Source organism: Sminthopsis crassicaudata, chromosome 2 (genome assembly GCF_048593235.1).
Source record: "Sminthopsis crassicaudata isolate SCR6 chromosome 2, ASM4859323v1, whole genome shotgun sequence".
NCBI classification, from domain to species: Eukaryota; Metazoa; Chordata; class Mammalia; order Dasyuromorphia; family Dasyuridae; genus Sminthopsis; species Sminthopsis crassicaudata.
In genome coordinates this window covers 20,328,650-20,390,460 of record NC_133618.1, presented here as the reverse complement: position 1 = coordinate 20,390,460, position 61,811 = coordinate 20,328,650, and the positions used below count along the sequence as shown (strand labels likewise).

Here is a 61,811-nt window from a genome sequence, read left to right as displayed (position 1 = left end):
GGACAGGCAATAGTAAAGAGGAGAAAGAGAGACAAACTACAAAAGAAAGGGGGAGCCACAGATAACCCTAGAGAACTTTTAAATTTAGCTGTATACATGATTAATTTTTTATTTATTTTTTTGTTTGTTTATTTATTTATTTATTTGTTTGTTTGTTTGTTTATTTATTTATTTTTGTTAGATATGCAGTCTCTAGCAGACAGGTCATATAACCCACAGAATGGGTAGTGTCCAGTGGGAGCAGCTCAACAATCTTTAGATAATTGGCAGGTGAACTGGAGAGATACATAAAGTGGTGAATAGAAGGGGCCAAATAGGTCAACTTCTTGGAGGAAAGGGTTTGCTTGTATCTGTACAGATGGAGAAGGAATCAGATGCGTGCCACTGAGCCTATTCAACTTGAGAGACAGAAGACCCTTGAAACAAAGGAAAAGACCCAAGAAACAACAGTTGGGTTCCATCACTAACAACATGTGCCTCAGGAAAAAAAAAAAAAAAAAAGCCAGAATTGACCCAAATGTGCTGATGGCAGAGGGCAGCATGGTACGATAGTTTTGTTTTGTTTTGTTTCTTTTTTTTTTTTCAGATTCCAAGTTTGCACCTAGTAATTATTTCTTATAAGACTTTCCTCACTCCAGGAAATTACTTTTTTTTTTTTTTTTTTTTTTTTTTTTTTAAGAAAAGACACAGCTAAGGAAACAAATAAGTTTGTAAAATAGAAAATAAATACTTATTAAAAGGAAAAAAAAAACATTACAATCAATACCAGAGAAAAGTGAGATGATAAAAACAAACAACATGAAGGGAATAAAAAGTACTAAGGAAAGGAATATTGGAAACTTTTTCTGGAAAAGGAGAGAATCATCAAAAAATTTGACACATGTGATTCTTTCAAGTAAGAAGGAAAGCAATTTGAGCTTCAGTAAAATCAGATTGTGTGGAGGACAATGTTCCTACTTTCCTCCTCCAATTCTGGTAACACTTCATGAGTCTTGGTTTTCACATCTTCTGTGTATACACTGACAGTATACACTGTCAGTGTATACACTGACAGGCTCCTACAATGGCTTTTAACTCTTTGTCCTGAATGTTCACATAAATCCCATGGAATGGCTGGTTTCTGGCTGGTATCCTGGTTTCTTGAGTAGACCTAGACTTTTTTCAAATCTGAAGAAAAAAGCGAGTTTGGGCATCAGTAAAAACAGAGTGTATGGAGCCAAGTCCTATCACTTGTGTCCTCTAATTTCAGTAACAGTTCATCTATCTCAGTTTCCAAGTCTTCCATCTGCTGTATACACTGATAGAGCTCACAGATGAGAAAGGCTCCTAGACTGGCTTCTTCATTGTCCTTAATTTCCACATTAATGACATGCACTGGCCTCAGACTCTCTTGATCTCTGGAAAATAAATGTTCTAGTACCTTGTCATAGACTCTCTCTTCACAGGTAAAGATGACATCAAACTCATCCCTGCAGTTTTGGAAGCTCTCTGGCCGGCGTTTGTTTTTCTTCTTTCTTTTCAACATGTTCAAAGCCCCATTCTTGGTATAGAGCTCTTGGTCCTTCTTAAAAAGATCATTGTACATCTGATGATAGGTCATTTTGTAATCATAAACAATAGGCTGGTGTGCTGTGGGTCCAGGTAGACTTACAGAATTTCCTTCTTCAATAGATCTGACTTGGAATCCTCTTTGTTTGAGGATATGGTGAGCCTCCATGCTCCGGTTCTGGTTACTAGAGCACACCACAGCCACTTTCAGGGGAGAAGAGGGCATGATAGTGATGAGAGCACCTGGATCTAGAAGGTTGGGGAAAGCAGCAGGGAAAAAGGAGGCGGTGGTAACCAGTGGACAGCTAAAGCTACAACCTCAGCTGGGCAAGCAGAATGGAGTTGCACCTGCAGCCAAGAAAAATAAATATGTACCTTTTGTTGAGACCTTCCTGACTGGAGGGACAAGGCTGGGGAAAGCAGCAGCTTGAAGAGACTAGCTTGAGACTTTCCTGACTGGAGGGACAAGGCTGGGGAAACCAACAGCTTGAGGAGCCTAGGCGATCCTTTGGAGACCTAAAGCCACAGCTTTGGCTGTAAGCAGAATGAAGCTGCACTTGCAGCCAGGCTATATATATAGTGCTTTGAGTTGACACCTTCCTGATCTCATTCTGAAAGACTGAAAATCTTAGGCCCCACCCAAGTGAAGAGTTGCTGAGGTGTCAAGCTGAGGTGTGAACTCAGGCTTCTTGAGTCAGTTGTGTTTATTATGATGTTATCACTTGCTGAGTCAAAGGATAGATTGTTCCTTGAAGGTTAACACTTTGCAACTTAGGTCCTTGTAACCTGGAGGCCAACAGACTCTGGCACTGAAAGACTTCTAAAAGATGAATTTTGATGAATCAGTTTGGGGTAGAAAACTAGAGAATGCATGATTAAACTTGAAATGCTTCAAGATGGGCATGATGTACTTCTTAGATCAGGTATTTTTAACAGAGCCCAGAGGAATTAGAATGTAAAAATTATTATGTTTCAATTTAATTTCTTTTTTTTTTATAATTTTATTGATTTAGATAATTGCTCTGAGATGATTTCCATAGACTTTAACAGACTGAAAAATGTGTCACAGAAAACCAAAAGGTTAAAAATTCTTGATTTAGATCTTTTGTGTACCCTAAATGATTTCCTTTCTATCAACAGATTTTCTAACAAGATTTCAACATCAAGTAGATGAGAGAAACAAGAGAAATTGCATTGACAGAACAATGTGCTCACATCAATAGGGATAAATGTTGTTGTTTGTATTTGGTTTTGGTTGTTTGTCCTTCATAATCAATGAATATCCTGGAAGTCATACAAGTGAGCTGCATTTAAGTGAGTTTTGAGGAGTGTCCAATCTCACTTTCTCTTCTAGAGCTGCATCTACCCAGTGGTATAGTATAGATCCATACAAAAGCAGATAACCCTGGAGGCTTGAAGTTATGTTGAGGTAATGACTTTGGCATCCAAGAAGTTTTCCAAGTCCAGCTCCCAAGGAAATTCAAGAAATGATGGTCTGGTATTTGTTTATTTATTTATTTATTTATTTTTTTTTTTTCAGAAATAAGTTGAATAAGATGAAATCGGTAATCTTTCAATGAGAATTCTTTCAATGACTATTTTACCTTCTAATTCTATTATCTCTAGGCAATTCTCTTTTATGATTTCCTGTAAAATAGTATCTAGGATCTTTTTTTATATATAATTTTCAGGAAGTCCAATAATGCTCAGATTATCTATCCTAGAACTATTTTGCAGGTCTGTTGTTTTTCCAAGTAGATATTTCCCATTTTTGCTATTTTTTTCCTTCTTTTAGGTTTTGTTTGACTGATTCTTGATGTCTCAATGAATCATTCATTTCTAGTTGTTCAGTTGATTTTTAATGAGTTATTTTCTTCATTTAGTTTTTTTTTAACTTCTTTTTGTATATGTCCAATTGAGTTTTTAAATGAGTTGCTTTGCTCTATGGGACTTCTTTTTTTTTTCCATTTCACTATTTTGTTTTGGTTTGGTTTTACAGAGTTATTTGGTACAGCCCTCCCTGCAAATTTTCCACCCTTGGAGACCACCCACTCCCTGTTCTGCTCAGTGTGCTAGCATATGGTTCTGCCTCTCTGCCTACTTTGGCCTGCTCCCACTGATCAGGACAAACTTTTTCTGGTAATCTTCTATTTCTGAGGCTGAATTTGGTAATTAGTAGTGAGGGTAGTAGGGAAGCTTAGAATGACATGTGTGCCTTCTCAAACGGGGAAAAATTTTTACATTTATGAGTTCTAATTAAGGCCTCATTTGAGAAACCCAGAGAAAATTGACTCAAATTTCAAGCCATTCTACAATTAACAAATGTTTAAAGATATGAACATACAATTTTCAGAAGAAGAAATTAAAAACATTTCTAACAATATGAAGATGTGCACTAAATCATTTTTGATCAAAGAAATCCTAATTAAGACAAGTCAGTTGTACCACTATATACCTATCAAACTAAAATGGCAGGAAAGATGATGATGAATGTGGCAGGGAAAGTGGGAAAACAGGGACAGTAATATATTCTGATGGATTTGTGAACTCTAGCCATTCTGGAGAACAATCCAAAACTATGCCCCAGGACTATCAAACTGTATATATTCTACATAGCTTTTAATTCAGGGTCTACTGGATCTCTTGGATCCTACTGGGACTGTATGCCAAAGTGAGCATAAAGTAGGGAAAAGACACACATATGTAAAAATATTTGTAGCAGTACTTTTTATGGTGGCAAGAAATTGGAAACTGAGTACATGCTCCAGTATCTTAGGATGGCTTAATAAATTATGGTATATAAATGTTAGGGAGTATTATTATTCAATAAGAAACCATCAGCAGCATGATTTCAGAGGCATGAAGAGATTTACATGAACTTATACTAAGTGAAGTAAGCAGAACCATTTCACACAGCAACAACAAGATTATCTGATGATTGATTCTGATGGACAATTCAACAGGAAGGTGATTCAGACCAGTTCAAATAGTCTGGTGAGAGCCATTAGCAACTAAAGAGAGTATTATGTGGCCATAGTGTAGATAACAGCATTGTATTTTCATGTGGTGGGGTGCTTGCTTACATTTTATTTTCTTTCTCAATATTCTTCCATTGTTAATCTGATTTGTCTTTTGCAGCATGATAATTGTGGACATATGTAGAGAAGAATTGCACATGTTTAACATAGATTCCATTGTATGTCATAGAGAGAGGGATTTGAGAGGTAGAAGGGGGGAAAAATTGGAACACAGTATTTTACACGTTTGAATGCTGAAAAGTATATATGAATGCATTTTGAAAATAAAAATCTTTAAAAATGAAATTAATTTAAAAAAAGAAATTGGTCTAATCAGTAATCATTATCAGAAAGGCAAAAAAAACCAATCAATAAGTGAAATATCCTTGTTGTTCATACTGTGGCTTTTAATTCAATTGCTACCTTACAAATTACAAAGGAATAAAATAATTAAATCTTTGTGTATGTGTGTATATATATGTAAGTATGTAAGAGGAGCAAAAACATTGGTATGGAAATAATTCAGTCAAGAAACATTTACATTTAAATGTTAATAATATATATTTAGATCTTTTTTTTTTTTTCCCTGAATATATCCCTTCTGTCTCATCTACCTCCAAATTCATCCCTGCTTACAAAGGATCCAGCTTCAGACAAAAGTACTATTTGACCCAAATATTGGTATGGCAGAGGGCAGCCTGGGGAGATTTTTTTTTTTTCTTTTTTTTCAGATTCCAAGTTTGCACAGAGTAATTATTTCATATAAGTCTTTCTATACTCCAGGAAATTACTTTTTTTTTTAAGAAAAGACACAGCTAAGGAAAGGAATAAGTTTATAAAATAGAAAATAAATATTTATTAAAAGAAAAAAAAAACATTACAATCAATAGCAGAGAAAAGTAAGATGATAAAAACAGGCAACATGAAGGGAATAAAAATTATTAAGGAAAGGAATATTGGAAATTGTTTTTCTGGAAGAGGAGAGAATCATCAAAAAATTTGACACAGGTGATAATTTCAAGCAAGAAGCAAAGCAATTTGAGCTTCAGTAAAATCAGATTGTGTGGAGAACAATCTTCCTACTTTCCTCCTCCAATTCTGGTAAGGTTTCATGAGTCTTGGTTTTCACATCTTCTGACTAGTGTATACACTGACAGGCTCCTCCAGTGGCTTTGAACTCTTTGTCCTGATTGTCCACATAAATCCCATGGATTGGCTGCAAAGTATCCTGGTTTCTAGAATAGACCTAGACTTCTTTCAACTTTGAAGAAAAAGCCAGTTTGGGCCTCAGTAAAAACAGAGTGTATGGAGCAAAGTCCTATCACTTGTGTCCTCTAATTTCAGTAACAGTTTATCTATCTCAGTTTCCAAGTCTTCCATCTGCTGTATATACTGACAGAGCTTACAGATGAGAAAAGCTCCTAGAGTGGCTTCTTCTTCATTGTCCTCAATGTCTACATTAATGATATGAACTGGCCTCAGACTCTTCTGATCTCTGAAAGTTAAATGTTCTAGTACCTTGTCATAGATTCTCTCTTCACAGGTAAAGATGAGATCAAACTCATCCCTGCAATTCTGGAACCTCTCTGGCCGGGGTTTGATTCTCTTATTTCTGCTCAACATGTTCAAAATCCCATTCTTTGTATAGAGCTCTTGGTCCTTCTTAACAAGATCATTGTACATCTGATGATAGGTCATTTTGTAATCATAGACATTAGGCTGGTCTGCTGTGGGTCCTGGAAGTTTTATATAATTTCCAGCTCCAAAAGATCTGACTCGGAATCCTCTTTTTTTGAGGATATGGTGAGCCTCCATGCTCCTGTTCTGGTTACTAGAGCACACCACAGCCACTTTCAGGGGAGAAGAGGGCATGATAGTAGTGAGAGCACCTGGAATGCCAAGCTTGGGGAAAGCAGCAGGAAAAAAGGAGGCTGTGGTAACCAGTGGGCACCTAAAGCTACAGCCTCAGCTGGGCGAGCAGAATGGAGCTGCCCCTGTAACCAGGCTGAATAAATAGGTACCTTTTGTTGAGACCTTCTTGACTGGAGGGACAAGGTTGGGAAAAGCAGCAGCTAAAAGGAGACTCAGGGAAGTAGTGGAGAGCTAAAGCCACAGCTTCAGCTGTAAGCAGAATGAAGCTGCACTTGCAGAGAGGCTGTATAAATAGTGCTTTGAGTTGACACCTTCCTTTTCTCATTCTGCAAGACTACAAAAGCTTAGGCCTCAAACAAATGAAGAGATGTTGAGGTGTGAAGTGTGAAGTGTGAACTCAGGCTGCTTGAGTCAATTGTGTTTGTTATGATGTTATCACTTGCTGACTCAAAGGATAGATTATTTCTTGAAAGTTAACACTTTGCAACTTTTGTCCTTGTAACCTGGAGGCCATCAGATTCTGGCACTGAAAGGCTTAGATCAGGTATTTTTAACAGTGCCCAGAGGAATTAGAATGTAAACCTTATGTTTCAATTTAATTTCTTTTTTTCTGTTTTTCTTTTCCTTTTTTTTTTTTTTTTTTTTTTTTAATTTTATAGATTTAGATAATTGCTCAGAGAAGATTTCCATAGACTTTAACAGACTGAAAAATGTGTCACAGAAAACCAAAAGGTTAAAAATTCTTGATTTAGATCTTCCATGTACCCTAAATGATTTCCTTTTTATCAACAGATTTTCTAACAAGATTTCAACACCAAGTAGATGAGAGAAACAAGAGAAATTGCATTGACAGAACAATGTGCTCACATCAATAGGGATAAATGTTGTTGTTTGTATTTGGTTTTGGTTGTTTGTCCTTCATAATCAATGAATATCCTGGAAGTCATACAAGTGAGCTGCATTTAAGTGAGTTTTGAGGAGTGTCCAATCTCACTTTCTCTTCTAGAACTACATCTACCCAGTGCTATAGTACAGATCCATACAAAAGCAGATAACCCTGGAGGTCTGAAGTTATGGTGAGGGAATGACTTTGGCATCTAAGAAGTTTTCCAAGTCTAGCTCCCAAGGAAATTCTAGAAATGATGGTCTGGTAGTTGTTTATTTGTTTTTGTTTTCAGAAATAAGTTGGATGAGATGACATGTGAGATCTTTCTCCTCCAGGAAAACAACTTGAAAGCTACTTCAGAAGAGGGACATCATTTTCCTTTGGTATAGGAACAGGAGTTAATGCATGGTCCTTAAATGAATCAATGATCATATGAAATATGGCTTCAATGGTTAGTGGTGGATGAGATAGAAGAGAACACTTAAGCCAGAAAAGTTTGCTTCTTTGCCTATGGCAAAATACAGGGAATCTCTTTGAATTCTCATGTCTTCAAAATCTTGGCTTTTCTTATTGAAGAAGCAATTGTGGACTCCTCAACTTCCATTTAATGAAGATCAGCTGGACACACTCACTCCCTTCCCATATGTCCTCCATTCCTACCAAACTGCCTCCAATTTGGCTTTCTTTGGTTTCTTTTGTTGCATTAATTTTGGATTTCTTCCACAATGAATAATTTATCATCACGCCCCTTACATGGTGCCTTCCCCCTTGCACCTTTTCTTTTGTTCTCCCATCTAGCCTGAAATTCCTATATTTTTGGTTTGCATTCTAGCCCTAGTATTTATCCACTGGTGTATAGTAGGTTATTAATAAATATTTATTTTCTCCTGAGATTCAATGTTATTTTTTCATGAACTCCATCATAGGAAACACACTATTATATTTCATTCCCAGACTTGTTTCTTGCTAACTGGAGGATCATAGATACTTTACTTAATCTTACTAGTTCTGTCTCTTTCTCTACAAATTTTATGTATTGTAAAAATTATTACATTCTGTTAGGTATAATAGTTTATGCTTTTGTAATTATTTTAAGAAGAATTTGCTGCATTAAAAATATATGTACATGTGATTCTATAATGTATGCAATTCATGTATATATCAAGAATTATCCAAAAAATCAGAAAATATCTCAATATTTATATCAATAAACTGAATCTTTAATCTGTGTATTTTTTATCCATCAGTTTGTTCCAATACTATTACTAAAACAATCATGTTCAGCTTTATTTATTTTTATATGTGCATGTGTGTTTATGCATGTGTGTACACAAAGTAATTTAATTCATAGATTGCATGAATTTGAGCAAATCATACCTGGTTTACAATGAAACCTCTAATTCTTACTAGCTGTATTCATATGGAAAACTTTGCGAAACTTTGAGCTTTCAAGTATAAAAATAAAATTTTTAGAACCAGCTAACCACTGTAATTCCCTATTGTTTCCATGTTTTTAACATTTCATTGAAATCATTTTATAAAATGATAAATGCCTACATATATATACATATACTCATGCTCTAGTGTAAAATGATCATAAGAATGATTCTCAACTATGCTAAATGTATTTGCATGTAAATTTGTCAAGGAAATGAAAATTTTTATACTTGGAATCTTCTCATTTGGGATCAAGAAGAGCTAGATTCATATTCTGCCAGCAATACTAGCATCTTATCACAGATAAAGCACCTCAAACCCTTTTAGCTTTCAGAATCATTTTATTCAGATGTTTATTAAAGTTTGTTTGTTTATTTTCTCTCCCCCCAGGCCAGGGCTATCATCACAGAACCTGTCCACATTTACATTTCTATATTGACACATTAAGTTGAAGATAAAATTCTGACAATAGGATCAATCAAATGTTGTTAGCACCAATTATTCCCAAATTATTATTATTTCTCCTTCTCCTTTTTCTCCTCTCCTTCACCTCTTCCCTTCCATCTCTCCTTCCTCACCCTCCTCCTGCTAGTTCTCCCCCTTCCCTTTCATTCCCCTTATGCTTTTCTTCCTCCTGCCCCTTATGCTTTTCTTCCTCCTGCCCCTCCCTCTCTTTGTGTTCTTTCTTTCTTCCCTTTTTCTATACTCCCCCAAACCTTTCCTGTTGTTTCTACTTACTCTTCCCTTCTTAGTCCTCCCCTTCTCTCCTTCTCCCCCTTCTTATCTTTGTCCCTATTTTCCCCAATCTCCTCAATTTCTTTTCTCCTCTCTTCTCCCCTGTTTCTTCTCTCTTTGCTTTCTTCTCTTCTTGTTCTCTTCTTTCCCTTCCTTCCTTTTCTTTTCCTTATCTTCCCCTCTACCTCTCCTTGTTGCTATCCTCCCTCTCTTTCTTCTTCCTCCCCTTCAACCATTTCCTTTTCTCTCTCTTCTCCTCTCTTTTGGATCTTCCCCCTAGCTTATATTTCTCTTACCCTTCCATTTCCTGTTTTTCATCTGCTCCTCCTTCTCTTCCATGTCCTGTCCTCCATTTCCTTTTTCTTCTCCTTCTCTTTTTTTCTCTTTTTACCTTCTCCTCCTACTCTTCTTCCTCCTCCTTTTTTTTTTTTTTTTTTTTTTTTAATATGGAAAGGAATATAAGCCTTACCAAAATGTCCTGTATTTAAATTTCCTTTATTTTTGTTGTTGTTGTTCTTTTTTTGCCATAAATTATTTAGCAAATGCAGCCCAGAGGTTGCACTAGGCCTTAAATCAGAAAGACCTAACATAAAATCTTAATATATGTGTAACTATGGGTAAGTCACTTAATAACTTTTTAAAAATTCTTATCTGCATCATGAAGATAGGAAAAATACACACTTTCCACTGTTATGGAATTATCAAATAAGATAATAATTAAAAAGTGCCTAGCACAGTAAATGTGTGATATAAATGTTAATAACATTAATATTATTTTTAATCTTAGAGAATGTCTTTTTAAAGTATTTGAACATATGTGTTAAAATTTTGCAAACTTGAATTAAAAGATTGTTGTGCCTCTAAAATTGAAAATATCAAAAAGAGGAGACAATAAATGGATCATTTTGTTTCTCTCTTCATCCATGGTTTCATGAATTTTATTTTTATAAAGAATTTACATATGACAACTATGACTGGCCTAGCAGTACCAGACTAAAAACTATATTATAAAACAGTCGTCATAAAAACTATTTGTAACTGTTTAAGAAATACAGTAGTGGATCAAAACAATAGGTTAGGTTGACAGGAGAAAATATTCAATATCCATAGCAATTTAGTGTTTGACAAAACCAAAGATCCCAGATTTGGTGATAATTCTTTGTGATAACAACCCTCCCCCCTCAATTTTACCATTTTGGGTGGAGAGATGGGGGGGAAGGGCAGTGACACCATAAGCACCACCCAAGAAGCTTTGTCCACACCCTATGACACAATTACAAAAGACAGTAATTAAAGCTAAAATTATGGGAAAACTGGAATTAGTTGTAGAAGGTTGGAACTCTGGAAAAGTATATTTGAAACAAGGTGTTAACTCAGTGGAATTAATGGCTTTCTAATTCACATATATCTAGTACGATATAATGATATAATCACTTTAGTTTGATAAAATGACATAATCACTCTACATTGGCTAATATTTGGTATTCTGTAATGATGTAATTGTAATAGGGTACTTCAACTAGGGACAAAGTCAGCCTCAGATAGAGGCTAGTTGAAACTGATGAGAGAAAGGAAAGGGGGAACCCTGTTGATCGATGCAAATATAGTAAAATACTCCCAAGTGGCACAAAATTAATTTACAGGCCCCAAAACCTAGATTGATAAATACAAGGTTTATTGTAGGAATTTGGAAGTAAAGTTCAGTTAGAAAAATGCCAGGGCCAGAGGTGGCCACTGGGAGGGCAGGATCCCTTATATGGCCAAAAGGATACCATGTGTTGGGAGAAAGGGCTCCTGCAAAGAGAGAGCTCCAACTTGGCTTCTTTATGCCTAAAAGGAGATTGTGGATGGTACCCCAAGTTTTTCGAGGGCTTGTCAGATAAGAAACTTTTTGTGGAGGCTGAGAAAACACAAGCCAGCTCAGATGGGGTGGGGGCTGGGCACAGATATTCAGCCATGGGGCTTGGGAAAACAGAAATGAATCTTAAAGGGACCTCAATCCTTATCAAAACTGACAATTTGTCAAACTACTGAGGAGACTGAGTCAGTCTAAGACTGGGTCAGACTATGACAGAAAGCTAGCCTAAACATTACATTTTCATGATCAAACATGGGGTTCTAGATGAAGTCCTAAAGAAATAAGCTCCATTTTAATCAGAAATGCAGGGCCTTAGAAAGCAGGCCACATACTAATGGGCTTATATTACAAAGAAATACAAAAGAGGGGAAAGGGACCTGTATGTGCCAAAATGTTTGTGGCAGCCCTTTTTGTAGTGGCTAGGAACTGGAAAATGAATGGATGTCCATCAATTGGAGAATGGTTGGGTAAATTATGGTATACAAATGTTATGGAATATTATTGCTCTATAAGAAATGACTAGCAGGATGAATACAGAGAGGTTTGGAGAGACTTACATGAAGTAATGCTGAGTGAAATGAGCAGAACCAGAAGATCACTATACACTTCAACAACAATACTGTATGAAGATATATTCTCATGGAAGTGGATATCTTCAACAGAAAGAAGATCCAACTCACTTCCAGCTGATCAGTGATAGACAGAAATAACTACACCCAGAGAAGGAATACTGGGGATTGAATGTAAACTGTTAGCACTACTGTCTTTCTACCCAGGTTACTTATACCTTCAGAATCCAATTCTCAAAGTGCAATAAGAAAATTGGATTTACACACATATAGTGTATTTAGGTTATACTGTAACACATTTAATATGTATGGGATTGCCTGTCATCTAGGGGAGGGAGTGGAGTAAGAAAGGGGAAAATTTGGAAAAATGAATACATGGGATAATGTTAAAAGAAAAAACTTAGTCATGCATATGTACTGTCAAAAATGTTTTTTATAATTATAAAATTAATTTAAAAAAGAAAGAAAGAAAGAAAGCAGGCCACAAATCAGCTTGACTGATTGTAATGCCCAAGAAACTAAGGAAGATAGAGATTTAGAGAGTATTCAATTCAGAATTTATCAAATGGAGAGATTTACTGGGACCAAGGATCTATGGCTGTTCCCAGGGCTGAATGAGACTATCATCTCAAAGAATCCAGCACAGATATCAGATACACAAGATTCTTTATAGGGTAATAAGAACAATTTCATAATGAGGGAGGTACCTGGATGGGGCTGAAGTAATGGGGGGAGGCACCTAGAATGACATAATGGGAAGTACTGGAGAGGCTCCTGATATTCTAATGATATCTAATGGATAAAGACCTTTATCCCAACAAACTTGAAGAGGGAATAAGGATAGCCTAAGGTCTAAGATATAAGACCTTTATCCTAACCTTAAAAGGGAATGGTTATAACCTAAGGCAAAGTAACTGAATAGGACAATTAGGGAAACTGGGTCAGGACATTAAAAGAGAACTTTGGCACAACATTCCATACTTTCTCTCTTCTAACTATTCAAATCTTTGAATTACCTTCCTCTAGAAGGTCTTAATTTTGACCAATCCTATGTGAAGTAAACCAAACAAAAACCAAAATAAAGCTAGAACAATGCAAGGACTTATGGCAAGGGTAAGTCTTTCCCTGTTAACCCCAGAGTTAATTAGCAATACACAAAGCTCCTTATTACAATCATGTCAGGTCCTCTGCAGTTGGGAAGCATATGGACAGTTCACTGTGAGTTAGGTCTGTGGTCATTTGTGCATTTGACTCAGCCTCTGCTTACAGAGCTATCATAGTGCCCATTCAGAGGAGCAAACCTCTCCAGGGGAGAAGGGTAAAGTTTGGAGTAACTCTACCTGTTCCTGCCAAGAGGAAGAGACAGGGCTGCAGAAAGGATCAGAATTCTGAGCAGATTATGATTTAAAGAGAACAGCCAGACATGGAAGTGTGAGGAGAAAGAAGAAGTGGGGATGGTCCTGATAAATCCTAGGATTAGACAATGGTGCTCCTTTAGATGAGATCAAAAGTCTGTGTGGCACAGTACACACAAATACCTTTTATACATGGGCTATGATGCACAATTCTCCAGAGAGACTTGTCAATGCTTTCCATGTGGTAAAATAGTGCATCTGAAAGCTCAATGTTGGCAGAGAAGACAGAGTGGGAGAACAAGACCCAAAACCCTATGTCCAAAATGCAACAGAGCCTTCTATTTGGCATCAGAATGTAGACTGATTCAGGGAAACAGTATGAGGGGCCCAGCCCCAGGCCCCAAGGCAAAAAAACAAACAAACAAACAAAAAAAAAAAACACTTGGAGCATTGATGGCAGCTAATGTTATACCCAGAGAGTCTTTATAGCAATAGCTGTCTTCCAGAAGCCAGGAGTCTCTTTTGCCTCAGGCCATAAAGTCTATTCCTGCCTTTTGAAGTGAAGTGAACAAGGTAGGTGTTTGGAATTGATTAATGGGCAGAGTTGATGATATCATTGCCTCTCCTACTCCTGCTCCTCTTCCCCCCAAGCCCACAAAGATGGAGTTGAGGGAGAAGGGTAAGGAATTGGAAAATTCCCCAAATAAGAATGATCCACATTAGGCCAAATTAAAGTCCAAATCAAGTTTTGCACATGAAAAGAACTAACCCTCTTCTCAAAGGCCTCATACTCAATAGATGCCCTAAGGCATTAATTCACAAGATAAACCAGCAGAAAGCTAAGGAGAATTTCTCCAGCTGATCTCCACAAGACTTCATCAGCTTTTTTCTTGTTAATTTTTTTTTCCCTTCTCAGTTTCAGCCATTGGGCTGAACTTGTTCTGTTCTAGCTGTTATCACCTAGCTTTCTCTGGTTTCTCTATCTTACCCTGTAAGTCAACTTATAATTCTATTAACTATTTTTAAATGGTTTGTTATGCGATTTTTCATTCTACCTCTAACTCAACTTTTAACTGTTGTATATTATACTTTATATTCTCAATCATCTCTCTTACCTCTAGATTATTCCTTGCTGACCTATATACTTAATGGTCAGGGGGGGTAGCCATCTCAGAGCTTGGTTATGAGCTTCCTGCTGTTCTTCAGAGGTTGTAATGAGAGAAAGGAAAGGGGGAACCCTGTTTGTCTGTGCATAGATAGTAAGAAACCCCGTTTCTCGGCGCAAAAATCCCATGAGGCACAGTGTCCCTTGTAAATGAATTTACAGGCCCGAAAACCTAGATTGATTAAAAAAAAAAAAAAAAAAAAAGGTTTATTGTAGAAATTTGGAAGTAAAGCTCAGTTAGAAAGAAAACAGAGCCAGAGGTGGACGCTGGGCAGCAGGAACCCCTACATGGCTAGAAGGATACCATGTGTTGGTGGGAAGGCTCCGGCAAAGAGTGCTACAGCTTGGAACCTATTATATCCATAAAATTGTGGGTGGTGCCAAGATCTTGGTGGGCTTTTCAGTTAGCTCAGATCAGGTGAGGGCTGGGGGAAGCTGAGCAGATAATGGGGCTCGGCCTGGATATTCAAAAGGGTGCCTTTGACCAGGATTTGTGAATCAAGGTCAGCCACGGGTTGGGCAATTAGAAAGGAATCTTAAAGGGACCTCAACCCCCATCAGTTGCATCAGGTTCACAGTAGAAAATAGTCAATAGCCATAACAGTTTAATATGTGACAACCCAAAGACCCTAGATTTTGTGATAAGAACTCATTGTTGCCAAAAACTGCTGGGGGAAAAAAAAAAAAAAAAAAAAAAACTACTTGTAGAAGGCTGCAACTTTGGAGAAGTATACTTGAAACAAGGTGTTAACTCAGTGGAATTAGAGAATTTGACTATTGAAGTTTTAAGTCCTAATGAATGGAAATCTTTAGCAAGGACATGTTTAGAATATGGACAAAACTTGTCCACTTTCTTTCACTGGGTGTAGCTGGTTCTATTCATTATTGAACAAATGGAACTGATATGATTCATCTCATTGTTGAAGAGAGCCACATCCATCAGAATTGATCATCATATGGTATTGTTTTTGAAGTATATATTGATCTGGTCTTGCTCTTCTCACTCAGAGTCAGTTCATATAAGTCTTTACATACATTTCTGAAATCATCCTGTTAGCCATGTCTTACATAACAATAATATTCCATAACATTCATATACCACAATTTATTCAGCCATTCTCCAATTGCTAGTCAAGCAGCACTCAGTTTCCAGTTTCTAGCCACTGCAAAGAGGGCTGCCACAAACGTCCTTGCACATACAAGTCCCTTTCCTCTTTAAGATTTTTTTGGGATATGAGCTCAGTAGTAACATTGCTGCATAAAACGGTATGCCCATTTGTTTTGTGGTTTGATTTATCTAGTTCTGAGAGTACAAGGTTGAAATCTCCAACCATTATAGTTTTGCTATCTATTTCTTCTTGCAATTCTCTTAACTTCTCCTTTAAGAAGTTAATTGTTATACCACTTGGTGCATATATGTTTAGTATTGATATGGCTTCATTGTCTATGCTACCCTTTAGCAAGATATAGTTTCCTTCCTTATCTCTTTTAATTACATCAATTTTTGCTTGATCTGAGATAAGGATGGCTAGCCCTGCTTTTTTGTCTTCACGTGAAGCATAATAGAGTCTTTGTCAGCCTTTTACCTTTACTCTGTATGTATCTCCCTGCTTTAAATGTGTTTCCTATAAACAACATATTGATCCAGTCTGCTATTCACCTCCACTTTATGGGAGAGTTCATCACATTCATATTTACATTTAAAATGACTAATTCTTTATCTCCTGCTATCTTATTTTTTCCACATTATGCTTTTCTTTTTCTTACTCCCTTTACCCCTTTCCCCAGTATTAAACTTATGAGCACCACATGTCTCACACAGCCCTCCCTCTTTGGAATTCCTCCTATTCCCTTTTAATCCCTTCCCCTTTGTTATACCTTTCAATTATTACTCTTTTCCTTTTCCCTTTTCCTCTCCTACTTTTTAATGAGATGAGAGAAGTTTCTATGTAAACCAAATATGTGAATTATTTTCTCTTTGAGGAAAATCTGATGAGAGTAAGATTCACAAAATGTTCCTCACCCTCCCTAAATTCCCTCAGATATGAGAGGTTTCCTTTGTCTCTTTGTGGGATGTAGTTTCCCTCTTTTTAGATCCCCTTTTCCCTTTTTTCTGATACTATCCCCTTTGAATTTCTGTATTCCTTTTTATATTACATCAGTAAAATCAAATTATACATGCACTCTTTATGTAGGTCTATAACAGAAATACAGCTCTTAAGAGTTCTTTTTCTTTCCTGTTTTTTTTTTTTTTTTTTTTTTTTTTTTTTGCTTCTCTTGAATGCTATGGTTAGAGGTCAAATTTTTTCTTTAGCTCTGGTCTTTTCATTAGAAACAAATAAAATTCCAATGTTTCATTAAATGTCCATCTTCTTCCCTAGAAGAAAATGTTCAGCTTAGCTGGGTAGTTGATTCTTGACTTCATTCCAAATTCTTTTGTATTTGGAATATCAGATTCCAGGATCTTCAATCCTTTAATGTGGAAGCAGCCAGATCCTGAGTTATCCTTATTGTGCCTCCTCGAAATTTTTTCTTTTTTTTTTTTTGGCTGCTTATAATGTTTTTCCTTAGTCTGATAGTTCTGAAATTTAGCCAAAATATTTTTTAGAGTTTTTTTTTTTTTTTTTTTTTTAATTTCTTTTTGTGTATGTCCAATTGAATTTTTAAATGAGTTGCTTTGCTCTATGGGACTTTTTTTTTTTTTTTTTTTTTTTTCCATTTCACTATTTTGTTTTGGTTTGGTTTTACTGAGTTATTTTCTTTTTCCAATTCACAAATGCTACTTTTCCAATTCCAAAATTCTTTTTTCCCTGCACTCCCCAGTATGTTTTTACCTCTTCCAGTTCACATTTCATGAAGTTGTTTCCTTTTTTCACTTTATTAAATTTTACTTTAAGTTACTTATACGCCTTTTCTGTATTCCGTCCGGGCAGAGTCCCCCTGGTAATCAGAAATGTGACTGCCCCAGGAAGAATGGAGCTGCAAGGTAGTTCTGTGGTATGTGCTAAGTCACTTCCAGTGTTGGCTGGGTATAGTCAGATACTGTTAGATTCTGACATTTTTTTGGAGAACACTCTAACTTTGGCTTTAACTTGTCTGCTGATCTACTGCTTTGTAACTAAAGCAGAGAATCCAATTTATGGTACAGCCCTCCCTGAAAATTTTCCACCCTTGGAGACCACCCACTCCTTGTTCTGCTCATTGTGCTAGCATATGGTTCTGCCTTCCTGACTGCTCTGGCCTGCTCCCACTGATCAGGACAGACTTTTTCTAGTAATCTTCTAGATTATCTTTGGCTGATAATCTGTAGTACTCCCAATATTCCTGGATTTCACAAGTCAAGCACTATTTCTGAGGCTGAATTTGGTAATTAGTAGTGAGGGTAGTAGGGAAGCTTAGAATGACATGTGTGCCTTCTCAAACGGGGAAAAGTTTTTACATTCATGAGTTCTAATTAAGGCCTCATTTGACAAACCCAGAGAAAATTGACTCAAATTTCAAGCCATACTTCAATTAACAAATGTTCAGATATGAACATACAATTTTCAGAAGAAGAATTTAAAAACATTTCTAATTATATGAAAATGTGCACTAAATCATTTTTGATCAAAGAAATCCTAATTAAGACAAGTCAGTTGTACCACTATATACGTCTCAGACTAGCTAAAATGGCAGGAAAGATGATGATGAATGTGGCAGGGAAAGTGGGAAAACAGGGACAGTAATATATTCTGATGGATTTGTGAACTCTAGCCATTCTGGAGAACAATCCAAAACTATGCCCCAGGACTATCAAACTGTATATATTCTACATAGCTTTTAATTCAGGGTCTACTGGATCTTTTGGATCCTACAGGGACTATATGCCAATGTGAGCATAAAGTAGGGAAAAAATATTTATAGTAGAACTTTTTATGGTGGCAAGAAATTGGAAACTGAGTACATGCTGCAGAATCTTAGGATGGCTGAATAAGTTATGGTATATAAATGTTAGGGAGTATTATTATTCAATAAGAAACCATCAGCAGCATGATTTCAGAGAGGCATGAAGAGATTTACATGAACTTATACTAAGTGAAGTAAGCAGAACCATTTCACACAGCAACAACAAGATTATCTGATGATTGATTCTGATGGACAATTCAACAGGAAGGTGATTCAGACCAGTTCAAACAGTCTGGTGAGAGCCATTAGCAACTAAAGAGAGTATTATGTGGCCATAGTGTAGATAACAGCATTGTATTTACATGTGTTGGGGTGCTTGCTTACATTTTATTTTCTTTCTCAATTTTCTTCCATTGTTAATCTGATTTGTCTTTGGCAGCATGATAATTGTGGACATATGTAGAGAAGAATGGCACATGTTTAATGTAGATTCCATTGTATATCATAGAGAGAGGGATTTGAGAGATAGAAGGGGGAAAAAATTTGGAACACAGCATTTTACATGTTTGAATGCTGAAGAGTACATATGAATGCATTTTGAAAATAAAAATCTTTAAAAATGAAATTAATTAAAAAAAAGAAATTGATCTAATCAGCAATCATAATCAGAAAGGCAAAAATCAATCAATAAGTGAAATATCCTTGTTGTTCATAATGTGGCTTTTAATTCAATTGCTACCTTACAAATTACAAAGGAATAAAATAATTAAATCTTTGTGTGTATGTGTGAATGTATATATAAGTATGTAAGAGGAGCAAAAACATTGGTATGGAAATAATTCAGTCAAGAAACATTTACATTTAAATGTTAATAATATATATTTAGATCTTTTTTTTTTTTTTTCCCTGAATATATCCCTTCTGTCTCATCTACTTCCAAATTCATCCCTCCTTAGAAAGGATCCAGCTTCAGACAAAAGTACTATTTGATCCAAATGTTGTTATAGCAGAGGGCAGCCTGGGGAGATTTTTTTTTTCTTTTTGTTCAGATTCCAAGTTTACACAGAGTAATTATTTCATAAATCTTTCTATACTCCAGGAAATTACTTTTTTTTTTTTTTTTTTTTTTTTTAAGAAAAGACACAACTATGGAAAGGAATAAGTTTATAAAATAGAAAATAAATATTTATTAAAAGAAAAAAAAACATTACAATCAATAGCAGAGAAAAGTAAGATGATAAAAACAAACAACATGAAGGGAATAAAAAGTATTAAGGAAAGGAATGTTGGAAACTGTTTTTCTGGAAGAGGAGAGAATCATCAAAAAATTTGACACACGTGATACTTTCAAGTAAGAAGGAAAGCATTTGAGCTTCAGTAAAATCAGATTGTGTGGAGAACAATCTTCCTACTTTCCTCCTCCAATTCTGGTAAGGTTTCATGAGGCTTGGTTTTCACATCTTCTGACTAGTGTATACACTGACAGGCTCCTCCAGTGGCTTTGAACCCTTTGTCCTGATTGTCCACATAAATCCCATGGATTGGCTGCAAAGTATCCTGGTTTCTAGAATAGACCTAGACTTCTTTCAACTCTGAAGAAAAAGCCAGTTTGGGCATCAGTAAAAACAGAGTGTATGGAGCAAAGTCCTATCACTTGTGTCCTCTAATTTCAGTAATAGTTTATCTATCTCAGTTTCCAAATCTTCCATCTGCTGTATATACTGACAGAGCTTACAGATGAGAAAAGCCCCTAGAGTGGCTTCTTCTTCATTGTCCTCAATTTCCACATTAATGATATGAACTGGCCTCAGACTCTTCTGATCTCTGAAAGTTAAATGTTCTAGTACCTTGTCATAGACTCTCTCTTCACAGGTAAAGATGAGATCAAACTCATCCCTGCAATTCTGGAACCTCTCTGGCCGGGGTTTGATTCTCTTATTTCTGCTCAACATGTTCAAAATCCCATTCTTTGTATAGAGCTCTTGGTCCTTCTTAACAAGATCATTGTACATCTGATTATAGGTCGTTTTGTAATCATAGACATTAGGCTGGTCTGCTGTGGGTCCTGGAAGTTTTATATAATTTCCAGCTCCAAAAGATCTGACTCGGAATCCTCTTTTTTTGAGGATATGGTGAACCTCCATGCTTCGGTTCTGGTTACTAGAGCACACCACAGCCACTTTCAGGGGAGAAGAGGGCATGATAGTAGTGAGAGCACCTGGAATGCCAAGCTTGGGGAAAGCAGCAGGAAAAAAGGAGGCTGTGGTAACCAGTGGGCAGCTAAAGCTACAGCCTCAGCTGGGCAAGCAGAATGGAGCTGCCCCTGTAACCAGGCTGAATAAATAGGTACCTTTTGTTGAGACCTTCCTGACTGGAGGGACAAGGTTGGGGAAAGCAGCAGCTAAAAGGAGACTCAGGGAAGTAGTGGAGAGCTAAAGCCACAGCTTCAGCTGTAAGCAGAATGAAGCTGCACTTGCAGAGAGGCTGTATAAATAGTGCTTTGAGTTGACACCTTCCTGATCTCATTCTGCAAGACTACAAAAGCTTAGGCCTCAAACAAATGAAGAGATGTTGAGGTGTGAAGTGTGAAGTGTGAACTCAGGCTGCTTGAGTCAATTGTGTTTGTTATGATGTTATCACTTGCTGACTCAAAGGATAGATTATTTCTTGAAAGTTAACACTTTGCAACTTTTGTCCTTGTAACCTGGAGGCCATCAGACTCTGGCACTGAAAGGCTTAGATCATGTATTTGTAACAGTGCCCAGAGGAATTAGAATGTAAACCTTATGTTTCAATTTAATTTCTTTTTTTCTGTTTTTCTTTTTCTTTTTTTTTTTTTTTTTTTTTTTTTTTTTTTGGAATTTTATAGATTTAGATAATTGCTCAGAGAAGATTTCCATAGACTTCAACAGACTGATAAAGGTGTCACTGAAAAGCAAAAGGTTAACAATTCTTGATTTAGATCTTCCATGTACCCTAAATGATTTCCTTTCTATCAACAGATTGTCTAAGAAGACTTCAACACCAAAATAGATGAGAGAAACAAGAGAAATTGCATTGACAGAACAATGTGCTCACATCAATAGGGATAAATGTTGTTCTTTGTATTTGGTTTTGGTTGTTTGTCCTTCATAATCAATGAATATCCTGGAAGTCATACAAGTGAGCTGCTTTTAAGTGAGTTTTGAGGAGTGTCCAATCTCTCTTTCTCTTCTAGAACTACATCTACCCAGTGCTATAGTGTAGATCCATACAAAAGGAGATAACCCTGGAGGTCTGAAGTTATGTTGAGGTAATGGGTTTGGCATCCAAGAAGTTTTCCAAGTCCATCATGGATGACCACCTCCTAAGGAAATTCTAGAAATGAGGGTCTGGTAGTTGTTTATCTGTTTTTGTTTTCAGAAATAAGTTGAATGAGATGACATATGAGATCTTTCTCCTCCAGGAAAACAACTTGAAAGCTACTTCAGAAGAGGGACATCATTTTAATTTGGTATAGGAACAGGAGTTAATGTATGAATTAATGATCATATGAATTATGGCTTCAATGGTTAGTGTTGGATGAGATAGATGAGAACACTTAAGCCCTGCCTCTGGGAAAAGTTTGAATTCTCTTTAGAATTTGCATGGCTTCAAAATCTTGGCTTTTCTTATTGAAGAAGCCATTGTGGATTCCTCAACTTCCATTTAATGAAGATCAGCTGGACACACTCACTCCCTTCACATATGTCCTCCATTCCTATCAAACTGCCCCCAATTTGGACTTCCTTGATTTCTTTTATTGCATTAATTTTAGATTTCTTCCACCATGAAAATTTTATCTTCACTCCCCTTACATGGTGCCTTCCCCCTTGCACCTTTTCTTTTGTGTTCCCATTCAGCCTGAAATTCCTACATTTTTGGTTTGCATTCTATCCCTAGTGCTTATGCATTGGTGTATATTAGATTATTAATAAATATTTATTTGCTCCTGAGATCCAATGTTATTTTTTCATGAACTCCATCATAGGAAATACACTACTATATTTTATTCCCAGATTTGTCTCTTGCTAATGGAAGATCATAGATACTTTACTTGATGTCACTAGTTCTGTTTCTTCAAAAATTGTATATATTGTAAAAATTATCACATTCTGAGAGCTATGATAGTTTATGATTTTGTAATTATTTTAAGAATTTACTGCATTTAAAATATATGTACATGTGATTCTATAATGTATGCATTTCATGTATATATCAAGAATTATCCAAAAAATCAGAAAATATCTCAACATTTATATCAATAAACTAAATCTTTAATCTGTGTATCTTTTATCCATCAGTTTGTTCCAATATTATTACCAAAACAATCATGTTCACCTTTATTTATTTTTATATTTGCATGTGTGTTTATGCATGTGTGTACACAAAGTAATTTAATATATAGATTGCATGAATTTGAGTAAATCATACCTGGTTTACAATGAAACCTCTTATTCTTACTAGCTGTATAAGTGTGGAAAATTTTATGAAACGTTGAGCCTAGTTTCTTCATGTAAAAAATATTTTTTTTTAGAATGAGCTAGTCTCTCTAGCCCCCTTTTGTTTCACTTTCTTTGATAATGAGATCCTATGGTATTTAAGAATTTTCTTGAAAGCACTTTATAAAATGATAAATGCATATATGTACATATATTCATTCTCTAATGTAAAATGAACATAGGAATGATTCTCAACTATGCTAAAAGTATTTGCATGTAAATTTGTCAAGAAAATGAAAATATTTATACTTGGAATCTTCTCATTTGGGATCAGGAAGAGCTAGATTCATATTCTGCCAGCAACACTAGCATTTTATCATAGATAAAGCACCTCAAACCCTTTTAGCTTTCAGAATCAGTTTATTCAGATGTTCATTAAAGTTTGTTTGTTTCTTTTCTCTCCCCCCAGGCCAGGGCTATCATCACAGAACCTGTCCACATTTCCATCTTGACACATATATTTGAAGAGAAAATTTTGACAATACGATCAAGCAAATATTGCTAGCATCAATTATTCCCAAATTATTATTACTTCTCCTTCTCCTTTTTCTCCTCTCCTTCACCTCTTCCCTTCCATCTCTCCTTCCTCACCCTCCCCCTGCTACTTCTCCCTCTTCCCTTTCATTCCCCTTATGCTTTTTTTCCTCCACCCCCTCCCTCTCCTTGTGCTCTTCTTTCTCTCTTCTCTTTTTCTATCCTCCCCCAAATGCTCCCCTTCTTTTGGCTCACTCTTCCCACCTTAGTCCTCTTCCCTTTCTCTCCTTCTTCCCCTTCTTATCTTATCTCCCATTCTCCTCAATCTCCTCAATTCTTTTACTCCTCTCTTCTCCCCTGTTTCTTCTCTCTCTTCTTTCTTCCTTTCTTGTTCTCTTCCTCCCTTTCCTTCCTCTTCTTTTCCTTATCTGCCCTTCTACCTCTCCTTGTTGCTATCCTCCCTCTCTTTCTTCTTCCTCCCTTTCAACCCTTTCCTTTTCTCTCTCTTTTCCTCTCCCTTGGATCTCCCCCCCGCCCCGGTTTATATTTCTGTTACCTTTCCTTTTCCTGTTTTTCATCTGCTCCTCCTCCTCTTCCATGTCCTGTCCTCCACTTCCTTTTTTCTTCTCCTTCTCCCTCTCTTCAGTTTTTCTCTTTTTTCCCTTCTCCTCGTACTTGGCTTCCTTCTCCTTTTCCTTCTTTTTTTTTTTTTTTTTTTTTTTTCCCAATATGGAAAGGAATATAAGCTTTACAAAAATGTCCTGTATTTAAATTTGTTTTTTTTTTTAATTGTTTTTTTTTTGTTTTATTGGGTTTTTTTTTTGCCATAAATCATTTAGCAAATGCAGCCCAAAGGTTGCACTAGGCCTTAAATCAAAGCGACCTAATATAATAACTTAATATATGTGTGACTATGGGCAACTCACTTAGTAACTTTTAAAAATTCTTATCTGTAATATGAAGATAAGAAAAATACACACTTTCAACTGTTATGGAATTATCAAATAAGATAATAATTAAAAAGAGCCTAACACATGTAAATGTGTGACACAAATGTTAGTATTATTATTATTTTTAATCTTGGAGAATTTGTATTTGTAAAGTATTTGAACATATGTGTTAAAATCTTGCAAACTTGAATTAAAGGATTGTTCTGCCTCTAAAATTGGAAATTTCAGAAAGAAATGTATCATTATTTTTTCTCACTTTATCGATGGTTTCATGAATTTTATTTTTATAAAGAATTTACATATGACAACTATGACTGGTCTAGTAGTGCCAGACTAAAACTATATTATAAAACAGTAGTCATCAAAATTATTTGGAACTATTTAAGAAATAGGTTCACAGGAGAAAAATAGACAATATCCATAGCAATTTAGTGTTTGACAAATCCAAAGATCCCAGATTTGGTGATAAGAACTCATTTTGATAAGAACCCTCCCCCCTCAATTTTACCTTTTTGGGTGGAGGGACTTGGGGGGGGGAAGGGCAGTGACACCATAAGCACCACCCAAGAAGCTTTGTCCCACCCTATGATACAATTACAAAGGGAAGTAATTAAAGCTAAAATTGTGGGAAAACTGGAATTAGTTGTAGAAGGCTGGAACTCTGGAAAAGTAAACTTGAAACATCTTGAAACAAGATGTTTACTCGGTGGAATTGATGAAATAATGGTTTTCTAGTTCATATATATCTAGAATGATATAGTGATATAATTACATTAGTTTGATAAAATGAAATAATCACTCTAGATTGGCTTATACTTGTTATATTATAATGATGTAATTGTAATGGGGTACTGCAACTGGGGACAAAGTCTGCCTCAGATAGAGACTAGTTGAAACTGGCAATCTATCAGACTACTGAGGAGATTGGATCAGCCTAAGACTATGACAGAAAGCCAGTCTAAACATTAGATTTTCATGCCCAAACATGGGGTTCTAGGTGAAGTCCTAAAGAAATCAGGTCAATTTTCATCAGAAATGCAGGGCCTTACAAAGCAGGCCAAAAATCAGCTTGACTGATTGTGATGCCCAAGAATCTGAGCAAAATAGAGATTAGAGAGTATTCAATTTAGAATTTATTAAATGGGGAGATTTCCTGGAACCAATGGATCCATGGATGTTCCCTGGGCTGAATGAGACTATCATCTCAAAGAATCCAGCACCGGTATCAGATACACAAGATTCTTTATAGGGTAATAAGAACAATTTCATAATGAGGGAGGTACCTGGATGGGGCTGAACTAATGGGGGGAGGCACCTAAGATGACATAATGGGAAGTACTGGAGAGGCTCCTGATATTCTAATGACATCTAATGGATAAAGACCTTTATCCCAACAAACTTGAAGAGGGAATAAGGATAGCCTAAGGTCTAAGATATAAGACCTTTATCCTAACATTAAAAGGGAATGGTTATAACCTAAGGCAAAGTAACTGAATAGGACAATTAGGGAAACTGGGTCAGGACATTAAAAGAGAACTTTGGCACAACATTCCACACTTTCTCTCTTCTAACTATTCAAATCTTTGAATTACCTTCCTCTAGAAGGTCTTAATTTTGACCAATCCTATGTGAAGTAAATCAAACAAAAACCAAAATAAAGCTAGAACAATGCAAGGACTTATGGCAAGGGCAATTCTTTCCCTGTTAACCCCAGAGTTAATCAGCAATACACAAAGCTCCTTATTGCAATCATGTCAGGTCCTCTGCAGTTGGGAAGCATATGGACAGTTCACTGTGAGTTAGGTCTATGGTCATTTCTGCATTTGACTCAGCTTCTGCTTACAGAGCAGTTGTGCTGCCCATTCAGAGGAGCAAACCTCTCCAGGGTAGAAGGGTAAGGCTTGGAGTAGCTCTACCTGTTCCTGCCCAGAGGAAGAGACAGGGCTGCAGAAAGGATCAGAATTCTGAGCAGATTATGATTTAAAGAGAACAGCCAGACAAGGAAGTGTGAGGAGAAAGAAGAAGTGGGGATGGTCCTGATAAATCCTAGCATTAGACAATGATGCTCCTTTAGATGAGATCAAAAGTCAGTGTGGCACAGTACACACAAATACCTTTTATACATGGGCTATGATGCACAATTCTCAAGATCTGAACATAGGAAGATAGGATCCTTTTAGGCAAGGGACTTCCAGAGAGACTTGTCAATGCTTTTCATGTGGCAAAGTAGAGCATGTGAAAGCTCAATGTTGGCAGAGAATACAGGGTGGGAGAACAAGACCCAAAACCCGATGTCCAAAATGCAACAGAGCCTTCTATTTGGCATCAGAATGTAGACTGATTCAGGGAAACAGTATGAGGAGCCCAGCCCCAGGGCTCAAGGCAAAAACCATTTGGAGCATGATGGCAGCTAATGTTACACCCAGAGAGTCTTTAGAAGTTCAGTACTCCAACATGATCAATCAGCCAAAAAGCAATCTGATGGGAGAAAAGGATTCCATGATCAATCAGCCAAGAAGTAACTAGATGGAAGAAAGGGATTATAATTCAGGAGAATAGAGTTGTATGCAGCTGGGACTACTGAATTATCCCCTGGACAGGTGAACACTATAGCAATTGCTGTCTTCAGGAAGCCAGGAGTCTCTTTTGTCTTAGGCCATAAAGCCTATTCCTGCCTTTTGAAGTGAAGTGAACAAGGTAGGTGTTTGGAATTGATTAATGGGCAGTGCTGATGATATCATTGTCTCTCCTACTCCAGCTCCTCTTCCCCCCCAAGCAGACAAAGGTGGAGTTGAGGGAGAAGTGTAAGGAATTGGAAAAAACCCCAAATAAGAATGATCCACATTAGGCCAAATTAAAGTCCAAACCAAGTTTTGCACATGAAAAGAACTAAAGCTCTTCTCAAAGGCCTCATACTCAATAGATTCCCTAAGGCATTAATTCACATGTTAAAGTAGAAGAAAGCTAAGGAGAATTTCTCTAGCTGATCTCCACAAGACTTCTTCTTCAGCTTTCTTCTTCTTCTTCTTTTTTTTTTTTCCCTTCTCACTCTCAGCATTGAACTTGTTCTTTTCTAGCTGTTATAACCTAGCTTTCTCTCTTTTCTCTATCTTACCCTGTAACTCACCTTGTAATTCTATTAACTATTTTTTAATGGTTTGTTATACGATTTCTTATTCTACCTTTAACTCAACTTTGTATTCTCAGTCATCTCTTTTAGCTCTAGATTTTTCCTTGGCGGGATATATACTTAATAGTCATGGAGGGTAGCTATATCAGAGCTTGATTATAAACTTCCTGCTGTTCTTCAGAGGTTGGGTTAGGTTCACAAGAGAAAATAGCCAATAGCCATAGCAATTTAGTATGTGACAACCCAAAGATCCCAGATTGGGTGACAAGAACTCACTGTTGCCAAAAACTGCTGGGAAAACAAAACTACTAGCAGAAGGCTGCCACTTTGGAGAAGTATACTTGAATCAAGGTGTTACCTCAGTGGAATTAGAGAATTTGACTTTTGAAGTTTTAAGCCCTAATGATTGGAAATCTATAGCAAGGACATGTTTAGTATCTGGACAAAAATTGTCCACTTTCTTTCACTGGGTGCAGCTGGTTCTATTCATTATTGAACAAATGGAACTGATATGATTAATCTCATTTAATCCATCAGAATTGATCATCCTATGGTGTTATTGGTGAAGTATATAATGATCTGGTCTTGCTCTTTTCCCTCGGGATCAATTCATATAAGTCTTTCCAGACCTTTTTGAAATCATCCTGTTAGCCATGCCTTAAAGAACAATAATATTCCACAACATTCACATAGCACAATATATTCAGCCATTCTCCAATTGATGAGCAAGCAGCATTAAGTTTCCAGTTTCTAGCCACTACAAAGAGGGCTGCTACAAAGTCCTTGCCTATATAAGTCCCTTTCCTCTTTAGGATTTTTTTGGGATACGAGCCCAGTAGTAACATTGCTGCATAAAAGGGTATGTCCATTTGTTTTGTGGTGTGATTTATCTAGCTCTGAGAGTGCAAGCTTGAGTTCTCCAACCATTATAGTTTTGCTATTTCTTCTTTCAACTCTCTTAACTTCTCCTTTAGGAAGTTAGATGCTATACCACTTGGTGCATATATGTTTAGTATTGATATTGCTTCATTGTCTATGCTACCCTTTAGCAAGATATAGTTTCCTTCCTTATCTCTTTTAATTACATCAATTTTTGCTTGATCTGAGATAAGGATGGCTAGCCCTGCTTTTTTCACTTCACCTGAAACATAATATATTCTCTGTCAGCTTTTTACCTTTACTCTGTTTGTATCTCCCTGCTTTAAATGTGTTTCTTATAAACAACATATTGTAGGGTTCTTACTTTTGATCCAGTCTGCTATTCCCTTCCACTTTATGAGAGAATTCATCACATTCATATTTACATTTAAAATGACTAATTCTGAATTTCCTTCCATCTTATTTCCCCCAGATTATGCTTTTCTTTTTCTTATTCCCTTTCCCCCTTTCCCCAGTATTAAACTTACTGGAACCACTTATCTCATGCAAGGCTCACAGAACTCTCTTTAGAATTCCTCCTCCCCCTTTGAATCCCTTCCCTTTTCTTGTACCCTTCCCTTATCCCTTTTCCTTTTCCTCTCCCACTTTTTAATGAGATGAGAGAAGTGTCTCTGTAAACCAAATATGTGAATCATTTTCTCTTTCAGGCAAATCTGAGGAGAGCAAGATTCGAACAATGTTCCTCCTCCTCCCTAAATTCCCTCAGATATGAGAGGTTTCATTTGTCTATTTGTGGGATGTAGTTTCCCTCTTTTTAGCTCCCCTTTTCCCTTTTTTTCTGATACTATCCCCTTTCCATGTTTACATTCCTTTTTATATCAGTAAAATAAAATCATACATGTACTCTTTATGTAGGTCCATAACAGAAATACAGTTCTTAAGAGTTATTATTTTTTTTTTTTTCTGCTTCTCTTGAATGCTATGGTTGGAGGTCAAATTTTTTGTTTAGCACTTTTCATTAAAAACAATTTCATTAAATGTCCATCTTCTTCCCTAAAAGAAAATACTCAGCTTAGCTGGGAAGTGGATTCTTGACTGCATTCCAAATTATTTTGTCTTTTGGAGTATCATATTCCAGGCTCTTCAGTCCTTTAATGTGGAAGCAGCCAGATCCTGAGTTATCCTTATTGTGCCTCCTTGCGATTTATTTATTAATTTATTTTTGCTGGCTGCTTGTAAGACTTTTTCCTTAGTCTGATAGTTCTGAAACTTAGCTAGAACATTTCTTGGGGTTTTTATTTTAGGGTCTTTTTCAGAAGGTTTTAGGTGAATTCTTTCAATGCCTATTTTACCTTCTAATTCTATTAGCTCTGGGCAGTTCTTTTTGATGATTTCCTGTAAAATAGTATCTAGGATCTTTTTTTCTGCATAACTATCAGGAAGTCCAATAATCCTCATGATTATATATTCTAGATCTATTTTCCAGGTCTTGTTTTTCCAAGTAGATATCTAACATTTTTGCTATTTTTTAAATTCTTTTTGTTTTGTTTGACTGATTCTTGATGTCTCAATGAATCATTTATTTCTAGTTGTTCAATTGATTTTTTTTTTTTTTTCTGAGGATGTGGTTAAGCAACTTGCCCAGGGTCACACAGCTAGGAAGTATTAAGTGTCTGATATCAGATTTGAACTGGGATCCTCTTGAATTCAGAGCTGGTGCTCTATCCACTGTGTTACTTATCTGCCCCCAATTCAGTTGATTGTTAATGAGTTATTTCCTTCATTTTGCTTTTTTATTTTTTTATTTTTATTTTTATTTTTATACTTCTTTTCGTACATGTCCAATTGAGTTTTTAAATAAGTTTCTTTGCTCTATGGGATTTTTTTTTTTTTTTTTGCATTTCGGTATTGGGTTTTTGTTGTTGTTGTTGTTGTTGTTTTTCTGAGTTATTTTCTTTTTCCAATTCACAAATCCTACATTTCCAATTCCAAAATTCTGTTTCCCTACACTCCCTAGTAGTTCTTTACCTCTTCCAGTTCATATTTCAGGAAGTTGTTTTCTTTTTCCCCTTTATCAAATTTTACTTTAACTTACTTATATGCCTTTTCTGTACTCTGTCCTGGGCAGATCCCCTCTGGTAATCAGAAGTGTGACTGCCCCAGGCAAAAGCCCCACACTGAAGAATGGAGCTGCAAGGCTGTGCTGTGGTATGTGCTGAGTCACTTCCAGTGTTGGCTGGGTATAGTCAGATCCTGTTAGATTCTGACATTTTTTGGAGTACACTCTACCTTTGGCTTTAACTTGTCTGCTGATCTACTGCTTTGCAACTAAAGCAGAGCATCTGACCTATCATAGAGTCCTCCCTGCAAATTTTCCACCCTTGGAGACCACCCCACTCCCTGTTCTGTTCGGTGTGCTAGCATCTGGTTCTGCCTTCCTGCCTGCTTTGGCCTGTTGCCTCTGATCAGAACAGACTTTTTCTGGTGATCTTCTAGATTATCTTTGGCTGGTCATCTGCTGTACTCCCAATATTCCTGGATTTCACAAGTCAAGCATTATTTCTGAGGTTGAATTTGGTAATTAGTAGTGAGGGTAGTAGGGAAGCTTAGAATGACATGTGTGCCTTCTCAACCTGGGAAAAAGTTTTACATTCATGAGTTCTAATTAAGGCCTCATTTGAGAAACCCAGAGAAAATTGACTCAAATTTCAAGCCATTCTGCAATTAACAAATGTTTAAAGATATGAACATACAATTTTCAGAAGAAGAAATTAAAAACATTTCTAACTATATGAAAATGTGCACTAAATCATTTTTGATCAAAGAAATCCTAATTAAGACAAGTCAGTTGTACCACTATATACCTCTCAGACTAGCTAAAATGGCAGGAAAGATGATGATGAATGTGGCAGGGAAAGTGGGGAAAACAGGGACAGTAATATATTCTGATGGATTTGTGAACTCTAGCCATTCTGGAGAACAATCCAAAACTATGCCCCAGGACTATCAAACTGTACATATTCTACATAGCTTTTAATTCAGGGTCTACTGGATCTCTTGGATCCTACTGGGACTGTATGCCAATGTGAGCATAAAGTAGGGAAAAAATATTTATAGTAGAACTTTTTATGGTGGCAAGAAATTGGAAACTGAGTACATGCTGCAGAATCTTAGGATGGCTGAATAAGTTATGGTATATAAATGTTAGGGAGTATTATTATTCAATAAGAAACCATCAGCAGCATGATTTCAGAAAGGCATGAAGAGATTTATATGAACTTATACTAAGTGAAGTAAGCAGAACCATTTCACACAGCAACAACAAGTTTATCTGATGATTGATTCTGATGGACAATTCAACAGGGAGGTGATTCAGACTAATTCAAATAGTCTTGTGATGAAGAGAGCCATTAGCAACTAAACAGAGTATTATGTGGTTTTAGCATGGATAAGAGCATTGTATTTTCATGTATTGGGGTGTTTGCTTACATTTTATTTTCTTTCTCAATTTTCTTCCATTGTTAATCTGATTTGTTTTTGGCAGCATGATAATTGTGGTCATATGTATAGAAGAATGGCACATGTTTAATGTAGATTCGATTATTTTTCATATAGAGAGGTATTTGAGGGATGGATAGGGGACAAAAAATTGGAACACAGCATTTTACATGTGTGAATGCTGAGTGTATATGAATGAATTTTGAAAATAAAAATCTTTAAAAATGAAATTAACTTAAAAAAAGAAATTGGTTTTATCAATAATCATCATCAGAAAAGCAAAAAAAAAATCAATCAATAAATGAAATATCCTTGTTCATACTGTGGCTTTTAATTCAATTGCTACCTTACAAATTACAAAGGAATAAAATAATTAAATCTTTGTGTGTGTGTGTGTGTGTGTGTGTGTGTGTGTGCGTGCGCGTGTGTGTGTATGTGTATGGAAGTATGTAAGGGGAGTAAAAACCTTGGTATGGAAATACTTCAGTCAAGAAACAATGACATTTAAATGTTAATAACATATATTTATATCATTTTTTTTTCCCCTGAATATATCCCTTCTGTCTCTTCTACCTCCAAATTCATCCCTGGTAAGAAAGGATCCAGCTTCAGAAAAAAGTACTATTTGACCCAAATAATGTAATGGCAGAGGGCAGCCTGGGGAGTTATTTTTTTTTTTTCTTCTTTTTTTTCAGATTCCAAGTTTGCACAGAGGAATTATTTCATATAAGTCTTTCTATACTCCAGGAAATTACTTTTTTTTTTAAGAAAAGACACAACTAAGGAAATAGAAAATAAATATTTATTAAAAGAAAAAAAAATTACAATCAATAGCAGAGAAAAGTAAGATGATAAAAACAAACTACATGAAGAGAATAAAATGTATTAAGGAAAGGAATATTGGAAACTGTTTTTCTGTAACAGGAGAGAATCATCAAAAATTTTGACACACATTATACTTTGAAGTAAGAAGGAAAGCAATTTGAGCTTCAGTAAAATCAGATTGTGTGGAGGACAATGTTCCTACTTTCCTCCTCCAATTCTGGTAAGGTTTCATGAGTCCTGCTTTTCACATCTTCTGGCTCGTGTATACACTGACAGGCTCCTACAGTGGCTTTGAACTCTTTTTCCTGAATATCCACATAAATCCCATGGATTGGCTGCAAAGTATCCTGGTTTCTGGAATAGATCTAGACTTCTTTCAACTCTGAAGAAAAAGCCAGTTTGGGCCTTAGTAAAAACAGAGTGTATGGAGCAAAGTCCTATCACTTTTGTCCTCTAATTTCAGTAACAGTTTATCTATCTCAGTTTCCAAGTCTTCCATTTGCTGTATACACTGACAGAGCTCACAGATGAGAAAAGCTCCTAGAGTGGCTTCTTCTTCATTGTCCTCAATGTCCACATTAATGACATGCACTGGCCTCAGCGTCTCCTGATCTCTGAAAATTAAATGTTCTAGTACCTTGTCATAGATTCTCTCTTCACAGGTAAAGATGAGATCAAACTCATCCCTGCAATTCTGGAACCTCTCTGGCCGGGGTTTGATTCTCTTATTTCTGCTCAACATGTTCAAAACCCCATTCTTTGTATAGAGCTCTTGGTCCTTCTTAACAAGATCATTGTACATCTGATGATATGTCGTTTTGAAATCATAGACATTAGGCTGGTCTGCTGTGGGTCCCGGAAGTTTTACAGAATTTCCTGCTCCAAAAGATCTGACTCGGAATCCTCTTTTTTTGAGGATATGGTGAGCCTCCATGCTCCGGTTCTGGTTACTAGAGCACACCACAGCCACTTTCAGGGGAGAAGAGGGCATGATAGTTGTGAGAGCACCTGGAATGCCAAGGTTGGGCAAAGCAGCAGGAAAAAAGGAGGCTGTGGCAACCAGTGGACAGTTAAAGCTACAGCCTCAGCTGTGTAAGCAGAATGGAGCTGTACCTCAGCCAAGATGAATACATACGTACCTTTTTTTGAGACCTTCCTGACTGGTTGGAGAAGGTTGGGGAAAGCAGCAGCTGGCAGAATTTTTGCAGAGTTAAAGCCACAGATTTGGCTGTAAGCAGAATGAAGCAGCACTTGAAACCAGGATATATATAGTGCTTTGAGTTGACACCTTCCTGATCTTATTCTGAAAGACTGCAAAACCTTAGGCCTCACCCAAGTGAAGAAATGTTGAGGTGTGAAGCGTGAGGGTTCTTGAATCAATTGTGTTTATTATGATGTTATCATTTACTGACTCAAAGAATAGATTGTTCCTTGAAGTTTAACACTTTGCAACTTTTGTCCTTGTAACCTGGAGGGCAACAGACTCTGGCACTGAATGTCTTCTGAAAGATGCATTTTGATGAATCAGTTTTGGGTAGAAAACTAGAGAATGCATGATTGAACTTGAAATGCTTGAAGATGGGTGTGATATACATCTTAGATCAGGTATTTTTAACAGTGCCCAGAGGAATTAGAATTTAAAAATTACGTTTCAATTTAATTTCTTTCTTTTTTTATATAATTTTATAGATTTAGATAATTGCTCTGAAAAGATTTCCATAGACTTCAACAGACTGATAAAAGTGTCACTGAAAACCAAAAGGTTAAAAATTCTTGATTTAGATCTTTTGTGTACCCTAAATGATTTCCTTTCTATCTGCAGATTTTCTAACAAGACTTCAACACAAAAGTAGATGAGAGAAACAAGAGAAATTTCATTGACAGAACAATCTGCTCACATTGATACAGATAAATTGTTGTTGTTTGTCTTTGTCTTTTGTTTGTCCTTCATATTCAAAGAAGACTATGATCTTCTGGCAATAATACAAGTGAGCTAGATTTAAGTGAGCTATGAGGAGTGTCCAATCTTATTTTCTCTTCTAGAACTATATCTACCTATTGGTATGGTATAGATCCATACAAAAGCAGATGGCCCTGTGGGTTTGATGTTAAGTTAAGGTAAAGAGTTTGGCTTCCAAGATGTTTACCAAGTCCATATTGGAAATTCTAGAAATGTTGGCCTGTTAGTTGTTTATTTTTTTGTTTTCAAAATAAGTTGAATGAGATGACATCTGAGATCTTTCTCCTCCAGAAAAACAACTTGAAAGCTACTTGAGAAGAGGGACATCATTTTCATTTGGTATTCCAACTTTCCAACAATATTCCTGACAGAATAGGAGTTAATGTATGATCCTTAAATGAATTAATGATCACATGAATTATGGTTAAAATTGAATCAGATAGATGAGAACACTAAAGCCAAGAAAAGTTTGGTTATTTGCCTAAGGTAAATAACCTCTCCCTCTCCTGCTCCCTCTCCCTCTGTTCCCCTCCCCCTCCTGCTCCCTCTCCCTCTGTTCCCTTCCCCCTCCTGCTCCCTCTCCCTTCCCCCTCTCCCTCTTTCTCTCACTCTCTCTCCCTCTCTCTCTGTGAATTCTTTTTAGAATTTACACCTCTTCAAAATCTTGGCTTTACTTAATGTAGGTCCAATTGTGAACTCCTCAACTTCCATTTAATGAAGGTCAGCTGGACACACTCACTCCCTTCACATATCTCCTCCATTTTTACCAAACTTCCCCCAATTTAGACTTCTTTGATGTCTTTGTTTTATTCATTTTGTACTTCTTCCACCACCAAAATTTTATCACTTCACCCTTTACGTGGTCCCTTCTCATTAGCAACTTTTCTTTTGTAAGTTACCTCTTCCCCCACTTAGTCCTAAACTCCTATGTTTTTAATCTCCAGTGTTTATGCACTGGTATATAGCAGATGCTTAATAAATATTTATTTACTCCTGAAATCCAATGTTATTTTTTTCATGAACTCCATCATAAGAAACACACTACTCTGTTTTAGTCCCAGATTTGTTTCTTGCTAATTGTGATATGGGAAATCTCTTTTCTAGAAGTCAGTCACCTTGAAACTAGATTCCTTAATCCTATCTTGCCCTAGAAACCAACCCCCACCTCTGTTAAGTACCACTAATTAATCTTTCTATAGAGTTAAGCTGACACTAACCAAATTTTCTATAGAGCTGAACTAAAGCTAAGTATCACTACTTAACTTTCAAAAGATAGAATTAATGTTAAGTACCACCACTTAAGCTTTCTATAGATTTGAACTAACACCAATCAAACTTTCTATAACTTTACTGAAGACTATTCAAGCCCCAAATTTCTCTATTGTTTCAAAAGCCCCTAAGACCTAAACTTTGATCATAAAACGAAGTACTCTGGCTTAATCTACTCAAATAACTCAATCTCATCTTAAAGTTTTATCCACTGACAGAGCTCTCTTAGTGATTCAAAATAAATTTTTACATTTTTTTTTTTTTTTAGAAAACTGAGTAAATTTTTTTTTTACTAAACCCACGTCTTGTCTCACACATCATAACTGGATCCCCAACAACTGCAAGAACATAGATACATTATTTAATTTCATTAGGTCTCAGTTTCTTTCTTGACAAACTGTATATGTTATAAAAATATCTCTCATTCCTTAATCTGTAACAGTTCCTGATTTTATAATTATTTTAAGTAGACATTTGTTGCATTTAAATTATATATGTATATCTATATATGTGTGTGTATAATTCTATTATGTATGTAATGTATTTATATATTTAGAATTATTCAGATATCAATTAATTCAATAGTTTTTTTTACTTTAAATTTTATTAATTTCTCCTTTTATTTTTAGAATTTCAAGTTTTGTGTTTGTCTGGGGGTTTTTAATTTGTTCCTTTTCTAGTATTATTAGTTGTAAGCCCAATTCATTAACTTTTTCTTCCTCTATTTTATGTAAGTAGGCCTCTAGAGATATAAAACTTCTCCTTATTACTGCTTTGGCTGTATCCTACACATTTTGATATGATGTCCCATTATTGTCATTTTCTTGTGTGAAGTTATTATTTATGTCTATGATTTGCTGTTTCACCCAATCATTCTTCAGTATGAGATTATTTAGTTTCCAATTATTTTTTGGTCTATTTTCCCTTGGCTTTTTATTTAATGTAATTTTCATTGCATTGTGGTCTGAAAAGGATGCATTTATTATTTTTGCCTTACTGCATTTGATTTTGAGGTTTTTATGTCCTAATATATGGTCAATTTTTGTATAGGTTCCATGACCTGCTGAGAAGAAAGTGTACTCCTTTCTGTCTCTATTTAGCTTTCTCCAAAGATCTATCATTAAAAAAAAAAAAAAAAAAAAAAAAAAAAAAACTTTTTCTAGTATTCTATTTACCTCTTTGACTTCTTATTTATTTTGTGGTTTGATTTATCTAGTTCTGAGAGTGCAAAGTTGAGATCTCCCACTATTATAGTTTTGCTATCTATTTCTTCTTTCAGCTCTCTTAATTTATCTTTTAAGAATTTAGATGCTGCACCACTTGGTGTGTATATGTTTAATATTGATACTGCTTCATTATCTATGCTACCCTTTAGCAAGATATAATGCCTTCCTTATCTCTTTAAATTAGATCAATTTTTGCTTTTGCTTGATCTTAGATGAGGATGACTACCCCTGCTTTTTTGGCTTCACCTGAAGCATAGTAGATTCTGCTCCAATCTTTTACCTTTATTCTGTATATATAACCCAGTTTCGGGTGTGTTTCCTGTAAACAACATATTGTAGAATTCTGGCTTTTAATCCAGTCTGCTAACTGCTTCTTCTTTATGGGGGAGTTTACCCTATTCACATTTATGGTTAAAATGACTAATTCTATATTGAATGCCCTCCTGTTAACCCCTGCTTATGCTTTTCTCCTTTCCTTCCCCCTTACCCCCCTCCCCAATATTAAACTTGTGAGCACCACTTGCTTTTCACAGCCCTCCCTTTTTAGTATCCCTCTCCCACTTAAAGTTCCTCCCCCTATTTTACCCCTTTTTTCTCACAATTTCTGTATTCCCTTCCCCTTAGCTTATTCCTTCCCTTTTCACTTTTCCCCTCCTACTTTTCAATGAAGTAGAAGGAGTTTCACCATAAAGCAAATCTATCTATTGATACACAGTATGTTCATCCTCCTCCTTTCTTTCTCTCAGATATAATAGGTTACCTTTGCCTTTTTATGATATGTAGTACCACCACTTTGCCCTTTTTTATGATACAATTTCCATTCCACCTCTAGTTTTTAGAACAAATTATATATATGTTCTTTATATATCTTTATTGTAGAAATATAGTTCTCAAGATTTCTTTTTACTTTTTTTAGAAATCCCTTTGAGTTCTGTATTTGAAGATCAAACTTTTTGAGTAGATCTTTTTTTTTTTTTGTTTTTTTTTGTTAATCAAGGATAGTTGGAATTAATTTATTTCATTAAGTGTCCATCTTCTTCCCTGGAAAAAGATGCTCATTTTTGCTGGGTAAGTAATTGTTGTCTGCAAACCAAGTTTCTTAGCTTTTCTAAATATCGTATTCCAGGCCCTTCGCTCCTTAAATGTGGATGCTGCTAGATCCGGGGTTATCCTTATTGTCGCTCCTCCATATCTGAATTGATTTTTCTAGGAGCTTGCAATATTTTTTTCCTTTGTCTGATGGTTCTTGAACTTGGTCACTATATTTCTTGGCATTTTGATTTTAGGGTCCCTTTCAGTAGGTGATTGATGAATTTTTTCAATGTCTGTTTTATTCTCTGTTTCTAAAACATCTGGGCAGTTCTCTTTGATAATTTCCTGGAAAATTGTTTCCAGGCTCTTTTTGTCCTGATATTTTTCAGGGAGTCTGATTATTCTCAAGTTGTCTCTTCTGGATCTATTTTCTAGGTTTTTTGTCTTCCCAATAAGGTACTTGACGTTCTTTTCCATTGTTTCATTTTTCTGGTTTTGCTTGACTACTTCTTGGTTTCTCCTTGAGTCATTCAATTCTACTTGTTCAATTCTAATTTTCAATGATGCATTTTCTTCACTCACTTTTTTTTTTTTAATATCTTTTTGTAATTGTCCTATTGAGTTTTTGAGTTTTTTTCTTCTATGGATTTTTTTTTTTCCATTTCATCAATTTTATTTTTTAGAGAGCTGCTTTCTTTTTCCAGCTCACTAATTTTGTTTCTCAATGATTTGATTTCTTTATTCACTCTGTCTTTAAATGCATGGGATGACTTCTCTAGACTTTCTTGCCAGACTTCCCTTTCCTTTTCCCATTTCTCTTCTATCTCTCTTGTGAGAGCCTTCTTGATTTCCATTATGAGAGTTTTATGTATTGAGGAGCAGATCATATCCCCCTTTGGGGATTCCTCTGGAGACAGTCTGTTTTTAGTCTCCTCAGGGTTTTAAGTCTGCTCTCTATCCATACAGAAGCTGTCAATGGTTAGAGCCCTTTTAAATTTTTTGTTCATTTTGTCAGAGCAGAATCAAAGAAAACAAACTGACAAGAGAAACAATTGGTCTGTTTTTTTGGGGGGATGGGGCTGGATGTTGTTACTGGGCTTTCTCTACAGACTGCGGGAGACAGCAGTGAGGCACTAACAGGATAGTGATGGCTGCACTGTGTCTGTGCTCTGAGGCTCTAAGGCAATAAGAATGCACTGAGTTACTCCAGGTGGAGATGGGGGAGGCCAGGTCCCAAGCTTTCTGGCTTTTTATTCTTTATCTCCTGTGTTTACACCTTCTCTGATGATCCTGGGTTGCTACCAAGATGGAATATCCGTACTGGGGTAAAGGTCGTTCCACCGAAACCACAGAGATCGTACCCCTCCCTCCTCTGGTCTGAGCAGTGTGAGTTGCCTGCCTGGCTCTCGTTACTTGCCCTCAGCCTGTGCCCAGTCTGTTTATCCCTCCCCCAAGCAAAAACAGACCTTTTCTGGCGAATTTCAAGGATGTCTTCTGTTGGTAAATTTTTGTGGATTTTTTTTTTTTTTTTTTCTGGTCAAGCACTAATTCTGAGGCTTGTCATGAAATAAATTCTGAGAGAAAATGTGGAGCTCAAGCATCTGTGTGCCTCCTCTCTACCACGTTGGCCCTATTCAGATAAATATAAAAATATTTCAGCATTTGTATCACTCAACTATGAATCTATAATCTGTGTATCTCTCTTATCCATCCATCTGTCCCAATATTATTACTGAAACAATCATCTTCAAAGGTTGTGTGTTTGTGTGTATGTGTGTGTGGAAAATCACAATATATAGACTGTAGGAATTTCAATAAGTGATACTTGGTTTAAAGTGCAACCTCTAATTCTTACTACTCATGTGGCATTTAATAAATATAAGAAACTTTGATCCTACTTTTTCATCTGTAAATGAAAGCTTTTTGATCACCTTGCCTCTCCAGTTCCCATAAGCTTAACAATCTTATGTTATTTAAGCATTTCATTTAAATAATTTTATGGAATGACAAACACATATTTATTTATTTATTTTTTGGGTGTAAAATGACTATAGGAACGATTCTCAAGTGTGCTAAAAATATTTGCATCTACATTTGTCAACAAAAGTAAAATATCTCTATTCAGAATCTTCCATTTGGGATCAGGAAGAGTTGGATTCATATTCTGCCTGCAACACTAGCAACTTATCACAGATAAAGTAACTAACACTATTTGCTTTCAGAACCAATTTATTCAGAAGCTTCCTTAAAGTTTGTTTATTTCTTTTCTCTCCCTCAGGCCAGCAGTATCATCAAAAAAACTTCTCTACATTCACATATTGACACATATATTTCAGTAAAAAAAATGATAATATATCAATCAAATATTACTGGCACTAATTATTCCCAAATTATTATTGTTTATCTTTGTTATGATTCTTACAAGGTACTAAGACAGTGGAATTGATAGAGAGAATAATTATCTAATTTAATGATTCAGTATGATTGATCTGATCCTACAAGGAGATGTTATGGGCCTGAACTTGAAACAAGGTACTAAGTGGAATTGAGGAGACAATGTTTAAATCTAATTTGGCATTGATTTGATCCTACAACAAATAATGATTTCCTAGTGATGTAATCATTGGTGTGTACTCAAGTGTATAGCATATAAGCAAGAAGCTCTCAGGGACACAAACCTACAAGCCTACTCTTAGAGGCAGAGTCAGATTCATTCCAATTTCCCTCTTTGTACTGGCTGGAGACTTTGGATTCAGAGGAAGCTAGAGGCAGAAGCTGGAAGAGACAAAGGACTAGTGGCAAGAGAGCTCTCAAAACAAAGGAGAGTTTTAGGCCTCTAAGAATGATAACCAGGCTATTTTGAAGGAGACAATAAAGGGTTTGGACTTTAATCCCTGGCTGAATTAGAGGTGATTATTAAACTGAACTGAAACTAAGGCTGCCTCCAGAAGCTCCTCAAGAAACCCGCTCCCATAGAACATTATATTTTAGAGAAGAGAACATTACATATCCTTCTCCTTTTTCTCTTCCCCTTCTCCTCTTCCCTTAGTTCCCTCTCTTTTCCCCCTTTCCCTTCATGTTCTCCCTTCCCATTTTTTTGCCTCCTCTCCCTCACTCTCCTTTTTGTACTCCTTCCTCCAGTCCCTTTTCCTGTCCTCCTCCAAACAGTTCCTGGTACTTCTACTCACTCTTCCCTTTCTTGTCCTCCTTTTCCTTCCCTCCCTTTCCCCATCCATATTTTCTTCTTTGTCCTCCCCAGCATCTTCCACTCCTTCTCTCCTTTCTTCTTCTCTGCTTCCTATCCCTCTTCTTCACATTCTTATTATTCTCTTCCCTTCCTGTCTCTTATTTTCCTTGTCTTCCTCTTTCTTCTCCTTGTTGCTAAACTCCCTCCCTTTCTTCATTCTCCCTTCCCCCTTCAGCTTTACAGAAGTGTCCTATACAAAAAATTTGTCTTGCCATTGACATGTGTCATTTAGCAAATCCAGCCCATATATTGCATTCGGCCTGAAATCATAAAGAAATGTCATAAAAACTACATGTGTGTCCATGGGTATGTCACTTAACTTCTGTTTTTCTTTATTATTCTGTAAAATGGGGATAATAATAGCACATCCTTCTAACTAGATTGTTGTTAGATTCAACTAATATAGTAAGTTCTCACCACATATAAATGTGTGATATAAATATCATTTTTATTAATATTATGACTCATGGAGAAGTTGTTTTTTAAGATTGCTTTTGGACATATATGTTGGACTTCTGCAAACGTCAATTAAAAGATAACTGCCTCCAAAATTAAAAATTTCAGGACGACAAAACCAGAGACTGAAGGGATCATTTTTTTTTTTTTCTTATTTCATCCAAACTTTTGTGAATTTTATTTTTCTATAAAGAACTTCAATTTTGGTGGAGTCAAGATGGTAGAGAGCAGACAAGTGTCTTGTGATCTCCTCTGAGCTTCCCTCAAATGAACAGCAGATTAAGCTTCTGAACTTATTTTGGAATGACAAAAAACACAAATATTTAGAATACAACAAATTTCCATAGGAAGATATTATAGAAGAACTTCAGAAAACATAATTTTTATTGGACAGGGGGAGAGGCTTCCAAGCCCAGAAGACAATTCAGGGAACTCAAGACAGGGAGTCAGGGCTGGGAGCCAAGGCATTCCTGTGTCTGTGCACCAGAGAATATATACTAAAGCTCTCAGGCTACTCTGTCATGGTTGGAAGTTGATGGTTAAGTAGATTTGATAGAAAACTCTATAAAACAAATACAGCAGGCAAATTGTGAGCCACTGAGCCTGGGAGAAACACAGGAAAGGGTAAATTAAATCTGATATCTCCCCTTTGGCTTAAGAGCAGACTTCAACCTTAAAAAATGAGCAAAACAGCAAAAAGAACTGTCATCATAGAAAACTTTTGTGGAGAAAGAGAATAGATTTTAAACTCTGAGGATCCTAAAGACAAATCAAAACCTGATGAGGTTCCAAAGGATGATATGAGTTGGTCCCCATTTCACAAGGCTCTCTTGGAGAAATTCAAAAAGCATCTTAAAAGAGAGTTAGAAGAAAAATGCAAGAAGGTATGGAAAATGAAAACCAGAAATTATCTGAAGAAAACTCCTTAAAAATAGACAATAAAATTGAAAAGCATATAACTTCTTATAATATGGAAAAATAAATCAATTAATTGAAAAACAAAGTCTGTGAAATAGAAAAAAAAATCATTTGGCTAAATGCAAAAAAGAAATAAAAAAGGTAACTTAAGAAAATAATTCACAAAAAATTAGAATTGAACAAATCACTCAAACAACATTATTATTTTTTTTTTTTAAATGAAGAAAATGTAAAATACATCATTCAAAAAATAACTGATCTGGAAAATAGATCTAGGAGAGACAATCTAAGAATGATTGGACTTAACCAAAAACAATGATGGAATAAAGAGCATAGACATCATCTTTCAGGAAATCATAAATCTGAATAAGATCAGGATTGAAACAAAGTTGTTTACTATCACCATTACCATTCAATATTATATCAGAAAAGTTAGCTTTGGCAATAAGAGAAGAAAAGGAGATTAAAGGATTTAGAGTAGGTAATGAAGAAAGCAAATTATCATTCTTTGTAGATAATATGATGGCATAACTAGAGAAGCCTAGATAATCAATTAAAAAACCATTAGATACAATTCACAACTTTAGTAAAGTTGCAGGGTAAAAAATAAATCCTCATAGACCATCAGCATTTTATATATTACCAACAAAGTCCAGCAGCAAGAGATGCAAAGAGAAATTTCATCTAAAGTAACTGTCGATAATATAAAATATTTGGAAGTTTATCTGCTAAGACAAAGTCAGAAACTATATGAACATAAGTACATAACATTTTCCACACAGATAAATTCAAATCTAAACAATTGGAAAAATACCAAGTGCTCATTAGACTGAGGGAATGTAATGAAAATGAAAATACAACCTAAATTAATCTACTTATTCAGTGCCATACTAATCAATCTCCTAAGAACTTATTTTAGAGATCTATAAAATATAATAACAAAGTTCTTCTAGAAGAACAAATGCTTAAGAATTTTAAGAGAATTATTGAAAAATGAAAATGAAGGTGACTTAGCTGTACCAGACTTAAAACTATATCATAAAGCAATTGGCATCAAAACCATTTGGTATGGCTAAGAAGTAGAGTAGTTGATCATTGATAAATTAGGTTCACAGAACAAAATAATCAAAGACTATAGTAATGTGGTGTTTAACAAACCCAAATACCCCAGCTTTTGGACTAAAAACTCAATATTTGACAAAAACTGCTGGGAAAACTGGAAACCAGTATGGCAGAAACCAGGCATTGGCCCATATCTACCAGCATATATCAAGATAAAGTCAAAATATATTCATGATTTATATATAAATTGTGATATTATAAGCAAATGAGAAGAACACAGAGTAGTTTACTGTAATGTTCTGGCTAGCTTTCTGGAGGTTCTTCGGATGAGCCTTGGTCCAAGCTCTTCCAGCAATCTGAGAGTCTAGCATTCTTAACCAGTCTTTTCCATAGTGCAGGAGGCTTTCAGGAGGCTGATGAAAGATAGAATCTTCTTGTCCTTCTTAGTCCTTATATACCTTATTGTAATTACATCATTATAGCATATTGATTATGCGTGAACTTAGAAAACCATTACATCACCATCCTAAGTACAAAATATATAATATGAGAACCATAAAACAATCATCTCATCAATTCCACTGAGTTAATGCCTTGTTTCAAATATACTTGAAACAAAAGAGACAGAAATCTGGCTCTCTACAGTTTATATCTCAGACCTGTAAAGAGGGAAGGGATTTCTGGCCAAAAAGGAAAGTGAAATTATTATTGAACAAAAATAGATAATTTTGATTATATTAAGTTAAAAAGGATTTGTACAAACAAAAATCATATAGACAAGATTGGAAGGGAAGCAACAAACTGGAAAAAACATCTGTACATTCAAAAATTCTAATAATGGCCTCATTTCTAAAATAGCTTGATAAATGGTCAAAGGATATGAACAGACAATTTTCAGATGAAGAAATTAAAAATATTTCTAGTCATATAAAAAGGTTCTCTAAGTCACTATTGATTAGAGAAATGCAAATTAATGAGATACCACCATATACCGCTCAGATTAGCTAAAATGACAGGAAAAGATAATGACCAATGTTGGAGGGGTTTTGGGAAAACTGGGACACTAATACATTGTGTGAAGTGATCTAACCATTCTGAAGATCATTTGGGCACTACACTGAAAGGACTATCAAACTGTACATACCCTTTGATAGGACAACGTTTCTACTGGGCTTATATCCCAAAGAGATCTTAAATAAGGGAAAGGTATCCACATGTGCAAAAATGTTTGTAGTAGTCCTTTTTGTAGTGGCAAGAAACTGGAAACTGAGTGGATGACCATCAGCTGGAATAGAGGTGAATATATTATGGTATATGAAGGTTATGGAGCATTATTATTCTATAAGAAACAATCAGCAGGATGATTTCAGAGAGGCCTGGAGAGACTTACATAACCTGATGCTAAGTGAAATGAACAGAATCAGGAGATCATTGTATACAACAAGATTATATGGTGATCAATTTCAATGGACATAGCTCTTTTCAACAATGAGGTGATTCAGACCAATTTCAGTGATCTTTTGATGAAGAGAGCCATCTACACCCAAGAAGAGGAATGTGGGAATTGAATATGTATCACGACATGGCATTTTCACAGTTTTAATGTTGGCTTGTTTTTTTGAATGCAGTGATATAATTGTATAAATATGCCTGGACATATTTAACATTTATTGGATTATTTTCCATTCAGAGGAAGGGATTTAGGGAAGGGGGGAAAAATTGGAATGCAAGATTTTGCAAAGGTTAATGTTAAAAAATTATCTCCTTCATATCTTTTGAAAATTAAAATGCTTTAATAAAAATTAAAATATTACTTTAAAAACCCCTTTAATTTGTTATTATGACTCCTGGAGAAGTTGTTTTTAAGGTTGTTCTTGTATATGTTTGTTGGAGTTCTTCAAATCAACAAATATGCATTAACAGCTATTATGTTTAGAATACCATTCTGTGTAAACCATTATAACTCCATTTCCCTATTAATTCCTTTTAAGCAATTGATATTATCTTGAGAAAACAGAAACACTGATAAAATCAACAAAATATATATGAAATGCTCCAAAATAACTTCAAGATATATAAACCTTCATAATGTTTGGTAGCATGATATCTCTTCTAAGAGATGACTATTCACATATGAAGAAGGTAAAAGTCAAAAGTAAAGGCTAGCCAGACAAGACGAACCACTTTTGCAAACACAAGGAGGTGGGAGATAAAACATCTTTATTTGGAGCCACTGATATAGTCATTTGATTTAAATAGAGAGCATTTAAAGAGAAGATATATGTAATATTCTGGAAACTTATGTTGAAATAATATTGTGAAGGCCTTAAATGTCAAGAAAAATGTTTTATATTTTCTCCTAAAGATAAGTTACTAATATGTTTTTCAAAGAGGTTGGGGTCTTATGATATGTGTTTCAGAAATATAGATTTATCATCTATTTATCAATAGAAAAAATGAAATTCAGGAGAAAAAATAGGCACTTTGAATAATTCAAATTAAACATGGTGAAAGCCTTTCAAAAACATTGCCATATCAGAATTTAATAGAGACTAAATTTCCTGACCATGGTGCTGAATTAGTCATCCTTGATTGTGAATCTACCCATTTTCTGAATCACAAATCCTAGTTTTAACTGGATGTAAAGGCTAACATTATTCTCACTTCAAGGACAGTAATAAGTGCCCCAATTTCTTCAAGCATGGATTGATAGTGTATTCATCTCCTAGCAAACAGAATGCTTATAGCTCTCTAATTTTCACTTACTTATCTTGGAATGACTTAGAACTACCAGATCAACTTGACATTTTAGCAGTTGGTTATAAATAAGATGAATGAGTACAATGATGAGCTCCTGGGTAGCATGCCCACAGTAAATACTCTCTCCAGAGAGCTGTTTGTTGAGGTATTGACTTAAACCCAAGATACTTATCAGCAATGCCCTTGTAATAACCCTGTCCTGCCAAAATAGAATTAATTTAGGATCAGGAGTGGGAATTGGATTCAACTCATGGATTACTCAGAAATCATCATCCCACAAACAGAGGAATTTTAAATTTAATATTTTTATTATGATTATATCTCCCTTCACTTCTGAATATGAGAAACCAGATTAGCAGGCAAAAAGGGGAGAATGAATGATGCAAAATAAGGAAGGGAGAGAAGGCAGTACTTGAAAGGAGGAAGGAAAGAAAGCAGGAATAGAGGGAAGAACAGAAAAGATAAGAAGTGGAGAGAGAGAGAGAGAGAGAGAGAGAGAGAGAGAGAGAGAGAGAGAGAGAGAGAGAAACAGAGAGACAGAGAGAGACAGGGAGACAGAGAGAGACAGACACAAACATAGAGACATAGAGAGACAGACACAGACACAGACACAGAGATATCGAGAGACAGAGACCAACAATTGTTTTAAGATTTTATTGGACATCTAAAACACAGTCCCGGGGATATAGTGACTAAGAATTGAAAATATTCAATAATCAATAAAACTATTCACAGCCTTATTATTTTATGATTTCATGATTCCAATACATACCCTTTAGGGAACAAAGGCTGGATTGGACAGAGGAGACTTAATTGCCAAAATATCAATTAATAAACAATCACATACAATGTGTCACACACTGTGCTAGGTATGGGATATAAAGCCCAAACTGAAAGAATTCTTGATTGCAACATGGTTATATTTTACTAAGAAACTGCATAGAAATAAAATGTATATATAAAATCAATACAGAATAAATAGAAAACAAATATGCAGGGATTCAAGTACAATTGCCTGCCAGGTTCAAGAAAACAATGTAAAATATGTCAGTTGAGCAAATTTTTGAAGCAAATAAGTGATTCCAAGAGGCTATGAAATTGGGGTTTATCAAAGGCATGGAAGTTACCTAGTATGGAAGCATGGATAAGGGTAAAAATATAATTTATGAGGAATAGCAAAAAAAATCAATTAATCTGTGCCATATAATATGACAAAGGGAATGATCTATAATATATGTGGATAGATACAGAACCTAATATTTGATTTTTGATGGAATTTGGAGCCACTGAATTTTTTTTTTTTTTTTTTTTTTTTTTTTTTTCTGATGGGTACTGACATATTTTTCCCTAGGGAAATCATTTGTGCAATTGTGTGTAAGACAGATAGTTGAAGGGAAAGATTTGAGACCAATTAGGTGGTTAATTGACAAAGAGTAAATTGGAGATATATCTGTGATTTCATAATAGGCAACTTCTGTTTCCCTTTGAAATTCTCTTTAACTTTGGAGGATTTTGGAATAGTAGAGAAGTTCAGAAAATTTTAAGCTCTCCAGATGTTCCACACAAAGAAAACAAAATTGACCTTCAGGGCAAATACAGACCAGTGAAAAATAAATAAGACTTGGAGCAGATTAGAAGACAACCAGAGAAAACCAGAGAAAACATCCCTGGAAGGAGGATTAACCAGTGTGAAGTATAAACATATCCAGCCAATATCCTTAGAAATAGTCATCAAGGAGCCCTGGTACTAGCAGGTAGGAAGAAGTGTTCCCCACCACCACCACAGGAACTTTCACCTTCCAGACTTTATCTTGGTAAGTCAGAAAAATTAGGGGACTCCTGTTTAGTAGGAAGGCCAGTTTCAGTTGTGTTGCAGAGACTAGGCCCCAGACATAAAGGAATCAGCACAGCAGGTGAATGAATAAACAGTGGGGTAGAGAAGCTGCTGACTGCAGAAATTTGCAGGAGAATAGAGTTCTTGGATTTTGGGGAGAACTGAAGTAAAATCAGAGGCACCATTCCTCCCACCCCAGTTTTAAGCATAGTTATACTAAAAAAAAAAAAAAAAAAAAAAAAAAAAAGCCTTTCCCAGCTCAAAGAGTTATGTTAAGTGACTATCTTATCAGACAGAATTTATAGAAGAACTAAAAAGACTTTAAAAATCAAATGTGAGAGATTGAGGAAAACTAAAAATTAACTAACTAAATAAATGATAAGAACCATTCAACAAAAGCAAGATTATGAAAAGAAAATCAACAAACTAGAAAAGAAGATGCAAAGTCTTTAAGAAAGAAAGAAAAAAAAAAATTGATTCTTTGAAAATAAGAATTGGGTAAGGCAAAGCCAGTGAAGCTATGAGACTAAGACATAACAAGCTAAAATATAAAGAATGAGAAAATAGAAGCGAATGTGAAAGTTATGAGAAAACCAACCAATCTAAAGAATAAAACAAGCAGAAATCAAATAAGAATAGCTAGACTACATGAAAGCATGATCAAAAAAAAAAAAAAAAAGAACTTTGACACAATAATACAAGAAGTAAACAAAGAAAATTATTCCAAAGTGATAGAACAAGAGAGCAAAGTAGAGATAGGGAAAAAAATCCATGGATTGCCATCTCAAAGAGATACTACAATGAAAACATATAGGGACTTTTTTGCTAAATTTCTAAGAGCTCTGATCAATGATAAAATTTTACAGAAACAAACAAAAAATTCAAATATTCTGGAGCTACAATTAGAATTTTAAAGGATTTACCAGCAGCTGTAAAAAAAAAAAAAAAAAAAAATTACCGATCCTATAACATTATATACCAACAATCAAAAAAAAAAAAAAAAAAAATAGGCCTGTGATCAAGAATATTATATGACCAGCAAAATTAAGCATAATGTTGAAACCACCTGAACTCAATAGAAAATGGAACATATGAGAGCCAATGTGAAAGACTAATTTCAAAGGATTCAATAAGGACAAACTATGTCTAAGACTGACATTTTAATTGGGTAGTGAAAAGATAGATTGGAACAGACCTGGGTATGAATATGACTCTAAAAAAATCAAGGAAATTTAGTAATTATGATATACATAAAATAATAATAATAAAAATGGTAATTTTGCTATATGAATAAGATGTAGAGGAAAAACCAATATAGAGACATTAAGTGAGAGAAAACTAATCATTCTGAAAACTTACTCACATTGGGCATGGATTAAATGGGAAACAATACATATATACAAGTGTGTATATATCCACATATAAACAATGAAGGGCTTAGCATGCCTCAAAATTTATAAAGAAATAAGGGGAGAGGGAATAGAATAAGGTGGGGTGGAGAAGAATGTGTATATTATGGTAGGTATTGGAACAACACATAAAGAGGGAGGGAAAAGGGAGCATAGGGTAGGGTGGAAGAAGAATGCTTGGATTAGTGGAAATGGGATAAGATATATAAATTAATGGGAATGTGATAAAGAGGGAAAAAAATGGAAAAGATAAGGGGAGAATTCATGGGAGAACAAATAATAGTGAGACAAGTTAAGAAGTAGAATGAAAGTAAAAGAGTTTGTAGAGATAGCAAATAAAAGATACACAAATAAAAAGATTCAGGAATAGAACTGATTTTTTAAAATAGGCTACTAATCACTAATCTGACAAAATCACAATTAAAATTCAATCAAGGGAGAAATCTATATGTCAGGCATATTAGTATTATTTTCAATGCATGTTTGTATGTTTGTAAATATATATGTATATATGTGTGTAGGTATCAACGTATGTGTATTCATACATATATACTTACAAACATATACATATATTTGTTTAACTGTAGCCTACTTGGGGTAAAGGGTAAGAGAATTAAAAGGGAGGAAAAAAAAGTAAAGTGCACAACTGGGAACAAAAGAATAATCTACAAAGAAGAAAAATGAATAGTCATCTATCTAATCTTTTCTATCATTATATATGCTTTCTTGAAATGTAAGTTCATTTACAAATTTTGAATCCTTCCTGATGGTCTGCTGGGTACAGGGCAATTTTTGTTCCCTCTTCTCTTTTTTTTTTTTTTTCTTTCTTTCTTTTTCTGTTTTGGTTTTTCTTCTTATTTTGTAATTAATTTTAAATAAATGTTTTAGAAACAACACACTGGTCATTCCTTATATACTTAACTGATTTTCTTACAGTCATATAAGTAGTCTCTCTTATGACATTCTGTCAATCATTAAAATCATAATCATTATTACTACAACCACCACAACCATCATCATCACTATTTCTCAGAAAGGAAACATTTTGGTTGAAATATATGGAAATGGGGCAGCTAGGTGGCGCAGTGGATAGAGCACCAGCCTTGAATTCAGGAGGACCCGAGTTCAAATCTGGTCTCAGACACTTAACACTTCCTAGCTGTGTGACCCTGGGCAAGTCACTTAATCCCAGCCTCCAAAAAAAAAAAAAAAAAAAAAAAATATATATATATATATATATATATATATATATATATATATATATATATATGGAAATGTCCTAGTACAATTAAAATTGTCCTATTATGATTGAAATTAGAAGATATTATGATATATTTGAAATTAGTATATAAATTTCCAGTATTTTAATTCTTTCCTCATACCTCTCAAACAGCATCTCTTTTTTTCACCACTCACCAAATCTCCAAAAATTGTTGATATTCTTCTGTGGTCAGATGTCATATGTTCAGTAAAGATGGAATATTCTGGGGAGAAAGGACTAAAATCAATGACAGATGCCCTACATGCAAGTTTCAGTTACTCCCTTGAATAGCTTTGTAAAGTAGGATAAGACAGTTGACTCTCAGAGATTTCTGTTTCACCATTTATAAAGGTAAGACAAAAATTTTGCTACTGACATCATAGAGGCTTTATAGATAAAGTGCTTTTGTAAATTGTAAGATATAATAAGGGGAGTTACGATCCCCGTCGCCATGTCTCTTTCAATATAGCCTCTTGGCTTTGATGTCAAAAGTAGAGAATAATGTGGAAATCAAAGATATTTTTTTTCTGGGATGGTGGTGGGAATATGCTCTTTCAGGTTTTCAGGTAACATTCAAAGAATAGGGTTTGCCTTGAAGCAGAGGCTCACACTAATGCAAAGAGTGTGGTCAGATAGGGATTAATCTGATTATGTTGTTGGTAGTCAAATTACATTTCTCATATACAGATATCTCTTTCCATTAACATTTACTTTGGGTACATCTCAAATGTGAGTTGGATTGGAGGGAAGTTGTGTTAAAATTCAGCTGTAAAATCTGGAGATCTAATAAAATAATGCTGTTCTCACCCATATTAGGTGTATATCCTTGGGAAGTCATTTTACTTCTATGTGCTTCAGATTCAGCACTCTGAACTAGACAGTAAGTAGACTTTATTTTTATTCATTTTTTTTTAACTTGATACTAGGCATTATGGTAAACAGCGGAGTTACAAAGAAAGACAATTATCTACTTTAGTTGGAGGACTTATACAATATACCTCAAGGTTTTCTGAATTTGTAACTTTGTACTTCTGTAGGAAGTACTTTGTAACTGCCTGATACTTGGGTAAAATGCTAGTATTCAAATAATAAATCTGTCAAACAATAAGCATTTATTCACATATCGTTCCAGGAAATAGGAAAATCTATGGGGACACTAATAACAGGAACAATAAAATTCCCTTGAGAAAACAATTATAAGTTTTCAAAAATGTAATAAATAAAAATAGAAGAAATAATTTAATTATGTAATACAACAAATTACCAAAAATATGGAAAACTAGTAGAGCTACTTCCTTTCAAATAAAATAATATATTGGTTATAACGTGCACATATAATTACATATAAAACATACAAAAATGTATACATAATACATACATGCATATATACATAAATACAAAACAAATACAAAATAAATATTTAAAAAAAAGGTAGCAAGTAGCTGAAAGAAGACACAAAGATGCTTCTTCCTGAGTTCAAATCTATCCTCAGACATATATTATCTTTGTGACCATGGGCAAGCCACCTAACCTTGGCCTTGATTCAACCTCTACAAAATGAAATTAGGAAAAGAAATGGCAAATCATTTCTTTGGTAAGAAAACTCCAAATGGGTTCATGAAGAGTCAGACTCTAATGAAAAACAACTGAACAACAACCAATAGAAAAAAGAGTCACTAAAACTAAAAACTTCTGGGGAAGGGAATGACATAATTCTATGGAATTTTTCTTTCTTTTTTTTTTTTTTTTCTTTTTCTGGGGCTGGGGTTAAGTGACTTGCCCAGGGTCACACAGCTAGGAATGTTAAGTGTCTGAGACCAGATTTGAACTTGGGTTCTCCTGAATTCAAGGTTGGTGCTCTATGCACTGCGCCACCTAGCTGCCCTGGAATTTTTCAATAGATAAAATAGAAACCATCACTGGCCCATTGATTTTATTGGTAAAATCTTATCATTGGGCAGCTAGGTAGCACATTGGATAGAGCACCAGCCCTGAAGCCAGGAGGACTTGAGTTCAAATCTGACCTCAGACACCTAACACTTCTAGCCCTGTGAGTCTGGACAATTACCTCAGGAAAAAAAATAACAATCTTCATATAAAAATTTAGTACTTGTAAGAAAGACTAATGTATAAGCTAGCAAACTTTAAGAGAATTTTTGTGAATTTCAAATATATAAATTCCCCTTTACCAACACAAAGTTGTAATACAGTAAGATAGCTGAAAGACGTGTTTATATACTTTTTTTTTTTTTTTTTGGATGTGTAGCTTTATTTTTTAATTAATTTTATAATTATAACTTTTTTTGACAGTACACATGCAGGGGTAATTTTTTATAACATTATCCCTTGCACTCACTTCTGTTCTGAATTTTCCTCTCCTTCCCTCTACCACCTCCTCTAGATAACAAGCAGTCCCATACATGTTAAGTAGTGTTTATATACTGTTAAAAGTCATTTTATAAGCAACATACACCTGCATACAGAGTGTTAAAATCATCTGCAAATTTAGACAGCATAGGCTAATGAAATATTTCCCCACATGAATAAATGTGCAGCCAAGAATTAGAATCAAAAAAGCTTTTCTAATCACAGATTTGTAATATTGTTTAAGTTCCTTGACTTCTCATAATTTGGAAAATAGATTTCATTATCTGTTAAATGAGGGCATTAGACCATATGACTTCTTTTATCCCTGCTACACCTTTAAGAACCTATCTCACAGAATTAATTAGAGAAGTAATTACTTCAATAAGTCAAAGATCTATAATTTCATTGATATGTGACACAATAGACTTTAGAGAAGATGGGGGGAGGAGAATATATGGACTTGGAGGGATGTCATTACTGAAAATCTTGTCAACTGGAAGCTTCTTTAAAATCTGATCCTTGGACAACAGACACACAATTAATATCTATTTTGGATCCATTTTGGAAGAACTTGCCAGGTTTTTTTAGTTTCCTCATATAGCTATTTAAGACCATGGATGATTGTATTTCAGGTTATACAAAGAGAAGAAGTATCTTGTCATAAGCCTTGCTAAAATTACAAAATAATGCTAGTAGTGTAATGCTTATAATTATATTATTATATGATTAATCTTTCTTCCTTCTTAAACAATGAGTCCAAAAATTATATAAGATTAATTTTGAGTCCTTTGCAATTTTGCCATATTGTCATAGTAAGAAGAAAGAAAGACATCAAATTAAAATAGAATCCATTGGATATTTATTCATAGCCATTAAGTGATTCCTAAATTGAGAGTTAGAGGGGACATTATTCGACATATAATCCTATGCTCATAAGTTCATAGCTCAAGAGTAAAAAGGGACTTCTGTGGCCATCTAGCCTAACCCCTTCATTTTACAGATAAAGAAACAGAGGCCAAAGGAGATTTAGTGGTCTTGCAGTCACACAAGAATAATCTGGATATATATTACTTAAACTCCATGTTTTCCTGATCTAGTATCCAGTCAAAAACTCTCATTTTAAAAATGAAAAAGAAGTTCAGAGCTGTCAAGTGACTTTCCTAAGATCCCAATATGTTAATTATGATTTAAAACCAGACTTCAAAGTAATCTTATTTTTCATTACATATATATATGTGTGTGTGTATTATAACAAACTATGTACATACATGTGCAAATACAATATATATGTATATATTTGTGAATGCACATACACACATAAATACACATGTGTGTATATGTGCTTTTCTTTCTTTTTTCTTTTTCTTTTCTTTTCTTTTTTTTTTTTTTTTTGGTTTGGAAAGAGTGGCACTAGGCCTATGAATTCATAATATGATGAACTCCCATTACAAGTGACTCTCTGTACTATTGGAAACTTCTCTGTATTTTTGTTTTTAATTTTAAGAAGTTATAACATTGATATAATTTATCCAATGTCACACAGTTAATGATGTGACTGAAGTAGGATTTGAACTCATTTTTTTTCTCAGTCTAAGGATGACAAATTATTAAACATTCCTCAGTACCTCTCACTAATAAGTGTATTTAATCTCATTAAAAGTAACTAATGGCATTTCCATTGGAATGCTTACTGTCCATTATTTTGTTATTAATAAAAGTTTATGATATACTTTGAGCTGTGTTTTATGTTCTAAGCTTAAAGTATGCCATAAGCTTTTTATTGACATACAAATTGACAAATTAGGCATATAAATGCATTTATATATTTCTGCAAGTAGATGTGTATTACATATAAGTGCATATGTATGTGTGCGTATGTATTTATATGTGGGTGTTCTTAACAAAAGAACAAAGGAGAAGTGTCTGAATGTCCCTTTATCTTATCAAAAGGCAAAGAGCTTCTTAAAGTTTTCAAATCCTTTTTTTTTTTTTTTTTTTTTTTTTTTGGTAAGTTGGGGTTATTTTATTAAGGGGGTTATTTTTGCTTTTATTGGCTGAAAGATTTTCAGAGCTTCAAAGGTATACTTCAAACCTTAAGGGCTCCTCAGAGGGAATGAGTGACCTTTATCATAAAAGCACTAAATGAGAACACCATTGGCATAGCTGTATTATCATAAAACAAATTTAGAAACCAGATTTTAAAAAGGGCATGCAATTGGCATAACAGAAAAGGCCAAGTAGTAGTCCTTGAGGAATTTTTCTATGTATTGGGGAGAATGTAGATCAACTGGCTGAGGACCATTTTCCTCCTCTGGAAAGCCACAGAAAATTAAACATAGGATTATAAAAATAGGATATTGTAGCACAGGCCACATACCAATGACATGTAGGTTAGTGTTCTGTAAATCTGCTTCCAAAAGTCAGTAAAAGGGCACAGATGATCCATTCCTACTTAGTGTTTAGATGATGAGCAGTACAAAATATGACTGATTGGAAGATATGAAGGTCAGGTCCACTGCTTGTTTCAAAATTGTATGAATTACGTGCCAAAGACTGAACTTTGAGAAATATAAGAGAAAAGCCAATATCATTTTATTGGAAACCCTGTAGATTTCCTTATGAGATTCAGAATGAATGAATGAGTCATGATGGTTGGCAACATTACTCAGAATTACAGGGGTGGGGTAAGGCAAAGGGAGAAAGACCTTCTGAATGGATTCTTTCCCATCCCCACTGGCAGCATAATCTTTTAAAAACCCAACTGGAATGATCATACTTACAATAAGCATTGGCATCATCCCCACCCATATATTCTTTACTTGGCCATTTCCATATCCATGAATGTACTTTTCACCTCTTACACTTATTTAGTTCTTGGCACTTTTTCCTATTATTCCATAGTCTGGACATTCTACAGAATATAATTCTGATCATTCATTGATTCATTCATGCATTTATTTATTTAGGAATCTCTTGGGTCCTGCTTATTTCAGTGTACTTGGTTGGAATACCTAACAAAGTGTCAATCATATGAACAATCTTTGTCCAATTCCAAAGTCCTACAAACAGTAAAATATGATAAAAAATTGACCTTCAATGCTGTGGTTATAGCAATTCATATAATAACAGTGCTTATATATACAACTGTATACATTCAAATTCACCCTTGCACAGAGGCAGGGAAGATTGAAAATATATAGACATACTTGCATAAATGCATAGACACAGACATATTATATATATAAGCTTAATTTACACAAATATTATAGTGAGGGGCGGAGACAAGATGGTGGAGAAGGCAAACACAACTTCCTCATACCCTCATTACCAATTTTTAAAATCAGCCTCAAAAATAGCGCTAGACTGGTAAGGTTCACAAAGATTGGAAATACAATTTAACAGCTGAAGATAATCTGGAATATCACTAGAAAAAGTTAGTCCTAAGTGGTGGGAAAAGACCAGCTCAGGCAGGGATAGAATCGGGAGCCAGGGTAACCTCTGTGGTTGGAAGGTTTACACAGAGCTCTCTGCCATAGCCTGACTGCTTCACTTTGGTCCCAGAGTAGTGGACCAGCAGAGAAATTAGAGCCTAGGGTAGAGTGTACTCTGAAGGATACCAGAGCCTAACAGGATCTGGCTGTGCCCACCCAGGAAGTGGGTGACTCAGTGCAGACCATATCACAGCTCTTCAGTGGCATTCTGCAGCTAGGGGCTCTTGTTGAAGGGCAGTCACAAATCTGCACAGAAGGGGGCACAGTGGGGTACATCCTCTAATATGCACAGTGAGGGGCTCAGCCCGGGGTAATGGAATTTCTCCAGCTTGACTATGCTCCCCAGGCCTTTCAGTGCCATGAGGGATAGAACAACTGTTAATACTCAAACCAGGCTTTTGTAGGGGGCTGTGATACTTTTACTGTGTAACCTCTAGTCCCAAGGCAGTTGCTAATCCTCACAGCAGGGCTCCTCACAGGGCACTTACACAGCCCAGCACATGATACCCAGGCCTAGTCACTTCCAGTGTGGAGCTCTTCCTAGAGCACTCCCACAGTTTGGCTGCTCCTTGCAGCCCATTAATAGGACAGTTACTGTCAAGATACTCATCCTTGCTCTGCAGAGGAAGCTGGTAACCTCCTTGCCCTGAAGGCAGACTCTAAAGACTTTTAAAAAAATGAGTAAAAAATCAAAAGGATAATCGCTAGCTTCTATACAGAAAGAGAGCTGGTTTTCAACCCAGAGGAGACTAATAGCAAACAGCCTCCAGACAATACCCCAAATAACGCTCTCATAGAAGAGACTATTAAATATCTCAAAAGAGAGTTAGAAGAAAAATGGGGAAAGGAAAGAGAAGATATGCAAGAGAGTAACAACTTCCTGAAATGTGAATTGGAAAAGGTAAAGAATTCACATGAAGTGCAGGGAAACAGAATTTGTGAACTGGAAAAGGCAAAGAAATCACAGGAAAGTAGGATTTGTGAATTGAAAAAAGAAAATAACTCACTAAAAAACATTAGTGAAATGGAAAAAAAAAAAATCCATAGAGCAAAACAACTCATTTAAAAACTCAATTGGACTGGATGCCCATCAATTGGAGAATGATTGGGTAAATTATGGTATATGAATGTTATGGAATATTATTGTTCTGTAAGAAATGACCAGCAGGATAAATACAGAGAGGCTTGGAGAGACTTGTATGAACTGATGCTGAGTGAAATGAGCAGAACCAGAAGATCACTGTACACTTCAACAACAATACTATATGAGGATGTATTCTGATGGAAGTGGATATCTTCAACAAAGAGAAGATCTAATTCAATTTGAATTGATAAATGACAGACAGAATCAGCTACACCCAGAGAAGGAACACTGGGAATGAGTGTAAACTGTTTGCATTTTTGTCTTTCTTCGCAGGTAATTTTTACCTTCTGAATAAAATTCTTCCTGTGCAACAAGAAATTCAGTTCTGCACAAATATATTGTATCTAGGATATACTATAACACATTTAACACATATGGGACTGCCTGCCATCTAGGGGAGGGGGTGGAGGGAAGGAGGGGAAAATTCAGAACAGAAGTGAGTACAAGGAATAATGTTGTAAAAAATTACCCATTCATATGTAATGTCAAAAAAATTATAATTATAAAATTAATTAAAAAACTCAATTGGACATACACAAAAAGAAATAACAAAAGCTAATGAAGAAAATAACTCATTAAAAAATCTGAACTGAACAAATAGAAATGAATGATTCATTGAGACATCAAGAATCAATGAAGCAAAACCAAAAAAATGAATAATTAGAGAAAAAATTCAAATATCTACTTGGAAAAATGACAGACCTGGAAAATAGATCTCAGAGAGATAATCAAGCCATTCTCCAATTGATAAATGGTCAAAGGATATGAACAGACAATTCTCAGATGAAGAAATTGAAACTATTTCTAGCCATAGGAAAAGATGCTCCAAGTTTTTATTAATCAGAGAAATGCAAATTAAGGCAACTCTGAGATACCACTACACAACTGTCAGATTGGCTAGAATGACAAGGAAAGATAATGTGCAATGTTGGAAGGGATTTGGGAAAACAGGGACACTGATACATGGTTGGTGGAATTGTGAATACATCCAGCCATTCTGGAGAGCAATTTGGAATTATGCTCAAAAAGTTACCAAAATGTGCATACCCTTTGATCCAGCAGTGTTATATCCCAAAGAGATCTTAAAGAAGGGAAAGGGACCTATATGTACAAGAATGTTTGTGGCAGCCCTCTTTGTAGTGTCCAGAGACTGGAAACTGAGTGGATGTCCATCAATTGGAGAATGGCTGAATAAATTGTGGTAAATGAATATTGTGGAATATTATTGTTCTGTAAGAAATGACCAGTAGGAAGATTTCAGAAAGGCCCAGAGAGACTTACATGAAGTGATGCTGAATGAAATGAGTAGGACCAGGAGATCATTATATACTTCAACAACAATACTATATGATCAATTCTAATGGATGTGGCTATCTTCAACAATGAGATGAACCAAATCAATTCCAGTAGAGCAGTAATGAATTGAACCAGCTACATCCAGAGAAAGATCTCTGGGAGATGACTATGAACCACTACATGGAATTCTCAATCCTTCTATTTTTGTCCACCTGCATTTTTTATTTCCTTCACAGGCTAATTGTACACTATTTCAAAGTCCGATTCTTTTTGTACTGCAAAATAACTATTTGGACATGTATACATATATTGTATTTAATTTATACTTTAACATATTTAACATGTACTGGTCAACCTGCCATCTGGGGGAGAGAGTAGGGGGCAAGAGGGGAAAAATTTGAACAAAAAGTTTGGCAATTGTCAATACTGTAAAATTACCCATGCATATATCTGGTAAATAAAAGCTATAATTAAAAACAAAAGAATATTGTAGTGATGATAATCCCTGTATATATTTTTCTGGTCAGACTACACTCTAAGTATTGCGTTCAGTTCTGGAAGCGATCACATAAGAATATAGATAATATGGACAACGTATAGAAAATAATAAACAAGATTGTGAAAAACCTGAAGTCCACAATGTGATGACTGTGTTAGCACTCTGGATATCTTATAATCAGCAGGAGTCAGGATAAACGAAAGTCTTTATTCTTGGTCTTTAGCAGTTGAAGGGAACTGATGCACAGGATCCCTGACCTCACCTCCTGGTCTCCTGCCCAGAGTTACTCTGGCCAGCCTCACTCCACCCTCCCACAATCCTCTGTATACATCAAATGATTGAGCCAGCACAAGATAGTGGGAAGGACCATTTTTCAAGTGTATTTCAAGGGTATTGTCCAATCAGTAATTAGCCTCAAGTGTTAGATTGTCTGACCTCAGTGCATTCACTTGAGAGTTTTAGCCCTTTACAATGCAGCATTTCAGTATCAGTTGATACAGATATTTGCATATCAGAACTGTTTTTAAATACAAAAGAACTGTCCTATATTCTGGGAACACCAAGATAAAAAAATCAAAGATAATTGACTATCAAATAGAGAGCTTTTGATTTCAAGATGTTGGAATTCTACCTTTTTAAATTGTTCTGAAGGGAAGCACAATAATAAACTTGAAGGATAGATCTATAAAAAACATTAGCTATTATGTTTGCTTTCTGCCATTAGAATAATCTTCTTTATGTTTATTAAATCCTATAATGAGAAAAAATTTGATTGATTATTGATATTCAATTTAGGAAAATAACTAGTTGTGTTGGCATTCAAAGCTTTCAACAATTTAACCCCCCCCATTAATTTTCCACTCTTGTCTCATTATTATGAACTCCAATGCTGCCTATACTGCAGTCTAACTGCCCTATTCTTTGTCCTTTAAACAGAAATCACATTTTCCATCTCTTCACTTTTAGTTCTAATGTTTCTTTTGTTTAAATGTCCTTCTTACCTATTGAATTCCTTCTTATTTTTAAAGCCTAAAGTATAAGTGGATCATTGAATCACCTTTTGTTAACCAAAAACATGCAGAATTACAAGGAACTTATTTTTAATTAAGTATTGTGCTAGGTTTTTGAGACACAAAGAAATAAACAAGAAACTATTAAAGAGGGAAAATCCTGTCTTCAAATGGCTTTGTTGTTAAATCATTTTTCAACTGTGTCCAATTCTCCATGTTCCCATTTCAGGTTTTCTTGGCAAGGATACTAATATATATATATATATATATATATATATATATATATATATATATATATATATATATATATATATATATTTACATGTTTTTCTCTAATTCATTTACAGATGAGGAACTGAGGCAAACATGGTTAAATAATTTGCTTAGGATCACACAGTTAGTAAATATCTGTGCCTGGGTTTGAGCACATGAAGAAGAATTTTCTTGTCTCCAGGACCAACACTGTATCCACTGTGCCACCTAGCTGCTCCTCAAATAGCTTATGTAATAAGAATGGTGGAGGGATAATGACATATCCTCTAATTATTTATATATTTCATGTTTTAGAGTGAAGGTTTTAAACTTGCCACTTTCACTAAGGAAAATCCCTCTGCCAAAACAAAACAGTATGTTCTTTAAATTATGGTCATAGATGATTACTGGGAGATAGGGTGAAGATGGATAGTTTAAGGGACAAAATTGAAGTCACAAAACACACAGTGATAGACTTAAACATGAATTAACGTCTGCCTAAATCCAAAGCTGGCTCCTTAGTGATAGTGCACAGAGATGCTTAATAATTTGAGAAAGAAAGAAAAAAAGACAAGATCATTATGGGAACCAGAATTCCTTCCTAAAGGAGATAACACCTGATCTGATCCTTAACAGAAATTCAAAGAGCCAGAAATAATGAGAGAAAAAGAAAAAAAAAAAAAAAAAAGATCCTAACATTGAGAACTGGATGTAA

At 35.2% G+C, this 61,811-nt stretch overlaps 4 pseudogenes; all 4 read right to left on the bottom strand.

Moving 5' to 3' along the window:
• Positions 1 to 1,192: 1,192 nt before the first annotated feature.
• LOC141552577 (RNA polymerase II subunit A C-terminal domain phosphatase SSU72 pseudogene) lies at positions 1,193 to 1,717 on the bottom strand (annotated as a pseudogene).
• Positions 1,718 to 5,852: 4,135 nt separating this feature from the next.
• Positions 5,853 to 6,437, bottom strand: LOC141553119 (RNA polymerase II subunit A C-terminal domain phosphatase SSU72 pseudogene; annotated as a pseudogene).
• Positions 6,438 to 19,943: 13,506 nt separating this feature from the next.
• LOC141553117 (RNA polymerase II subunit A C-terminal domain phosphatase SSU72 pseudogene) lies at positions 19,944 to 20,528 on the bottom strand (annotated as a pseudogene).
• A 12,481-nt stretch (positions 20,529 to 33,009) lies between these two features.
• LOC141553116 (RNA polymerase II subunit A C-terminal domain phosphatase SSU72 pseudogene) lies at positions 33,010 to 33,594 on the bottom strand (annotated as a pseudogene).
• Between the last annotated feature and the right edge of the window lie 28,217 nt (positions 33,595 to 61,811).